The 72,089-nt window shown below is 39.5% G+C and overlaps 1 protein-coding gene across 3 annotated transcripts; it reads right to left on the bottom strand.

Moving 5' to 3' along the window:
- Positions 1–7,203: 7,203 nt before the first annotated feature.
- Positions 7,204–37,226, bottom strand: SNX16 (sorting nexin 16). 3 transcript variants are annotated; one of them, XM_065668515.1, is made up of 8 exons: positions 37,068–37,226; positions 31,846–32,309; positions 27,978–28,064; positions 21,965–22,113; positions 15,794–15,863; positions 11,336–11,472; positions 9,295–9,398; positions 7,204–9,009 (listed from the first exon to the last, which is right to left on the bottom strand). In XM_065668515.1, the coding sequence occupies exons 2-8, from the start codon at positions 32,215–32,217 to the stop codon at positions 8,927–8,929; spliced, it is 1,002 nt and encodes a 333-aa protein (XP_065524587.1). In that variant the 5' UTR covers positions 32,218–32,309; positions 37,068–37,226; the 3' UTR covers positions 7,204–8,926. The 3 variants fall into 3 exon arrangements, with proteins under 3 accessions (XP_065524587.1, XP_065524585.1, XP_065524586.1); XM_065668513.1 differs by having other exon boundaries at positions 9,282–9,398; XM_065668514.1 differs by lacking the exon at positions 37,068–37,226 and adding an exon at positions 36,495–36,720 and having other exon boundaries at positions 9,282–9,398.
- Between the last annotated feature and the right edge of the window lie 34,863 nt (positions 37,227–72,089).

Consider the following 72,089-nt stretch of genomic DNA (forward strand, 5'->3'; position numbering starts at 1 on the left):
TACTAATCCGCCTTCTCAGCTGCTTTTCTGGCCTCTGTTCTCTTACCTTCCCCACAAGCTGCTCTGTAGCCACCTTGGCACACAGCTTGGTTCCCTGCTCTGGACTTGCAAACATGCAGGTCAGTAGGACCTCAGAAGCAAACCTTCATGAAGAAGTTTTTCAGCCCCCTCTTTACACACTCACTCCATGACAAATTGGAGCATTAAATCGGTTAAAGGTACCTATTTTGGAAGGAAAGTTCAGCCCAGCGTGATGAAGGGACTCAACCTCTTTAGTACTGGTTCAGCAAATTGTGCTTTGCAGTGACCCGCTGCAAGCTGGGTGTCATCATGGCAAGCTGAGGACACTGAGCTGCGAAGAGGGATTTCTCAGTCAAACCTCTGTCTCAGCCCTTGCTAGGGTTCAGTGCGTGTCTGTAGTTGTGTGGTAATGCCAGTGCTGCACTGGGTTAAGGGGGGAACACGTGGGACATGTCTATAGGAAGGTATGGCAACTGTTGGTTTTGAGGCTGCTGAGGAGGTTCAGGTGTAGAACAAATCACTACTTTTATTGAGGATTTGGATCTTAAAAGTTAATTTTACCAAGAAGGAGAGGTCTTATTTGTCAAAGGAAACTCAGTCTGAGCTGACACATTCAGCGGATAGGCCCCGTTTCAGGACTGGCTACACAGCAGAGCTGAACTGGGTTTGGGCCCTTTGCCCAGTAAGGAACAAACTTTGCAGCCCAGTTGGTTGTTCTAGTGCTGGGTCTGTGTGTGACTGGGGTTGTTTACTGAGCACTCCCGAACAATCAGTATGACACTGGAACAAGTACTGCTGTGCTCTGGAGCATCTCCTGTAGCCCCTTCAGGTACTATAAGAGCACCTAAAGTAAGGCACTATCAAATGTTCCTCCTGAAGGAAGGAAGGTGATAGGCTGGAAAGGGGAAACCATAACAGAAGGATATCAAGGACAAGGAGCATACATCATATAGATAGCGCTTTGATTTTTTCACTGTGCTTTGCAAATATATTTTTTCCACTGCACAAGCAGCAGCTTGAGAGGAAAAACCCTTCGGATCTGCAGCAAGAGGCTGCTAGAGTGCCTTGGCTGCGCTAGCAATGGTGCAGTGGCAAACACCAATTTGCTTGCAAAAGCAGGTTAAAAGAAAAGCTGCCTTTGGCTCAGGTAATTTCTGCTAAAACAAACCCAAATGCAGTGGAAACTGCATATGGCTGCACAAGTAAAATGGGTTATGTTACCTCTGACCTTCCCATGGCTGTAACGCTGGGATGTGGGTAAAGCTGGATGTGGGTAGCAGAAACCACCTCACAGTTCTCAGGTTAAAACCTTCAGCTCCCAATGCTTTGCAGCTCTCTCAGCAAAATGTGGCTGATCAATTTCGTTTCCTGAGCTAAGAAAAAAATCCTCCTTCAAGGACCAGGAGGTTCTGGAAAAGGCTTGTAATAGCACTAGCTGACACCTGATCTTATCTAGAGGTTGTGTCAGACACTTGTGGTTGGTCAGAAAGGGTTTCATGTCACAAAGAAGACAATAGGAGAAGAAAAATGGTGGGGAGGGGAAGTAATAAGTGGTTGAGATTAATTTATGTAGCCTGAGACTTTGTCTAGAGCTCATATCGCGTCTGAATAAACTGAAATCTGAGCCAACAGCTGCTTCACAAGAGCGGAACAGAGCAACCTCTTTGTTGTGAGAAAAGATCTTGTGCTCTGACCTTTGGAAGATCACGGGTCTTGTGTAACTCACGTCATTTGAGAAGTGAAAGATGTTGGTCTTCCTGTGTCTTTCCAGATTCAGAATCGAAACAACAGTCTCACAGAGGATGCCAGCAGTTGACTACAGCATCCAGACAGCAGGCAGATAAAAGTAATGATTTGCACATGTTCTGTTTCTTAGGTTAACTCACAGGAGGGTTGAGGTTAAATGTTCATTGTTTAATTCTCCTTCATAACGCATTACTTTGCACATTAATTTCACAATATTCTTTACTATTTTTAATTGCCTGTTTAAGGAGTGATGTTTGGTTCAGATCTGATGGGTGTGAGATGACAAAGCAGTGATCTCCACAACAAGCTGCTTTATGCTGTGCTCTTCTGTACACATAAGCAAAAACACCACCTCCACATGCACATCAGCGTCTTACTGAAAGGCTCATTCAATTGTTTTTCGAAAGATTACATAGAATGAGACGGTTTTCTCACCTACCTCTTCCCACACAAGTTATTATCTGTCTGCCCAAGTCGAATCTAAGAAGAACCACAAGACGGTTTTGTTAGGCTAACATTAACCTACAAGCATGTGGTATGAGTTCTAAATTAACAGCACACATCAACACACAAAAAATCAACTTATCAGGGCAAGACTTTCTCTAAATGTACAAAGCAGCTGCCGTAATAGGGCAGATCTCTTGCCTGATGCCTCTTCTTATCCCTGTAACAAGCACATTTATACTACAGAATGGGGGGGAAAGGGAGACTCCCCCCACATCCCAAGCTATCCACCCTGTAACCTGGTTATCAGAAATGCTAGGAAGTTCTAGGGAAGAGACATAGAAATGTGGGAGGAGAGATCTAGTTGGAGGTTTTCCACTCATTGCAGCTGCTTCCTAAACTACATTTGTTCATCTATCTATCTATCTATCTATCTATCTCTCTATCTATCTATCTATCTATCTATCTATCTATCTATCATCTATCTATCTATCATCTATCTATCTATATGTAAAACAGTAATGAGATCTTGAAAGGTCAGTGTGCAATCTTCTCCCAGTAGGCACTTGCCAGATGAGCAATGCTTTACAAACCCGCATTAACAAATGAGCCGCATTTTGTAACCATCCTCAACATTTCCATGCAACAGCTGTGGCAGCTGTGGTTTCTTCTAGATGAAAAGCATTAATCCACAGGGGGTTCAGAGAGCACAGGCTTGTTTCTCCATCCCATCAGTGCAAGTGTCCTAGTGTTTTCAGTTTGAACTAGTAGAAGAAGGGAATATTATGAAATCTAGAAGTTAATAATTTATGAGCAAGGATATTCAGACCTACTTGAAACGTAGGCGAGATATCCCAAGACACGGTTCCTGTAGTACACAGACAGCAGCCTCACTGGATCAGCGAATCATCTAATTTTAACCTGCTGACAAGTCTACAGGGTCAGCAGTAACACTAGGGCTACACCAACTGACTTACTGTGCAATTAGCATGAATCACGTAATTGCTTTCTTCCTCATTTTCCCTATTTGCAAAGCAGAAGGAAATACAACACCTCTCAGGGAAAAGTGGGGACGAACTCATTATCTGGAAAGCACCTTGATGATCCTCAAGTCACAGAAGTGCTGAGTATAGATCAGCAAGCATTTAAGAGCTCAAAAAGGGTAAAAAGGAGAAAGGTCTCTGTGAAGATTGTGTTGAAAGCCATGAAAACAGAGGTTGGAGTACTACTCCTGGATGCTTAACAAAGGGCTGTGCAGAACCTGCTAACTTCCCTCAAGACAGATGAGTCTCAGCCAGCACTGGGAGCTGAGCCCAGAGTCCCATTTGTAAGGGCAGAGCTCTAATCAGACGAGCAACAACACCCACTGGCAGGAGACCCACGCTGGTGGTTTCTGCACTGTAGGGGGTGATCTCTTCTCTGATGATGCATGTTGCTGTCTCCTGAAGCCAAAAGGTTCGGCTCTGGCCAGCAGTGACAGCACTTTTGAGAGCTAAATTATTACTGAAGGTCACCACTCCCACTTCCAAGTCTCCTCTTTCTCCAGAGCCACTGCTTGCACCTTGGGATCTTTACAAGCCATACGAGAACTGCAGCCTGGGCTGGATGCTGTGATACCTTAATGAGATAGAAAAGGCACAAGCCACAGGAACAGGGACAGGAAGAGGGTGAGCATCTGTGTCACACGTGAGACATGCATTGCAGACTACTTTCTGCCTGTTGGTTGGAGGTTAAAGGTGTAAAAAGGGAGCAGCTTCACCAATTGAGCTAGAACATCATAAGCTTTCCTGTATTATAATTTTACCATCAGGTGCTGTTCTGTTGCAGAAAGACTTCATGCTAACATTGTTCGTTACCGGTTAAGTAAGAATGACCTATGCATTGGGCTTTTTGATGTATCCAGCTAAACAAAGGTACATTTGAGGACTTGGCAATTTTGGCCATTTCTGTTTCCTTCAGCCTTCCCCTTACCTCGCCGTAAGTGAGAAAAGCTTGTCTTTCAGAAACACCTTGTCTGTGCACGTCCTATTTTCCTGGCCAAAACATAACCCTGACTGGCCCTTGTTAAACAGGATCCTTCAATTTGAGGGTCACTTTATGATGCTGATAAAAAAAATGCAGTTTCAGGCTTTAAAATGTGCCCACCAGAATAAAAATACGCTCCATATGCGATGTATGCGGTTATGCTTGGACACACCTCGTGACAGCCTTTTCCTGACTCTGGAAGAACCACCTGAGAACCAGTTCTGACTTCATCAACCCAAGGAGAAATGTAAAGAGAAACATTTCCTATTCCAGCATAAAACCCAAGATAACTGCAGAACAATCTATAAGCTAACAGTGGGATATAGATGGCAGTCACTGTTACTCTAAGGCGGGGATGATGTTTGTCATTTAGATCTATTACAAGATAAGAGCACATTTACATCAGAAATAGAAGATAAGTCAAACTTTGAAAGAAGACTGGAAACCTTTAACAACAGCCTTAGCTCAGTTGTTCTCCTTGCAACACACAGCCTGAGAAGGACTGAATACAAAAGGTTGCCCTTTGAAACAAGGCGAGGATAAAGGCTAGCACGAGGAGGGACTGCGCAGGAACATTAGTGCTGTGAAAGATGAAACCTTAGAAAGTGGTTTCTGCATGGGTTGAAATAACACAGAACCTAAACCACTCACAACACAGAAGCCAACATTTAGCGGAGAAGCGATTCTGGTGAGCAAATGATTGAATGAATTTTCACTTTCAAAGGGGAAAAAATCCTCAAGTGTAAAGTACGGACAAGGCAAGTCCCTCTCTCTCATCTGCCTTTCCCACTCTCTCTGTCATCTTCTCCTTCAGCTAGGAGGTTGGGATCCTACGCATTTAAAATGTGATGAAGGTGAGAAATAAAAATGCAGACAAAGGACTCCCCTGGTCAGTACATGGAGACTGCTCATCCTGAACAGACTGCTGAAGAGAGACGTGCTTTGGATACAGCTGCACTATCAGTTCTCCAGGTTCAAAGTTAAAAAAACCCCAATGGATGTGAGGGTGTAGTTCAGTTACCCAGCATCCCTTAAAGCAAGTCCTTTTCCTCGCAGGAGAAGTACATGTGTAGCTTTGAATGTTGGCTCTCTCTGGCAATCTGAATGCACTGATCTCTGGGACAAAGATTTAGCTGAAATGTAGAAAGGAATGGTAACAAGACAGACCCCTAGAGCTGGTATTCTGTAAAGGGAGTGCTTCCTGCAAGACTCTTCCCTTCCTTGGTGATTCCTGACCTTGAACTACTTACCTGTGTTACCTGACATTTCTTAAGAGAAATGAGAAATGATTGCAGCAGCAGCAACTTGAGACTCTTCAGAATTCCTCCTCCAGAACTGTGCATTAGAGCCAGCTGTAGTGTAGAAAAAACCCACCCAAACCAAACAAAACCACCTAAGACTTCCTTCAGAAAGCTGCATTTGTTATCAGCTCTACTAGAAATGAAACTTTCTGGCGGCATAATTGCTATTGCTTCAGAGCTACATTTCATCGAAGGCACAGAAACCACAGAGCGAAAAATCAAACTACTTCATGGTCTACTCAGAGGCACAGAGTGAGACCAATTTAGGTCAGACAGAGCCTAGAGCAGGAGCTTTCCATGTCCCTTTCCCCTGCAACTATGACCCTTGCAACAGTCCCATTGCATCTCTTTGTTGCTTAACACAAGGAGGTGAGGACAACAGCCTACTGGAAAACACAGGGTGTAGGCTGTTCTCTCCTACAGCTGTCAAGGGCAGTTTGGTGAACTAGTGAATTTGCTCCCTTCCTTGAGCCGGTTCAATGGGATTGTTGTACTTGCAGAAACCAGTGGCTGTTGCAGTGGGAAGGTATGAAGTGGGAGTTTTATCGGGGCTCATTCTTGAGTCAATACTAGTCAGCGTTTTAATTGATTTAGAAGTGGTGTGGGCAGACTGCGAGTGGTTTGGAGAAGAAAAAATCCTGCCAGATTATTAAATTTAACATGTATTTAAAAATTTAAACCAGTAAGGTTAAGCTGGATACAGTGTATTAAAATCTAACACTAAGGGAAAAACCAACATTGTAAATCAGTGGCTTAACTATTAAAACAATTACCTTTGGAATGATTTAGCTACAACAGAAAAGAACAAAGTGCAATACTTGTAATCAGTGCACTCTGCTGCAATTCCAGCGTGAATCCTCCTCCGCTCCTTGCGGGGAGCACAGAACTGCACTGTCACATTCTCATGAATGAAATAATTGAAAGTTGGCTGCTTCTGAACTAAAACTGCAGCAGCAAGTGAAATGAGAAGGGAGTGGGTGGAAAATAGGGCCAGAATGGGAGCAAGCGCACCAGAAAAAAATCAGTATGGGATGAATGCCCCTTGATCAGAGTGTTCAAGGGCAATGAGGGTTGTACACCTCAAGTTGTGCATGTCCTTTTTGGGGTGGGAAAACCATGTATTAACCAGTGACGTACGCCAAGCGATACCACATGGCTGCTGAGCAAATGCTCATTTTTCGGCTCAGTTTCATTAAAAATCAAGATCCCCCGAAACATAAATGTCTGTTCATGTTATTAAACATTCTGGATCAGCAAAACATCTTATAAGCCTTAAAGACACAACAAAATTTCCACTCCTTTGTTCTCTGATGATTGAACTGTAAGTTATATTAATGCTTTCTTTAGTGACTAGGTTTACAGATTTACCTGAAGTACTCTAGAAACGCCTATCATGTATGACCCAAGCACCTTTTCAATGTTTTAAAAACATTTATAGACTCATAGAATGGTTTGGGTTGGAAAGTACCTTAAGATCATCCTGTTCCAACCACCTGCCATGGGCAGGGACACCTTCCACTAGAGCAGGTTGCCCAAAGGCCTGTCCAACCTGGCTTTATGTTCTGCAATTTCATCTTCCCTCCTAACACTACTTTAAAATATACAGTTCAGTCTTCTTTTCAAGTATGTAAGTGACGTTTTGACAAAAACATTCATGAATTCTCAATAAGGTGTCAAAACTTTATTGTGTTCACTTGACATCTGTGAGGATTGATGTAGAGTATTAAAAAAGATCAGTTCCTTTTTAATCTTCAAGTACAGCAAGTTTTCTGGTGTCATTACAGCATTCGCTTTCTTTTTCATGCAGACATTTTTGGTATAAACAGAACGTAGACCAAAGAGTAACTGTAGGAAATCACTGAGGTAAAAATGTCTCTAATAGTATTTTTATCCTTTACTAGACAAGGCATTGAACATTTTTTCCTACAATGGAAAAAAGAAGACAGGTGTTTTATCCATAGCTTTATTTCGCCAGGAAGGTTTATACAGTCCTGCATAAAGGTCATTGTATGGACAGCCTGAAGTACAAAGCTCCCTTTGAAAACTCCAGCACAAAGACACTGCATATTGACAACATTAAACAGCAATGTGGGTGGTATAGGGTGAAAAAAAAAAAACCAGATTAAAACAAAACAGCATTCTTCCTATTGAAAAAGCAGAATAAAACAAGGCACTTTCAGTAAATAAGTGAAGAACAGAAACAAGCTGTATCAAAGGTTCCACAGAACTGACCCAGAGCACTGTAACAAAATTCTGCAGTAATGAACAAGTAAAATACAAAAAGGCACTACATAATCCTCTCCCTGCAACTCCCCTTTCTCAACCAATTAGCCAAATGAACTTGGCACAATGGAGTTTTAATTATAAAGTGCATCTCCTGTCTTAATACATTTTGAAAAATAGGCTATAGAACACATGTAGAATTATTCCCATGTGTACAATATATTGAAACAAAAATACATTGCAACTAGATTCAATCTAGTTATGAACTGTGCAGGAAAAAAATATGGCTTCTTTACAAGTCTTTCAATAACCTCCATATAATCTGGAATATTTTTAAACAAACATGAATGCATTAACAAGATGGTAAGAGGTAGTGTTCCAAGTAAAAGGCAAACTCACCGATTTTATTGTTACATGGGTATATAGCAAAGGTATCCCAGATTTTCAAAGCAGCATTACCAAACAAAAGTATTACAGCATGCTCTCTTGGAATGAAAATACACAGTGTTTTGGGGGTCTCGTATTAGTTCCTTCAGCAAAAATGACCAGGCTCCTTAAGATGTCCAACTACAATCCCATTTCGTAAGTACTCTTCTCTTGGTACTGTCAGGGTTCCTATTGCATTGGATTAAAATTTCCAGAGAAATATCCTTCAACTTTAGAATTTAAAACCAACATATTCTACACTCTTATTAAACAAACGATGAGTCTGTTTTTACTTCAACAAACATTAATTTGTGGCTATAAGAACATGAAAACACAAATATCGAACAGATGAACACATCAAGTGTGTCACATCAGTGGCAACAGATGACATGCTAGTTAGATGGTTGGCGACTCAATGTGAAGCTTTTGTCGCCCTGCTAGGGAAGTCAGCCAAATTGTGTATGTACACTATCTAAACTTCAGCTGATTTCAGCCCTTATAAGACTTTAATATATTAAATATATAAAGGCTAGATAAAAACTAATCAAAGCAGCAATGGGTATATTTCTTATGTTAATAATTTGTAAAGATTTATGTAAACATTCAATATGTGCATTCTTGCTCTTTGCTGTAAATTCCTCACAGCTACTCTATACCCTACCCAAAGAGTATGTCCCAAACATGAAGCTTTCCCAGGTACTAGCAGCTGCTACTGATCTATTCTTCATCAGCAGTATATGCTACTTCAGCGACTTCAATTTCTGGTACAGAATTTTCAGGCAGAGAGCCACTCCAGCATGCATCATGGTTCTCTTTATCTGAGCTGCAACAACAGATCAATAATAAGCTTTGTCAAATGGAAACGAACATGATTCTCCATAGTAATTTTATGCTGTCAATCCACATAACATTTATAAAGCTTACTCAACTTATTGCTTATTCCAGATCTAAAATTATCTATCCTGCAGGCCTTTATGCATCAGAGAGGTGCATTAAAATGCTGAATTCCTCAGCTGCGCAGGATTCATGCAAGAGCAAGCATTAAAAAACATACTTTAAGAAAAATAAATAAATAAATAAAGTAATAGTATTTACCAGCTGTCCTCACCCAGGGTACCTTGGTCTGCTTCTACTGCAGAAGACTCCACCTCACCACTGCACTCACTTCCTTCTCCTGACATTTGACGAGTCATTTTTCCTAAAGATAAATCCCTACAACAAATAAGAAGAGAGTACCACCAATCCATACAGCAAACATTCATCACTGAAAAGCTGCTTGATTAATTTTAAACTTTGCAGTTTCTGGGAACATATCAATCTCACTCCTACATGTCTCATTTCTTTTATTACTACAGGGATGCAGGGTTTGCACTGGATAGTTACTTAAACAGTTTATTTGCTCCAGTTGCTTATTCCTAAACTAAATTAAATCCTCTGGTGGGAACACAGTTTAGTATCTTTACAAGATTCAAGTCCCAGAGGAGTGATTATGACTTTAGGTAAGAAATTACAAGCAGATGATCTAAGCCACACATGTTGCCTAAATGGCAGAAGGATTATAGCCAAAACACAAGTCAGAAGGAAGAAAGCCAGTTTGGCAAAAAGATTTCTTCAACAATTTCCCAAGTTTCTCATTGTAACTTTATAGATTCACATACTAAATTTCAGAGCAGTATGTTTTCCCATTAATAATCAATGGGAAGTTGTGGATGCTCCATCCCTGGCAGTGTTCAAGTCCAGGTTGGATGGGGCTTTGAAGAACCTGGTCTAATGGATGATGTTCTTGTCTGTGGCAGGGGGATTGGATCTAGATGAACTATAAGGTCCCCTCCAATCCAAACCATTCTGTGATTCTATGCTCAAGAAAATAAGTTCTTCTTAACAGCAACACATGTTGGCAGCCTGACTTGCCTGGCTACAAACACAAATGCAGGTGTGCAAAACAAAAAAAAAGTAAAAAAAAAAAAAAGTAAAAAAAGAAAAAAAAATTATATATATAAACCAAATTTGTTTCCAAAGTATTGCTCTTTGTGGAAAACGTGTTTATTTAGTGCTGAAAGCTGCCTTCTGAACTGGAAAGAAAAGCTTGTGAACAATTTTGTTTTGAAAGTGATACTACTATATTTCACCCCCTTTTAAAATTAGTCTAACTACTACTGTTTCTATAGTTTCACTTTAATGCATACATTTTAAGTAATACCTCAACAGTATTCTCTAACACGATTACTGGCCTATCTTTGGGCCAAATCCAGCATATGTAAAGGACTACAAGTCTGATGCCTTGTTTGACTGTCCTCTCCTACATCATATACATTTTAGATTGATGGCTTGGCTTTGCGAGTGAAGATCTGGGAAGGGCTTTGATCCCGCTTACTATAAGCGCGATGACCAAGGGAGATGTCAGTCCTGGTCAGACACTCCCTGATTGCCTAAGCGCCCTCTTCCAACCAGATTTGCATATCCCACATGTGTTGACATTTTAGATACCTTTGCTTAAGAACATACAGGCAGAAGATCCTTAATTTGTTTGGGCCATCAGATCAAAATTCCCCTTCAGTGAGGACAAAAAGAGATCTTATTATTTTGTGTGAAATTGCCATCAGACAAACAGAAGTTCTTAAACAAGGATCATGGATTTACTTGTAAATTTTACAACTAAAAAATCAGTTATTTTCCATCAAGACTGCAGACACTAATCGGCTGACTTGCAATAATTTTAAGTGTCTGGGAAGCTTTTGAGGTGTTTGTCTTCAGGGAAAGCACTGAAAAAAAAATCTTCTTTTGCTACTCATGCCTTCTTATTTTAGTCACAGAATTTCCTATTGTGGTGTTTTAGCCAAATGCAAGTTATTTCATTTTTATTGACTATTCCACTATTTAAGTCAGCATTAAGTCATAACTTTGTCATCAAACAGGGAAAGTAATTACTTTTAGAGGGAAAAGATGGGACAACAGCTTCTCAGTCATTTGTACTGAACAACAGCTATTTAGCCAGCATATGAGAAAGAGCCTACTGAAAATAGTGCTTTGTGTGTGGTTATGTAGGGAAAATTGTTTCCAAGAATACAGTTAAAGCTTGCGCTTGTGACTATATAGAGAAAACGTCTTCATGGAAAGAAACTCCTAAAACCCATGACATTTCTACATACCTAATTCTTCTTTCAACAGCATCTATATGAAGTTGCTTTTCATGTAACAATTTCTTCAGCGACTCAACCTCCCTTTGTTTCTCAAGCAGTTCTTTTTGTAGACGGTAATTTGTTTCCTCCAGAGTTTCACAGAAAGCCTAAAAGACAAATTTAAGAACATCTTCCTTTTAACTTCAGTGGACTGTCTTTATTATTTTTCATTTAGAAATATCAACCTTTAACAGAATTGTACCTGCTTTTCTTTGTATTATTATAAAGAGCTATATAAACTTGAAAAAAGTCCTGTCATCAATAAAACAATGCTGCTTTGTTTTGAACAATGTATTTATTATGCTAAACTGCAACACAAATAGTTTACACAAGAGGAACTTTAGAAAGAGGCTTCTTGCCTTTCATATGCCTTCCCTAATTTTGAACGTTTGTAACGTTCCACCTATATGGAACATCAGCTGAACTCCCTACTCCCTTTTCCCCCTCATATAAGCTTTGATTTCACATCACTCAGAAGTCAATTTTAAAGCATTTAATTATTCCCAAGATGCTAGGAGTATTAAGATAAAGTGCATGTTCCTCCCAGGATAAAGACAAAGTTTTCCAGCTCTGTACCTAACACCTGTTACTAATATGAAACCATTAGTCAGAAGACCAATACAAAATCATTTTGACATTAAATGCTAACAACACTAACTACTCAACCATGATAAGTATGTTGTGTTACCCTGCTAGGAATGACACATCTATGTAGTACACCCTGACAAATTTGACCAGTGAGCAATCCCAGAACTTAATGTGAATAGCCAACGTGTAATGCAGCATCCACTGAATGCAGGAAGTGACAGAAGCATTGGCTCAGAGCCTGCTGATCTATTACTGGAAACAGCATATCTACCAATAGGAATGGCAATTCTGATTTAATAATTTACATGTTCTCACTAAGTAAGACCCATGCAGGAGGCTTTCTTGGCTTAACATTACATGCAACTAACCACTAATTCACAGAGTCCTCTGAATACAAACATTTTATATGACCTCAATTAAGAACAATGTTGTTAAGACACCATTTTCCTAAAGTTTTAAAATGCGCTATCAAGAAGATACTATTCTTTGTTTTAACTGAAGCAGACTTACCAATTTCTTGAAAATGTAAAGTTTTCCTGCAATTACAGAATTCAAAAAAAATGCAGTGTTTTTCAATTCAAAAAAATTTTGATTTTTTTTTTTTTGCATTGAGTTCTAATTTATTTTATTGACTCAGACAGCATATTTATCTTTGTTGCCAGGCACTGAAGACCAACCATCAGTTAAACCACAGCTTTATTCACATCTAGTAGAGCCAAGCACGTGGCATGCAATACATTCTTCACCCAGCATTTTTAGTGATTGGTTTAGCAATCAGTCTGGTTAAGCAGTCATCTGGTTTCATCCAAGCCAATTAAGTGACTTCTAGTGTATTTTATAAAACTATTAAGGTTGCTGGTGGCCTAAATGAAAGGTAACCATTATTTCCTTAAAAATACAATTAAATTATATTGCTTCTACTTTTAGATTTTATCCACATGCGAATTTCCCTATTCACAGAATAACAACAACAACAACAAAAAATAAAAATCCACAGGTGTTGGAAACTGTTTCATTTTTCTATACCAGAACTGAACAAAGCCTTTTGTAAAAACTCATCTCTAGCTGCCCAAGGAAAGGAAGTCGCTGTTCAAAACAGAGTAAGAAAACATCAGCATATTCTGAAGGATGCCGTAACGGCAGAAAGGTGAACCAAAGCTGAAGATGAGCTATCAGGAAATTGTCTGTAATCTTGGTCCTTGAAGAGCTCAACACCTGGAGTCTGTACAATTCTAATACCCAGGTGGGACCAATTTTCCCTTAAAGTCCTGAAAGAGTAACAGAACTAGGACAGCTGGAAAAGAGCTTTGTTTCCTTCTTCAGTGGACCATGAAACACAGACGGCTGGCAAAGGACCTGCGGAAACAATTATCAAAGGTAGATGCCAAAAAAACTGGATTAACAGACACAAACTAAAATGAAAATACCCATACTTCGCAATTCTTGCTATGATAACAGTAAGGCGAAACAGAAGCAATTTTTGCGATACCTTTAAAAATGAACCCCAGGAATATGTACATGAACCACAGTGCTTGTCCTGTACTTGCACATTGTTTGGGGAAAGAAAAAGGCAAGGGATAGGTACACATATTTCTGATACATAGTAGTTCAGGATCCTTAACAGGCAGGAGTGGGGCAAAAAGCAGGACAACCATGAATTTCAGGTAAGCAGACTTTAATCTCTTCACAAATCTGCCTGGAAGGAAGAAGCCACGGGAAAACACCTTGGAGAGAACAGCTGTCCAGGAGAGCTAGCTGCTGTTCAAGCATCATCACCTTCAGGCTCAACAAAGGCCTAGATCAACAAGCAGGAAGTCAAGCAAAGGTTGCAGGAGGCCTGTAAGGATGAGCAAGGAACTCCTAACTCAACTCAGAAGCAAAAATCCAGTGTAGTAGCGGTGGAAGCATGCAGAGGTGACCCAGTAGGAGTACAAGGCTGCTGTCTGATCTTACAGGAATAGGGTTAAGAAAGTGAAGGCCAACCTGGAGCTGAACTTGGCAAGGCACGTGAGAAGAAACAAGAAAGGATTCTACAAGTACATAATTAACAAAAGGAAGACCAGTGAAACCATGGACCTGCTCCCAAATAGAGTGAGTGAACTTCTGACAAATCACACCAAAAAGGTTAAGGTACTCGGTGCCATCTTTGCCTGTCTTCATTGTTATGACTAGCCTTCAGGAATCCCAGACCTCTGCAACCAGAGGGAAAGACAAGGAAGGGGAAGACAAACTTACCCTCAGTGCTGGGGGACAAGACAAACTGGACATACTTAAGTCCATGGCCTGACAGGTTGCACTTGTGAGTGTTGAGGTACAGTCAGGAAGGGACCCGACTAAGCTCCAGCTTGTTGTCCACCAGGACCTCAGGTCTCAAGATTCAAATATCATAAACAAAGATAATTAAGGGGCTTAAGCATCTTTCATGTGATAAACAGGAATGAGCTGGAACTCTTCAGTCTGGAGAAGAGAAGGTTCAGGGTGATCTTATCAATGGGAGGGAATGAAGAAGAGAGACCCAGACTTCTCTGTTGGTGCTCACTGACAGGACAGGAGACAGTGGGCACAAATTAAAACCCAGGAAATTCAATCTGAACACAGAAACCACTTTTTTACTGTGGCAGTGATCAAACACTGGAGCTAGCTGCACAGAGAGGTTGTGAATTCTCTGCAGAATATTCAAACCTGACTGGACATGGTCCTGGGAAAGCTGCAGCAGCTGACCTTGCTCAAGCAGAAGGGCTGGATGAGATGATCTCAAGAGGTCTCTTCCAAACTCAACTACTCTGTAATAAAGTGGGCTAGCCCTTGGAGACCAGAATTTTATGACAGCTGTCTCTAGCAGCTTTACAGAAATGATTAACAGCCAAAACTACACCAGTGCAGCTATTTTAATAGTTTATCTAAATTCCCACGGTGGAAGAATAACCCTGAGATTTCACCACTGCACACATAATCAAAATATCAATGAAAGCATTACTTAAATTTCTCACTTATCTGAACAAATAATTCCTGTAATTTTTATTAATTTTCATCAATTTAAATAGCTATAATGAAAAGTGTTTGTACAGAAATCAAATATGAGCTTCTAACACAAAACAAATCCCAACAAATCCTTCAATTATACACAGTAATGTAATAAGAGCCAAGACACTCCCACTTGCATGCAAAACAAACTGGTAAATATAAATTTAGTTGGAGGAGTACCACTTAACATTCATGATTTCTATAGAATTGCACATACCTTGTTAGTACTAAAACATTCATAGTCTATAAAGCAAGAAAACTAAGACCATTTGTTGTAGACACTTGACACAGCTTTGCACGCCAGTGAAACTTCTCATAAAACAGGATGCAGCCTACAGTATTATTTGTTCAATGTGCTCATATGCATGTTGAAAGGCTGCTGCTTTACTACACTACTTGACACTACTAAATAGAACACTTTTTTTGTAGTCAGAATTAATCCTTTCATTACATTTCATAGCAAGAAACATTTTACTGCAAGACCTGAAGTCTAAGGTGTAGGCATTGAGACAACGTGTTGAACATAAACCTACAAAACCTATCTTTATATTCAGTAGTTGCCTTAAAACCAAGTTTCACTCACTGGTCATAAAAGGCAACAAGGAAGAGATCACACCTTGGGCGGAGATGAAGTACAGCAGTCAAAGATTACAGCGTGCACCAATAATTGGTCAGTTTTACAAATACATCTATGTGCAAATTTTTGTGATAGAATAGAAATTAAAGCTTCCACTCCCTAGGGCTCAGCAGATTGTACAATATTCTGTCAACAACTGCCTTTTGCATTCTGCTTTTATCATACTACATAACACTTACCCTGCTCTCTTCTAGACTGTCAAAAGGACCTGGAGGATCATCCAGACAAAGAAATTCTCTCACTGCAAGGCTTCAGCAAACAAAAGAGAGTGAATTACTTGAAATATAAAAAAAAGCAACACTTAAATATGATCATACAAGGGCAGTATTTCTTTACAAGAAACAAGCACCTCTCCTCAGACTCCTAAGTATTCAAAATAATGTTAACAAACTATTAAATCTCTTAAGACTGTGACTTAAGTTACACAGGTACAGTTTCGGGTTCGTCTAAATTTGTCAATTTAGAACACAATTTTTCAAATCTTCACAAAATTTGTTGCTACATGACAACTGAAAAGCAAGTTTATCAATTTGGTACTAAAGACATTTGAAAAATAAATGTTAGCAGATGGATGAAAAAAGTGTGCTGCTAAAATCCACACACATATCTAAAGGAAATATCAGTGGAACTAAGCATTGGCACTAAAACACATTTATGTGTCTCCATTTTGCCAAGATCATAATCCATTGACTTATACACAATATATAATTTTTATATATATACAGTATATTTTAATATATGCATATATAAAAGAATAAGTTAGAAGTGACAAGGTTAATATGCCATGGATATACTATATAGCCATTTGCTCTTGTGAGACCTCACTTGCAGTACTGTGTACAGTTCTGGTGTCCTCAACATAAAAATAACATGGAACTGTTGGAACAAGTCCAGAGGAGGGCCACGAGGATGATCAGGGGACTGGAGCACCTCCTGTATGAAGATAGGCTGAGAAAATTGGGGCTGTTCAGCCTGGAGAAGAGAAGGCTGCGTGGAGACCTCATAGCAGCCTTCCAGTACCTGAAGGGGGCCTATAGGGATGCTGGGGAGGGACTCTTCATTAGGGGCTGTAGTGATAGGACAAGGGGTAATGGGTTAAAACTTAAAGAGGGGAAGTTTAGATTGGATATAAAGAGGAAGTTCTTTACTGTGAGGGTGGTGAGGCACTGGAATGGGTTGCCCAGGGAAGCTGTGAATGCTCCATCCCTGTCAGTGTTCAAGGCCAGGCTGGACAGAGCATTGGGTGAGACGGTTTAGTGTGAGGTGTCCCTGCCCATGGCAGGGGTGTTGGAACTAGATGATCTTAAGGTCCTTTCCAACCCTAAGTATTCTATGATTCTATGATCTCTAAACATAGTTACCAAATTAATGCATTCAACTTAAAATTGTGTAAAATTGCGTAACAGATATCATTCGCCTCTGTGCAGTTTTACAAAGGCCAGAAGGAGGTATGTGTAATCCTGTGGTTTACTACAAAGTATACTGAGCATCTTGCCAATTCTATCTTCCAGGCTTAGACTACTTTTCAGATAACTCTTCAGCACCTTAAAACATGTCTCTTCATCCACCTTTCTAAGACTTTCCTACTCTGTTGTATTCATTCTTCTATAAATAACCTTCAATCAGAACACTGTGTTCACAATTAACAGGAAGAAATTTACCCACAATTCTGTGCTTGCACTCACTACTATAAATATTTAAATAATTTCCTAATGGAATGAATATACAAAAATGGAAGACATGAATCCAAACTAATTCCCTGTCTCTTCCTTCCACCCATGTCCTGTGGGAAGGTGAGGACAACAGGAAGTAATTTCCTGCCTTCCTCTCATTCTCTACATTTGAGGCAGACACAAAGTACAAGCACAACAAGGTAGTAAACTTTAACCCTGCTACCGTTCTAATCAATCAGTTTCATGTTTGGCAAGCAAAATGAGGACAACTCTCTTCAGAAAACACTAATCATTGATGATACTATCACTTTTATGTTTAGAAAGGCTATAAAGAATATTTATCTAAAATAACTGAACCTTTACTTTGTTGTTGGATTTTCATGAGCCTGCTTTCACGTGCTTATTGCATGAGAAGATAGAGGTGAGGTTTTTGGCCAATGGCTAGTGAGAATTCTTGTTTTAATATCCATTTTTACCTCGTCAGCCTTTACCCCATCCTGGAAAAAATTATTCTATAATCATGATGATTCCTGTCTCCACTTAATCTATATGACAAATGTGAAAAAACCTTCCTTTTTCAAGCCCCCTCTACTGTTTTATATTAATCAAATTCATGATCTGTGCAAGCCATAGCCTAAACCTTTACTAAAAAAAAACAGCTTCTCCCATGTATTCAAACAAGTAATAAAAAAAATCTGCTACTTAAACCAAGATTATCACTCGAATTAGTGTAAAAAATAATATATGGTAACAGGTCATTGGTTAAATGATTAGAACGTAACCTCAAGCCAAATGAAAAGTTATTCAGGCATTCAGTATATTTTCAAAGAGAAGAGCACATTGGTTTTTTCCTCTCCAAACAGTTTAATGTGAAGTGACCCTTTTCCAACATGATACTTAAGTCCACTTTTTAATGGTCAAATTGTTCTTTTCATAAAGATGCTGAAGGAACTCACTTAAGCCTAACGCAGAAGAATGCATTATGCAGAAACACTTCCACTTACCATTCTTCAGTAACTTCATACTTATTTGCCTAGCTCAGTTGAAAAACTCTAAAAGAATTTCATGTCAATATTTTGCTAGAAAATTTGTTGTGTTAATGGGTAACATTAAAATGACATAACATGCAGTAATGCTTGTGAGAGAAAACCAGAATAACCAGAAAAATAAGCGTGCAGAAATCTCCAATCTACATATATCAACTATTTACATCACCTCAATCCCCCCACTTTTGTTTTCCCTGCAGTTGCTGGCAGAAAACTGTCTCTCTAGTTTTCAAAACTTCTTAGAATTGAAAGTTGTAGATTCATTATTTTACAAAAAGAGGCCAAGAAACTTAAAGCTACAGGTCACTGAAAACATTGTTTTGTTACCTAAAATATTCACCCGATTGTTTGAACATCCATTTGCAGACTACCTTTACTCAGTCTGCTCTGACCCTGTGCTCCCTTCCATATACTACATCTCTTCATTTCATTTAACAAACAGGAGAGAGTTCTGCCTCAAAAATATAATAGAAAACTTCCACATCATGTAGCAGAGATGGCTGTACATGGTTTCTTTCTTTGCTTCATCCCATGCAAGCTGACATACTTCTTAAGAGAAACACCAGCATTAAGAAAGGCAGCAAGGGGCAGTACAGCACACAGACAAGATTCAACAGCTGATGAGTTCTTCCCTTTCAAGATGGTTCTTACAGAGGGTGGAGGCAGAGGAGAGCTGTGTCATCTATATAAAGCCAGATGACAATTCTATTTAGCAGGTTAAACTCTTTTCCCACTTTGTGGGTTATATGCAATTTTCTCAAATGCATTAAACTCTGGGAGGATTTTAATTTGATCTTTCACTGAATCTTCAATACAAGGCAAAATATGAGAACAAATCCATAAAAATACAAACCTGCAATTTAGTGACCTGCCTACCATCCTGTATTTTATCTTTACTTTATGAAGCTAGGTTTATTAAAAAATAGGTATACCAAATGAGGTCTCCTATCCCTGAAAGGTAAATTTCCCACTGCCAATATGTCTCAGTGATAATACAGTATGTAAAGAAAATCAGAGAGACTTCGGTGCAACCCAAGCAGTTTGATTTATTTGGAAACCTGCAGAAGTAAATGGTGAGCTTTTAAGGAGGAAGCAGGGTCATATGCTCACCACTACTCATATAAGCCGCAAATACTAATTTCCATTAATAGTAACTTTTACTCTTTGAGAATTGCTTAAAAAAATACCAGATGGCTCAAATCTCCCTAGTCTTAATCACTTCCCAAGGAATTCAAACCGTCCAGAGATCCAAGCAATTGAATAAAAGCTGTACCAACAGGTCACAGAGTTTTTTTGATAAACTTCATCTTCATGCTGAGCCTTACACAGCCAAAATCAGAATTTTCCTCAAAAACATGCTCCAATTAACTACCTGTTCATTAACCAAAATACAACCTGATTCCACAAACACTTTAATTCCCTTTTGTATCCAACAAGCAATGCAGACCAAAAGTTTTGTAGAGGCTTTTTACCTGAAACGAAAAACTATTTTGTCCAATACTGACCAGTATTGAGATACCAACAAGCTAGCTGTAATACCAAACTAGCTGCAACATGAAGCATAAAGGTTTCAGATCTATTCAAGCTGACTAGAAGTCCACCCTGCTCACTAGTTTGCCTCCAGCAACATAACACAAGAGACATTTAATTCCTTTCTTCTTGGCACACCTATTATTGTGTAATTTAATAACCAGGAAGCTCTTAAAGTTCTCAGCCCCATATTTCATCTGTACAATCATATTTAATAGCCACTGACAGAGAAATTCACAGGTTGATCCTAATTTCTTTTTGGAAACCATTTAAGATTTCTGTCTCTGACATCTCACAACAAAGCTTCATAATTCAGTGTGACATACCTAGAGATGACTACGAATCATCCATAATATTAACATTCTTTACTCACCTTCGCTATCCCCTTGATGATTTCGTATGCCCTGTTTAGCCAGCCCTTTCCCAAGACAAAAGACTATAGAAAACAGAACTCTTGTTGCAGGGAAGCATGTCTGTGGCTTCACCTGTTCCTGCTTGCTTTCTCTGTACTTCTAGCAGACACTCTTTTGAAACAGAATCCTGTGTTTTATCACTGGACTATATGGAAGTGCAATTCAGATTCCCACAGCAGTAACATTTTTTTTTCCCCTCCTTTCAAGTTCATCTTTGACAATTTTTACGCAATTTTTTGATTACTGCTGAACACTGACCTGATTCAGAAAACTGTAAAACCACCAATAATCTTCCAGGTTGTAAGAGACAATCGAGTTTATGATTCTTTATGTACGTACTTACTGCCATTTTGTACTTCATGACATGAAAACTAACATTAGTCACTCAGTGGCTCAGGATGCTTCAATACTTCTTAATCTCATTGCTCATTCGTTTGTCCAGATAACTTACATATATTGTGAACATCAGTGTCCGTAGCTGTAATGCAGCATTCCATATGCAATATGGAAATTTCCATAATCCTGCTCCCTTGCGTTTCAACCATTTTATACAAGCTCACTCATAACTACTTGTTAAATTTCCCTCTGCAAAAGACATTGCTTTTCCCAGTATTATTTTTATTTACCTGCTTACCACTTTGGGTTTATTACAAGCAGTACCAAACATCAGACTTACTTACTAATCTCTAGTTTCCAGACTCAACAGTCAAGCCCTTCATAAAAAGGTGCAAAATGCCATAATAAACATTCTACTAAAAAGTAAAGTAGATGCAAGCATTACATGGTCTCACTCCACAGCTCAATAATTTTACATTTTAGTTCCTTTAAAATTCTTAAGGGAATGCTGTTTGCGCTAATTAATTTCTTACTCTTTGTTTGTAATGAAGCTTCAGATGAAGACAGCTAATCAGACTCATTCCTCAAAGAATCTCTGATACAGCAACCTCAATTTTTTTATTTCTCATGCTGGAAAAGGTTTTTAGAATCAACTGCTTTGCTTCTAGCAACCTGCTTACTAAAATTCTCTTTTGGTCTGTATTAAAATTATTTTACATTTAATTTGCCAGAATTCCAGCTTTGGAAGAAAAAACAATATTGTCCAAAGAGACTTCTGTACTTTGTTGCTTAAACATATTATGTTTCTTAGTCTCTACAGGCTTTTTTGATTTGTGGATTACATTTACTTATGTAAAGCAATCTGTAAAGGTGTATCTATTATTTATATTTACATGATGTCATGTAAATTAAAAACCTTTAGTTTAATATGCATTTTAAGAACTAATTACATAATAGTGTAGGTACTTTCCATTATGAAAGCCTAACATTTTATCTTAATATAAATTAACAATATGTCAATTCTACATTTAGTACAGAGAACTTCCATGCTCTAGAAGTAAACATGTTTTAGAAGTAAACATAAAATTAGTCTAATAGTTTAAATATTACAGCTTTTAGCTAGTCATTAACAATGTGCAATTTCTGGGTTTTTTTTTTCTGCTTAGGTTAAGATGGGATTAATTTAATAGAACACTAAATAATTCACATAATGACCAAACACACAACATGAATGTTAATGAAATTCCCCACTATGTTGCTCAAAGATACACTGCTAGAGTCTAGGAGCTTACATTCAGAGTTTGGACACAAAAAAATCCCAACAAATCCACAAGCAAAGTTGAATCACATACCAGTTAGCAATATCTTTGTGAGCTACTAGGTTCTGAAGGAATGCTTGTAGTCCCAACTGTCGATCTTCCAAGAAGTCAGGATTATAATTATCCTTGAACCAGCGCTTTGGTGGAAGGGCCAACCGAAAGCCCGGAAACATATCTTTTAGCTGAAATAGAAATCATATCCAAAGAAAACCAAGAAAGAAAGTCTTGATGAAATACTGAGTTTGACACAGCAGTGACTTTACTCACACAGGAGTTTTCTGTCTTCTGTTAAGCTCAAGCACAAGGTAAGTCTCAACCATAAACACAATCCAAATTATATCATAAATTATGGACACAGTTCTGCTACTTCCTATATTGCCTTGCACACCTCTCAAATTCACCACATAAAAATAGGAATGAAAAACTTTGCTTTGTTACTTAACATCTCTTGAGTCTGCTATCTAATGCCTCTGAGTCAGTAAATATAAGAAAACTGCATGTAAGTAAAAAGTCTCAGATGAGTAAGCATTTGAGTGGGGTTTCTGCTAAAGTATTCAGGGACAGTAGGTACTAAATAAATAAAAGCCCATTACAGACCTACAACTCATCTTTTTTGGGAAGCTGGCAGAATAAATTACAACATGAGGTAGTTCTGGTAAAGAATAGCTCCTTGAGCACCCAGAATATTAAAATTTTAACGTGCACTGAGTGGCTCGAACACTGGTACTAACAAGCAAAATAGTATTTTTGAGTTAGTTAAATAGTAACGGGGTATACACAATGTCAGAAATACCAAGAATTCTTCTCAATGCAGAAACTGAATATACAAATGAATGCAGACCTTGGGACCACTGTAGGAGAGGATCTAGTTCGAGACCATCTTAAAAACCTGAATTGCACAAGTCCATGGGACCTGATGGAATCCATCCATGGGTCCTGAAGGAGCTGGCGAATGAAGTTGCTAAGCCACTGGCCATCATATTTGAAAAATCATGGCAGTCAGGTGAAGTTCCCAACGACTGGAAAAGGGAAATATAACCCCCATTTTCAAGAAGGGGAAAATGGAAGACCAGGGGAATTGCAGACCAGTCAGTCTCACCTCTGAGTCTGGTAAAATCTTGGAGCACATTCTCCTGGAAGGCATGCTAAGGCACATGAAAAACAAGGTGCTTGGTGACAGCCAGCATGGCTTCACTAAGGGCAAATCCTGCCTGACCAATTTGGTGGCCTTCTATGATGGGGCTACAGAACTGATGGACAAGGGTAAAGCAGTTGATGTTATCTACCTGGACTTGTGCAAAGCATTCAACACTGTCCCACACAACATCCTTGTCTCTAAATTGGAGAGACATCAATTTGATAAGTGGACCACTCAGTGGATAAAGAACTGGCTGGATGGCCACACACAAAGAGTTGTGGTCAATGGCTCGATGTCCGGCTGGAGACCGGTAACAAGTGGTGTCCCTCAGGGATCGGTGTTGGGACCGGTCTTGTTTAAAATCTTTGTTGGTGCATGGACAGTGGGATTGAGTGCGCCCTCAGTAAGTTTGCTGATGACACCAAGCTGTGTGGTTTGGTTGATACGCTGGAGGGAAGCGATGCCATCCAGAGGGACCTCGACACGCTCGTGAGGTGAGCTGGTGCGAACCTTATGAAGTTCAACCATGCCAAGTGCAAGGCCCTACACCTGGGTCGGAGCAATCCCAGCTACAGCTACAGCCTTGGCAAAGGAAAGATTCAGAGCAGCCCTGCAGAGAAGGACTTGGGGGTGTTGGTCGATGACCAGTTTAGATTGGATATAAGGAAGAAATTCTTTACTGTTAGGGTGGTGAGGCACTGGAATGGGTTGCCCAGGGAGGTTGTGAGTGCTCCATCCCTGTCAGTGTTCAAGGTCAGGCTGGACAGAGCATTGGGTGAGATGGTTTAGTGTGAGATGTCCCTGCCCATGGCAGGGGGGTTGGAACTAGATGATCTTAAGGTCCTTTCCAACCCTAAGTATTCTATGATTCTATAAAATTATGATGGACCTGTCCAAGGATTCCAATTAATTACTTTTCTGATATACATGAAGAAGCAAAAAAAATATTAATGCTTTAATAAAAAACTATTTTAGATTCTTTTTCTTAGAAGGTATGCTTGACAGTAAAACCACAGAGGATTTACAAACAGGAAAAAGCAAACAAGTTTTACAAAAGCTAATGCTCCTCCAATTGTCACAGGAATTGTTTAAGCTTTTTCTTAAGACAGGATCAAGCCAACGTCTGCCAGGGATGTCCTGCACACATCTAATATACTTGTATGAATGTTCCAGTGACAGGGATTCCAGAATCTGCTTTGAAAACAGTTTATATAGCCTCAAGCTAATTCTTCAGTGGGTGGTTAGTTCTTGGTATGGCAAAATTTTAGCCTTCTGACAATAAGTTTTATTTAACTACTCTTCATGGACGCTTGGAAAATGCGAATTAGCAGCTCTTTCAGCAGATCTAGTTTTAAAAAACTAGCATCTCCCTACAGAGTTTACAGGAAGAGATACGATAGGGGATCACCCTTGCTCCTATGTACTGTTTCACATTATAAGAAGGGTGTTTTTTTTTTTTTAAACATCACAAGTATTGTGTATTATCCCACTAGTATTGTATATAGCCCATGACAACTACTAGTTTCTAATTTATAGAATGGTTTGCCAAAATGCTGCTCTTTATTTCTGCATTTAATTATTTATGTTTCCCTCTCACATATTCATCCTGATAGTAGACTCTTCTTGATATTTTTAAGTTTAGCTTTAGCCATCCACAGTTCCATCATCTCTTACTAAGTTAGCATTGGTACCCTGCATATGTAAGCATTCTTTATGCTCCACACACCCTCTTAAGTTAATGAAATACTGAACAGAACTGAAACCAGAAAAGAAAACAAAATGAATTCCTGTGTTAGTTGAAGAGAGGACCACAGCTAACCATTGCTGGGAAAGGTTTTCAACCACAGGTTTCTGCTTAATGGTAATTTCACTTGTCTGGTTATGTAGATCATGTAATTTAGTTCTCAGGAAAGAGCATGCCTACCCACAGATTACTCCTTTTGTGGATGAAGAGAGTATGAGAAAGCTAGCTGGTGTGAGCAGACTAATTTTCAACAGCACAGTCCTGAGGCATTCTTTCTTCAACGTTCCTCAGACATAGCAGGAAAAACTGTGCGTCAGACAAGTTAAGCTGGCTCTGATTGCTCACTTGGATCCATCCTCTCCATATGTCCTTCCCCTACATCACCATGTGACAGATTACGCATGTCACATGAGGCTCAGCCTCAGCTAGAAATGGTTAACTTCTGGGTTAAGACTGACCATTTCATTATTTGTTAAAATGCCTCTACCAGTATAGCAATAAACTTTACAAAGTTCCTTTTCCACCATTTTTGGGGCCCAAAGAGTATTCTTCATATACTTCTCCAAACAACTAGATGTTTTTAAACAAAATCTATGCATCTAGACAAACGACTGTATTTTAGCTTTTGTCCCACCTCCTTAAATCCTGTCATGTTCTAACATTCACTAAGATTTTTTGTTACTATTACAGCAAAAGACAGTGTTTCAGTTTTTACTGAAACATTTGCTACTTGCTTCCCATAATTTGCTCTCAAGTAATGATTTGTTATTTTACTGCCTCTTTCCCTTACTCTGCTCCTCGTGATTTACAGAACTTTACCTATTGCTCTTAGCATCCTGTGACAGTCCACCTTGCATCTCAGCACTTCTGCCTTAGTCTTTAGAAGTCTGTAGTACTCCCCTTGTGCTGATCTCTATTTTGTATTTTTTTTAATTACTTTTGACTCGAGATTACTAAGTAGCTTCTTGTGCACCCATACTAACAATATCTCATCTTTCCTTTACATTGGACTACTTTGCCACCATCTTCTATTAGTCTTCTTTCAGCAGGTATGGAGTCTTCATAACCTTTTAATTGCCTGAAAAGTAGATAGCTTTGACATCCAAATAACTTGTTGCTTATACTTGAAATTTGTTCAAGTCTTAATGTGCTGCTGCACCAATTTAATTCGTACAAGGAGAGTTGAGCTCTTTTACTCCCATTCATTTCTATTTCGTTAGTGTCCCTTACTAAAAATATTTCAGAAACTAGTGGAAGTACAACATTTTCTAGGATCCTATTTTGCCTTATTTATTTTCTTTGAAACTTCATGGAAACTAAAGAATGCTACTACTAAGTACTCTAGTTGCTTCTGTTAGCTGAGCTGCATTCATTCATCTAGTCTTGATTTTATCCTCATGTATTCCTATTGTGACACTGTTCCTATTCTCAGATCTCCATTTTTAGCCACTGTCAAAGTCCAACTCTCACTGCAGTTAGGATTGGTAAGTATATGCCTAACACTAACAAAACATACTGCTCTTTTGTCTTTACCTTGTCTTCCTGAAAAAGCCATTCCCTCTCTGGTAATACTTGAAACCAATTCACATAGAGATCACAGTGATTGATTATTCAATTCAGTCGCTAAGTTTCTATTACCATTTCAGGGAATGAATAATTTGCCACTAACCTCAAGAAGGATGGTAAGGAAAAGGTTTTATAAGATTGTGTATTTCTCCTGTTTATATTGGATTTCTAAGTGATAGGGTAGAGAAAAAGCTGAAAGTATACACATATGCAACTTCATGTCTATATTTGTCATTAGAGAAAAAGGATTTGCAAGTGTTGCACCACGTCTTTTGAACCACTAAGGTGCGCACATAATCATTTACTCCCCAGTTCTTAAGACATTATGCGTCTTATAATATAGAAATGCCAGCTCCAGGAACTGAAACATAAACATAATTCTGAAGCTTCTAGAGAATTACTGAATAGGAACATAATAAAAATTTATATTTTCATCTGAAAGATGAAAAAGCTTGTCAGTGACATATGGGAAAAATAAAGTTCTTCCTTTCAAACAGAAATCCTAATACCTACAAATCATGCCAGAAGACAAACATTTTTTGTCAAAGATTTGACTAAGACTAAGGACTTCACTTGTAAAACCTAAATACCTATTGTAAAATGATAACCTGTGACATTTTAGGTTTTTTAACTACTGATAACCACATTGTAAGTCAGTGCATATAAGCCAGTTCTTGATCTGTACCTGACATAGTTCACCAAAATACAAATTGTTGTATGGCTTGACTTCTGAAATCTGAGTTGAAATCCCCAGAACATCATCAACTCAAAAGAAGTTAGGCTTTTGCCAATACCAAGGCATTCCTAACCTAAAAGATATCCAAACAGGTCAAACCAAGAACCCAGAGAAATGTGTAAGCTGAAGTCCATATTAAAAATTTCAGCAGAGTTAAGTTCTTTGCTGGTTAGGCACACAGATCCAAGGAGAAAAGGTATAAAAAAACCCCAACCCTTACTGTGTTTTGTACGTTTATGCTTCTATATGAATAATGCTAAATGGGATAGCCAAATGCCATTTACCAATTAATAAAACTTATGCTTTTTAGGCCAAAGATTTTTTTGCTTTCAAGTGTCCTAAAAATATTAAGTTGCTGACACGGAACTCCTGTTTACCTGGGGTCTCTGTCCTCAGCTTTAAAACTCTGATATAATATTTCACAATTAACTTCAAGAGACACTGAAAACAACTGAAGATTGACCAACACACAAGGAACTTATGCTCATGAAACTTAAGTTCTATCATGAAAAAAGCCACTTGTTGCACTGAAAATGACTGAATAATTACTCTATCAGAATACAAGCCCATAATTGTTTTTCTATGCAGGGGATACAGCTATTAAAGAGTTAACTTCCTTTACCACATGCTACTGTACGATGCAAGCTAACAGCGTGAGAACTACCTTCTTTAACGCTAGCTGTATTCGTCTTTGAAAATATGAGGAATCATGTTTTCCATTCATTAATATAGTATGTGTTGTACAGGTAGTGAAAAAAGAAAGCAAGAAAAGAAGTGACAAAAATGTCAGACACAAAGAAAATGAAACATGAATGAAGAGTGAGGTAAGTTAACTGAAAATTTATCAGTGTAAAATTCTCACCTTGTCATTAAGCCTGGAGAAGTCAGTGTACCGTCTGAAAACCACCCAACTTTCATCTGGACTTCTTTTTACCAGTATTTTGTACACCTACATGGAAAAACAGGAATTCCAGAAAAATGTGCAGGATTTCACACTACATTAGCTGGAAGGCTGAAATTATTCTTTTTCTTAATGAAACAAAACCTAAGGTTTTTGTTTTTTTTAAAATCCAGAACTGGATTAAAAACATCACCCCAAAACAAACAAGCAACTTAATTATGAAACAGTATAAATTCATTTCAGAATTTAAGGAAGGAATTTCTATAATCCATAAATACATTTAGCTATTTTCTGTCTGTAAAAAGGGCTTGTTAAATTTCATCCAGATTTCTTCCCCAGGAAAAAAAAAACCCCAAACAATCAAACCCAAGTCTCAGCTATGAAAGTGGCGAGGTATGTTTTAATGATCTATTTTAATATTCGCCAAATTATAGTTCTTTCATTAAACCCTGAGGCCAATATGCTTTTCCAATGACTCTAACAATCAGGTACTGCGTGTTGTATTGTTTTACAATGTCTTATCTGACCTGCTTCACAAGGAAAAGCGATGCAGGATAAAAATAACATCCTCCTTTTGTTCCGTCTATCTTGAACATGAGGTTTTGTCTTTCCATGCAAAATATGACCATTTCCCTAGATAACTGCATCAGAATGATTATGTTAACATTGTAGAACTGAAGTAATATAATTTGAATCAGATTTAGCCAGACAACAGCACAGCAGTAACATTCTCCTATTTAAAAGCAAATGGATAAATAAATAAAACAACAATGATAAAAACAGTTATAGAATTACCTTTTAGGAGGACAAATACTCAAATGCCTGAACACAATGAATCTAACAACACACAACTTCAACTACAAAATATTAAACAGTGTCTAGAAAAGCGGGGTTCTCATGTCACAACCTTACTTTCTCCGACGTAAGGAAAAAGAGGCTCTGCACTGGTACTGGGTTAGCCCCCCAAGTCTAGGTGTTCTCTAGCTAAATTTCCTGCCCCCCTCCAAACACAAGTAAAAATGTCTTCAAAATAAGAGGAAGAAAAAGATATTTTTGAAATCATCATAATAAACAATCCCTTATGGGCATTTAACCAAATTCTATTGAAAACATTTCCTGATCTGTTACATAGTAAAATCTTTCCCAGTATTTCATGTTTTCAAAGCAGGTTGTCTTAGCTGACAGATGTATTTTCTTGTTGGAATCCTAGCATGTGATAATCCCCGTGCTAGCCAACTTCTGCACATGTGTGAAACTGTTTTTAGCATTTTTGCATTCCATAATATATTAAGTGGCAAACAGTTACACAAGCTACAGATAACTACCGTGCAAATTAAAAGCAGTTTTTCAACGAGTTCTTCTCTTATCTACTTTTAAAACACAGTATTCCACTTTTAAGCAACATCATCTGTGGAAGTCATAGACTGTGACAGAGGCAATATTTTAGACAATAACTAAAAACTATTAGCTTTTAAAATTCAGGCTGCAAGACATGCCTGTGAAGCCAGTGTTACAATACAATTCTTCTGTCTTCTATTTTGTGTATAAATATTTGTCCAAGTGTTTTAGCTTTCCTGTCATACTGGAAGCATAAACAGTTTCATTTTCCAACAACTTCATAAAGCAGAACTGCTATATAAAACTGTGAAAGCTTTGCTAGTACATAGTAAAACACAAACCAAGAAGCTGTGGAAAATGCTTGAGGATTTACATGCTAACCTGTTTTCTATTCTACTGTTTTATTCTACTAAAGCCATTGCTTAAAAATGCACACAAAACCCAATAATATCCATTTAGTCTGACCCTCACTCTGAATGGTGTCCAAGCAAATATTAGATAAAGTCTTCACAAATTATGGCCAACTTAAAGAGCACAATCCACTTGTGATTACTGCCCCAACCTGAACACGGTTTTCTTGCCAAAACTGAATAAAGTTGTGCAGTTTTTTTGTTTGGGATTTTTTTCATGGTGGTTTTTTTTTGTATTTTCTATTAATAAACAAAAAAACCAAGATTGTTACAAAAAAAAACCTATCAGCTCCTTCACACAAGATCTTGCAAAAAAACCCAAACCAAATTAAAACTAATTCACACAATTCCAGTCAACCCTGAATTGCCTTATTCTGCAAATATAAAACATTCAATGAAGATATGCTAATATCTCGTAACAATGTCTGGCTGATTTGGCATGTCATTATAATTTCTAGTTGGCTAAAAATACTCCAGACCAAAAGGTCTAATTGAACATTTCCGCACTGTTCACTCAGAGACCAATTGCTTACAGAGACTTTTTTCAAACCTGGGTTTTCTCTCTCCTAAGCTTCAGCAGCCATGTTCTCCAGCATCACTACCATTTAACTCCTGAAGTTAATGTATGAACCAGCTTAACTCGTTCAGATTCATATTTTCAGAACTATGAGATGTTAAACTAAAAAAAAAAAAAAAAAGCAACCAACAAACAAACCCAAAAAACTTTAGCAGTTGAGTCTCCTCTCTTTTACAGGTGATGTCAAGGTAATTTCCATTGTCTTATCTCATTGATTTTCCACTACAGAAGCAACCAAAATTTCCAGCAATTAAAACTGATGATTTTAATGCACGATAGCAAGCTTATTTTCAACATGCAGCTGAAACCAGCTAATTATGTGCTTTCAGGAACAAGCACAGAAGTGATTTCAGGAAGAAAAAAAAATGCATGTAAACATTTTAACAATGAAGAATGTTTCATTTGTACTGCAACCTGGCCTTCTAAAAAATGAGGAGTCCAAATTGTCATTTAAACTACAGCTGAAGAACATCTTACATGTACACTGAAATCTTCCTGCTCATATTTTCGGACTAGCCCTTGTCAATATAACAATACTAATCATGCTACCATGAATGAAGATGCTAGAAACTGAAAAACTTAAAAGACAAACCATTATTCTCAAATAATTAAAAAGTAGCATTAATTCTTTGCAAAAAAAAAATTATTTTATTAGTATTTCAACTGTTATGAGGGCATTAGATTCCATGCTTTTCTAATCTAAGAGAAAATAGGAGAAAAAAGTTTGTCTGCTATTTCCTCCTCCTCACCTGTCATTAATATTGCTCTCCTGAAGTAACATAATTGATAAATAAGTAACAACTTCCACCAGTCCCACAAGCCTTGCTGAATTAGTTCAAAATGTTCCAACCACATCCACAAAAAAAATGCGTTAATATATTTATGGCATGTAAAACATATTGAATTGCCAACTATAACACACTTAGCTAAAAAATAAAAAAAAATAAAAAAAAATCAATACAAATCAGTTAAGCTGGTGTTCTGTCATGAGATACTGCATATGTGACATCCCCCTGATGTTTCCAGCACAGATTTCCCCTTATCAGAAACTAAGCCTAGCAATGCAAGCTGGAACCTATGTGTTTACACTTTAATGCAAAATATTCTGTTACTAATAACTGTAAAAGGCAAGTATCAGGGTGCCTTATTGTCCATCTCAAATAAAAGACTACATTTTAAGATGTTTGACTATTCAGAATTTCTACAAGTTCAGTCTCACAAGGAATTGTAAACTTTGCAAAGAATTCCTGACTATTCCAGCAGAAATTTGAAGTAGAATAAATTCCTCCTATTCCACATACGCAATTACAGGAAAGACTGCTTACAAGTCCCTGTTTTCCCACCTGTATAACAGGAATTACATTTTCCTATTAGACAGCAATACTTAGAAACTAAATTGCTATTTGTAAAGTACCTGAACTGTGGGATTAATTACTGAAAGAGAACGCAAAGTACATTCAATTGTTATCTTGTCATTACATGATGAACTATCCCCCAAACTTACAGTGAATTTTGCCCTTTCTTCCATCACCTCATAACCCAGTATAGTAGGCGTGGATGGTCGATCTTCCCAGCTCCTGGAATCTGTATTCTGCTCTATTTCTTCTGAAGGCTGCGTAGAGTATTCTATAGATGTGTCCATACCTGTAAATTTAGTCCTAACAAGTGGACTACTACACGCAGACGATGTAGAGCCAATCTGGTCAGGCACACTCATCTTTTTAAAACTACCAATTGTAGAGTCCTCCAACTGTCCTTTTGAGGAGCTGGAACTTGTCGAGATGCTCCCAAAAGAAGAACTTCTTTGGTTTCTGTTTGTAAAGCTGGATGAGGAGCTTCCAATAGGAATGGGAACAGGAACATATGGTGTTGCCATCCTTCATGAAAAAAAGATTCAGTTTTTGGCCTGGGAGTTTAAGGTTCATTCACTGTATAAGTCATGTTTTCTCTTCTTTTCAAGAGCAGTATCTGGAGTGAAGGACAGAAAATATTCCTGTAAGTTTTAAATGAAAGCAACACTAAGATACTGCTTTGGAAGATTCTGTAGGAGTACCGATGCTTAAACATTTTCATAACGAATTTGGCTTCATATAAAAATGCTGCTTTTAACTGTACTTCTGCAGCTTGGCAGACAGCTTTACAGTTGACTTTCACAGCTACTAGAATGAAAATGACAGAATATTTAAGTAAGATTACAAATGAGAAAAATGGCTTTGTCCTTCATAATGCACATGCTATTTTTTGTTGTATTGAAAAAGTCAGCAATTTTGAGGCACTTAAGAAGCTGGTGTAGTTTTAGTGACTGTTTAGTACAAACAGCACAAAAGCTTCTCTCAGAATTGCTTCTGTAAAATATTGGGAGCAAACTACACAAGCCAAACATGCATGAGACAACACACAGGACATGAATCAAAAGAAAACACAGTAAACAATTTAGATGAAGAACATATCTGAATATATTCTATATTCACTGAAGTATAATGGACCTGTTTCCAAAGCCAAATACTTTTTCAAAACAACCCTGTTGCATATGCTACAGACATTTGTAACAATGTTAACTGGACACATTTTCTGTAGCTTGAATTGGAGCAACTAAGTTTTACAAGCACGCACATCAAATGCAGTGTTGTAATAGCAGCTAGTTTCCCATTCTGTCAAATTAAAATATTAAAAAAAAAAGAAAAAAACACCAAACCATAAAAACCCCAAACAAGTTCAGAGGAAAAAAAAAAAAAAAAATTTTTGTTCTTCAAAGAAACAATTACAAGCCAAATTAATCTTTTGCATGCACGTGTGTACATTTCTAAAAAAAAAAAAAAAAAAGGCAAAATAAAATAAAGACAACCATATGAAACTGCCAAAAAAGCACCATCTCCTCATTTTAACAAAGTACCCAAAGAAGAGGTCTTACAAGATACAAATTAGATGCCACCTCTTTGGATTAATAGTATTTGAGTCATCACCCATTTCACCTAAGAGTACCCTGATCAACCACGAGGCTGCAGGAGGCTCTGAAATGGGAAACCATTAACCTGATTCACATCATATACAGAATCAATCATCTACTGAAGCAAAACCAAATGAGCTTCCTAATTGCCAAGGTGAAGTGATTTCTTTCATTCTCTTGCTCTAAATAAATCTTACAGAACATAAATAAGGAAGTAAATGTGAAATGGACCAGCATCAACAAGAAAGACTGAAAAATGCTCATGAAAGAATTCTGTGAATGAAGGAAAGAACAAACTTTCTGTTCTTTCAGCTACACAGGGAAATCTTCACACACTGCCAACATCAGAAATCTCAAGGAAGTTAACCAACAAAAACAATTTTAAACTGGTAGCAAGTCCTTGAGAGCAATTCTTCACTGTGGGATGAGGCTGGACACTCAGCAGCACCAGAATAGAAATGTCAGTATCATAAACCTCTGCTGACTTTGCTGGTGTGGTACAGGATTTGGACTATCCAGCACCTTCTGTTGCAGAACAGTCCTGTGTTTGGTTGTGTGACTTAACCCCAGGTGTCAGTCACATGATCTGCTTTAGCCTCACGGTTTGAAAGAAGCAAGTCACTGCTGTGACTGGGACAAGACATCCTCTTGGAGCTACACCAAGATCTAAATCCCTTTTTCCACCTGTATCTCAGTAAGTAAATCTGTTTTCTGGCTCAAACAATAAACTTTTCAATGGATTTTTTTTAATAGAGATATAAGTATAAAGGCATGAAGTATTCTCTGGTAGATTTTTCTCTAACAATACTCTCATCTGTGTAGAACACTGAACAAGTTAACTCCTTTTTTCACTTGCCAGTTCAATGACTCTTTCATGTTACCAGCATAAGGAATGCCCCACCCAATCATGGTCCTGGGAGGTGTAGGATTAAATCCCTATCAATGGAAGAATCCAAATGAGTCCAGATTTGCAACAAATCAAAGGATCTGAAATGAAAAAAAGTGTTTATGAGCTTCTGCTTTATGACTTTATGAATCTGAACCAGGAAGGGAAAATAAGGCCACATCTCAGAGCATCTGATGCTGTTCATCCAGGAGTTCATGGAATTTTGAAAAGAAAAAAAAAAGCCTGTGCCTTTCAGCACTTTTTGGGAAAACAAACCAACCTAAAAACCAGTCACAAGCCACGATGACGTTTTCAGCAGTTACAATACTTGTGAACTACAAGGATGCTGAGATGCTGGAACAGGCTGCCCAGAGAAGTTTTGGCTGTCCCATCCCTGGAAGTGATCAAGGCCAGGATGGATGGGGCTATGAGCAACCTGGTCTAGTGGAAGGTGTCCCTGCCCATGGCAAGGGGTTAGGAACTAGATTATCTTTAAGGTTCCTTCCAATCGAAACCATTCTGTCATTCTATTAACAGTGTAGTTTCTAGAACGACTTCTTTCTTCAAAGTGAAATGCCAGTCAGTAACTTACTATCTTGAACTTACTACTGCTCTTAAATGCACACACATTACTGAAAGGCTGTATCTATACTGGCAAGCAAGACAGCTCAACTTTGCAGAATAAGGCACTTGGTGTTAAGAATCCAACATCTACACTGTACATGCTTCAGCAGCTTTTATAACAAACTAGCTGCAATTTGGTACCACTGAATGAAAGCTTATTAACAGCTGCATTAGGTCTGCTCCCAGGGTACATTTTCTGATTTAGTTTCTCCTGTGCTTTGCAAGACCATCCCAAATTGTGAGCCAAAGTGCATTAAATGGTGATAGTCACAATAATTGCTTCTAAATTACAATCTTGACTCAATCTGACACAGTAACATATAAATAAATAGAAGGGGCTGATACCACCAGTGTCACACTCGGATTCCTGTAACTCGGAAGAGTATTCTTTGAGTAACAGAAACGTCAGGTCAAGTGAGCAAAGGGCACACCGTGTCACTTGACTTTTTTGGTTTTTGAGGGATCAAGGAAATAGAAATAGAAACATTACAAAGATTTACATTAGAGCTTACCAGACTCATAAATACATATATATGCATATGTGTGCAAACCCCTCTTAAACTGAGGAAGCATCCCAATTTTGAAGTATCTAAAATATTTACATGCTATGAATCACAACAGGGTATAAAAATCACATTAATTTGCACTTTATGAAGGCAGTGCACTTTATGAGGAGTGCAGATGTAGGTGCACAGCCTGCTGCTGCCCAAGCTTCACCATGGACTGACCTCACGTATCACTGCACTGAAGCAGTGGAATCATTGCATCACACCAACTTTCAGACCAAACAGATCACTTGTAACACCCAAGAGAATTCAGCAACTGCACTCTGTTTCTTATCTAGATATTTAGTTACTCCACTTTTTGTAAGAATATTGTTTCCTGCTCAGGACCTGTATTGGGTTTAGCCTGATTCCCAACTGAAAGTTAAGAACGAAGTTAAAGAACAGCTGCTGGAAGTATTGAACTGCTAGAGCTGCAACAGGACAGGATGGAGTCCCAGGTACCAGCCTGACACCAACTCACCCTACCAGGTGTTTACAACAGCCACCTCCCTTCTTGTGGGTGAAGCAAAGAGGCTGTAATAAAACCACTTAAATAGGGTTTGCCTCCAGCTTGCAGCTCTTGCAATTCCAAACCCTTTTAAGCTAATGGTTTGTATGTTCAGTGAGAAACACATAAGTCATGCGATTCAAGGATAGCAGATTAGAAACAAAACAATCCTTACTTAACAGGTCTAATTGGATTTAGAAGACTTTTAACTATGCAATACTATTTGTGATCTGGTTACATATATTAAGGCAAAGCAGTCAGGTTGGCCTCTGCTGCTTAGGATTTAAGCGTTACCATGGAATGTCAGCTGAAGAACTAGCGGCATATTTAAAAAGGCAACTTGCCGAGTTAGGTTTTCAATGTATCTAGTTTAAAAACAATCATTTTGTGCCGAATTCAAACAAGTTACTTCACAAGGTATTTCACCTGTTCATGACCTCGAGTTTGGGGCCTACTGACCTCACCTCGCACACAAAGGGGGCAGTTCCTGCCCTGAAGAGCCTGCTACCAAATTAGAACCAACGGAAGGTGAACTGCGCCGTCCGCTCCGCCAGCTCCAGGGCAGGACGCGCTCACGGTGCCTGCCTCTGCCTGTGATTTACTGCTATTTGACAGAAGAAAACCCCACAGCCCCGGCAGTTACCTCCCGGCCCGCCGCAGGCGCGGGCACGGCCCGAGGCGGGCGCAGCGCGGCGGTTACGCCGCTGTCCGCTGCCGCCCGACACCGCGGCTCTGTCACGCTCGCCGGGCGCCGCTCGCGCCGCTTTACGTAACTTCGGGAGCGGCCACCGGGCCCGCCGTGCCGTGCCGTGCCGCAGCTGCACGGTACGCCCTGCACGGCCGCAAGGCTCCCGGAACCGGCGGGCTCCACCACGGCGCCGCCTGACGATTCGGCGCCGAGCTGAGGCTCCCCCGCCCCGCCCCGGTAAGAGAGCGGCGTCCCCGCCGTCCCGCCCCGCAGCCCGCGCGGCGCCCCCCAGCGGCAGGGGCCGGCACAGCCGCCTCCACACAGGCGCGGGAGCTGCGCCGCCGGCCGGCGCGGCAGCGGCGAGACTGGCCGTGCGCGCGAGGGGCGGGCGGCGGAGGGACTCCGCTCCCAACCCGAGCTCCTCTCGGCCCGCACCGCCCGCCTGCCTGCCTCCCTGCCTGCCTGCCTCCCTGCCTGCCTGCCCGCCTGCCTCCAGCGGCAGTGCTGGCGCCTCCCGCCCCCGCTCACCTGCCGGCCGCCACGCTCGTCTCCTTCTGCCGCGTAACGCGGCGGCACCACCCCCCGCTCGGCCGGCCTGGCCCGGTCCCGCCCCTCCGCGCGCCGAAAGGGAGGTGCGCGGCGCCGGAGGGGGACAGGAAGGCGGCGAACCAGGCTAATACCTGCGGCGCGTGGCGGCAGGGGGCGGGGTCAGGAGCAGGGGGCGGGGTCAGGAGCAGGGGGCGGGGTCAGGAGCAGGGGGCGGGCGGGGCACACCGGTAAAGCCCCGGCAGGCAGCGCGGTGCTGCTCGTGGCGGGGGTTGGTCGCGGTGCATTTTGGGTGATGTAGTTTCTTGGCGTCGCGGTGCCTTTCGGGACTTGTAGTCCCGGGGCGCGGCTGAGCGGAGTGGGGAGCCGGCCGTCACCGCACAGGGAGAGGGGGGAGTGGTTCCGGGGCCCCCGGCAGGGTCAGCCGCCGCTCGCCCGGGCGGTCCCCCTCCGTGGAAGGCAGGGCGGAACTGGAGGGGATGGGGCCTGCGGGCTCCCGGGCGCGGAAACTCAGGGTGCTAACGTGGCATCATATGGCAGTGTAACAGGTGCGGTAGTGGAGCTCCGTGTGAAATGTCAGGATAAAAGTGATTAGTGGGGGGGGGGGTGGGGCAGGAGATCACTGTTCTCAAATGGTGGGTGGGAACTGAAGAGGGTCTTGCTATCTCATAGTGACCTAGGTATGTGAACAGAAATATGATATTCTGGAGAAACACAACACAATTTGTCTTAAAAAGTACTTTTATTTTATATTCTGTACATCACATAAAAGCATAATACCTACCATTTCTTATAAAGTTCTTCTGCTGAGTTTTCATCCAGAGGTTACCACACATCTGCTTCTCTGGGATTGTGTCCCTTTCCCCCCTTCCCCCCATTTTTGATCTTTTATCTGGAAAGTAGTTTGGAATTTTAGGGAATAGCAGCTGTGTCCACTGCCCAATATCTGTCTCCTGTTTATGGGTCTGGATACCATTAGATGCTTCCAGGAAAATACTGCACCTCTTGTTCAAATGCTGTGCAACTGATCGGCCTGTTTATGATAAACTTGATACTTTCTGCAGGGCACGGGCACAGAGGTAGCATAGCGAAACTGTGCTGGTAAGGTGATCTGATCTGTGATTGCAAACAGTAGTTCAGGCCTGTCGCGTTAGCCATGTTAATATGTTCTGCTCTGAGGGCTACTGTTACCCTCGGAGCATAATTCTTCTGTATTGGTAATTATATTCCTAGAGTCTTAGAAAATTCCTTTTTTTTGTTCTATAGTTGACCATGGCTAAGCAGTAGTATATTCTATGGGTGTTTTTACTGTAAATTCTTATTTTAAAGTTTGCTACCTTCATCAAACTACTTTTTAAAAACAAATGAGATATTTTTCACCTCTAGAAATATTTGATATTTATAAATGTATGTTTTTAAGTTTGCTAGTCAGCTATGCTAACAGCTTATGACAGAGGTTAAAATGTTTGACGCACCATGCCCCAGCAATAGTGAGGTCAGTTCTCACTGTGACACTGTTAAGCAAGCAAGAGTCCTATCCCAAACACTTTGAAGAGAACAGGATGTTTTTCGGCACAGTGAGCAGGTATAGGAACACGGCATGAGGCTGCATTACTTTGGTCATTTGGAAATTCCAAGGAAGTTAGTGGGACTTTTGGCTGCTGAGGAATGTGGGCTCTGTGCCTTCACATCACAAGGCACTATCCACCCACAGTGTCGTCAGGAACGACTGTTGCTTTACTGGTGTGAGAGAAACTCTGCAGGATTAAGGTGGATTAAAATTCGGTCTGTGCCCGTGCTTGTTTTCTCTTTACAGTAGTTCTTCCCTGTGTACTCTGGCTGTAGCAATCCATAAAGTTGAGACTGCCTTTCTTCAGCTGCTTGTGTAGAAAATCTGTGTCTGCCACTGCAGGCTAGATGAGCCACCCTGTGGCAATACTGTGCATTTCACTTTGAGTCGAAAGGACGACAAAACTAGTTACTGAATGTGTTTAGGGAGTGGAAACTATTAGCTGCTTTTTTTCTGCACATGCTCTTACCAGGTGCCATCCATGTCCTGCCTCCATCCACTAGTTATTTGGCCCTCCAGAGGACTGGCATGTGTATTCTAGGCCTGATTAAAATCTGTCAGGCCATCATAATTCTTCATGCCAAAGACATGATTTTTGCTAGTGCTAACTGGTTAGCTTGCTTAATTTAACGTTGTTTACGGAATAGGACTTGCAGAATCAGAAAAGCCAATTAACGTCAAAGAACTTTGTGCAGCCTCTGTGAAATTCCTATCACTTCCTCTGCTGGGAAGATGAGTACAGAAACTGCTAATCACGTAACTAGTGGTTCAGCAATTCAGCCTTCTGTTGTAAAATATATATAAATAATCCTGTAGGTGAGAACTCTGCAATAATCTGTTATTGAATTAAATGCAGTTTCTTCTGTGCTAGCTGAGGCATAACGCTGTATGTTTTTGAAGTCATACCTGCCTTCATGATCATGTGAAACAGCAAGGGTAGATTTTTTTCAATCACATTAAGTGGTTTAGGTACTCAAATCTCATTACTTTTCAATTGGATGTGGGCACTCAAATTCCATTATATTTTTTAAGAATTTACGTATTCAATCCCATTATATTTCAATGGGATTTGGGCCTTTCTTTCTCAGGGTACAGGGAAATCTGACTTAGAGGATATTTGTTTTATGACAGAACCGCAAATTTTCTTTCTCAGCTGCACAGCATTCAGCATTAGAAATGATGGAGTTTCTCCTAAAGGCAATTCTTTCTGTAATTCCTCTCAGGTACAAAACCTACACAACTTTAAAGAAGTACAGCTGAATATTTTGAAAGTAGACATAAACATTTGAACTTGGAATTTCATAAATCAGGGCATCTAGATTCTGAGCTGTAATCCTGTAATACTTTAAGCAGTTGCCATGTCATTCTGATGTGTCTCCATTTCATAGATATGGTATTAGCATGTGAACATGTCATGTTTAAATACTTCCAATGTCTGTGCAGTGCTACTTCAGCACATGTTCAGAAGGATCTTGGCTTTTAAAGGGTTGAAAAAATTGACCTTTTATGCATACCTTTTGGGAGCTCCTGTCCTTGAGAGGTAATACTGCAGTGTCAGATACCCAGTAGTAAAAAAGGACTGAGGAAAAGGTAAGAGGTGGGTTTTAAACTCCATCGCTGTCTGGCTTTTTGCAGGTTTGGTCTGATTTTCACTGATTTGCTGCTCTGTCACTGGCAGTGTTCAAGTTTACTTTGAAACCATCATGAGGCATCTCGCTTATGCAGTGTGGGCTTCTGGAAGCCTGCACTTCTTGTTCGAAGTATCATGCTGAGGACTAGACTCTCTCAAAGTCCAGTTCTTTGTTAGGTCGAGATCTCTATGGCTCCTAGGACTTTGTTCCAGCTCAGGTTTTGGATTTCAGACTTGGCCTTTGTCCAAAACACTCAGGTGTGAAAGACTGATTTTCCCTTTGTCTCCTGACTAATTACTCTTCAGCCTGGTATATTATCTTCTGATACAGAGTACACTGTCATCAGGTCTGTGGACAATTAAAAGCTGTGAGGACTGGCTGATATACCAGGTAATTGTGCTGCCATTCAGAGAGGCCTCAATAGGCTAGAGAAATAGACTGTTAGGAGTCTCATGAAGTTCAACAAAGGGAAATGCAAAATCCTGCCCCCATGGGATAACCAGGAGAGGCTGGGAACTGGCCAGCTGCAGAGCAACTTTGCAGAAGAGGTGCAGGGGGTCCTGCTGGACACCAACCTGAACATGAATCAGCATCGTTCCCTTGCATCAAAGAAGGCTAACAGTGTCCTGGGCTGCATTGCAACTAATACTGCCAGCAGGCTGAGGGAAGTGATCCTTGCCCTCTGCTTAGCACTGGTAAATGACATCTGGAGCACTGTGTCCAGTTCTGGGCGCTCCAGTCCAAAAGAGATACATACGGACATACTGGAGCACGTACAGCAAAGGACTATAATGATGACTGTGGGCTTGAAGCATCTGACAATGAGGAGAAGCTGGGAAAGCTGGGATTGTTCAGCCTGGAGAAGAGAAGGTTCAGGGGTGTCTCATCCTTGTGCAGAAATACAAGATGGGAAGTTACGTAGAAAGCCTGGAAGGAGCCAGGCTTTTCTCAGTGGTTCCCAATCACAGGGCAAGGGGCACAAATGGAAATACAGAAAATTCCATCCAAATATAAGAAAGTACATTTTACTGTGAGAGTGATCAAATACTGGAAGAGGCTGCCTAGAAAGGTAGTTGCTTAATGATATTTAAAACCTGACTGGACTCCGCCAGCTCCCTCAGCACCCGTGGGTGCATTCCATCCGGACCCATCGATTTACAGATGTCCAGTTTGCATAGCTGATCCCTAACCCAATCCTCATCTACCAAAGCAAACTCCTCCTTTGTCCTGACTCCTTCTGGGGCTATAGAAATCCGGGGCCCTCGGGGAGAGTCTGCAGGAGTAAAGACAGAGGCAAAGAAGGCATTCAGCACCTCTGCCTTCTTTATATCCTCTGTCTCCAGGGTACCCACTTCGTTCAGCAGTGGGCCTATATTGCCTCTTGTTTTAGTTTTATTTGCTATGTATTTGAAGAAGCCCTTTCTATTGTCTTTAACCCGACTAGCAAGATTGAGTTCCAAGGAGGCCTTAGCTGTCCTAATTGCCTCCCTACATCCTCTAACAACTGTCCTATATTCCTCCCAAGCGGCCAGCCCCTCCTTCCATAATCCATAGATTCTCCTTTTCCACTTGAGTTTGCCCAGCAGCTCCTTGTTTAACCACGCCGGTCTCCTAGATCCCTTACTTGACTTCCTACTCATTGGGATGCTCCGATCCTGAGCTTGGAAGAAGCGGTCCTTGAATGCTAACCAACTATCTTGAGCCCCTTTACCGCCTAGTACACTTTCCCATGAGACTTCCCTTAGCAGTTGACTGAAGAGGCCAAAGTTGGCCCTTCGGAAATCCAGAACTGTGGCTTTGCTAGGTATTCTATTCCTCCCACACAGGATCCTAAACTCCACCATCTCATGGTCACTGCAGCCAAGGCTGCCATTGACCGTCACCACTTCGACCAAACCCTCCTTGTTGGCGAGTACTAAATCTAGCAGCGCCTCATCAATGTTTACAAATATGTGAAGGGTAGGTGTCAGGATGATGGAGCTAGGCTTTTTTCAGTGATATCCAGTGATAGGACAAGGGGCAATGGGTGTAAACTGAAACATAGGAAGTTCCACGTTAACCCTGTATAAGCTGCTGTAGCTGACCCTGGTTTAAGCAGGCGGATGGCTAGGTGATCTTGAGAGGTCCCTTGCAACCTCAACCCTTCTGTTATTCTGTGAGATTAGAGGCCTGCTGTCCTGCTTTGCTGAAGAACCAAAACATACCAGACTCTCTGTTTTCTTAAAATCATCTAAAAGCATCTACTCTTGAAAGAGTATGGGAGAAAAAATTGTTCTCATTTGCTGTTGTGTGATGAAATAAAATTGAACTTGTGGCAAGTTGACAGGTAATCTTTGAATGTACTTTTTGATACTTCTTTCCCGAATAAGTGTGGGGTTTTTTTCTCCTCCTTTTCTTCCCTGTAATCAATGTGAAAAGAATAGAATATTGTAAGAAAAACCCAGAGAGCAGAGAATAGAAAATTATTGTTAATTGAATAGTACACTACATGGTTTCTTTTCAATCTAAATACAGTTATTATGGAAGAGATTTCAGGCATTTTGATTGAGGAGTCGTATTCTTGTGCAATAATGACTTCATTACATGCATTTAAAGCTTCAAGTTTAAAAATGGTTAGTTTGCTCTGAATTAGAAATGGTTTTAAATGTTATTTGGTTTACAGCATTGAAACATTCACTCACTTTCCTGGTGGGGAAGAGGTGGTTCTTTCCTGGTAATAACTGTTTCGCCATGATGGTACCCTGGGTTGTAATTGCACATGGCAAAGCTTCTGGTCTTTTGATACAGCCTTTCTAGGAGGTTTTGGTTTTCCCTCCTAATGCTCTACAGCTTACTGTTTTGTATAGCATAAAGTGTTTTAGTATTGATTTGTGAGAGGTCTCAAAAGTGTTTCTTTCTCTGTGGGGTAAAGATGAAACTTGGTCTTGTTAAAACATGCAGACACACAAGAGGGACTAATTCTCTTGACTGTTTCAGAAGATTATGTGGGACCTTGGACAAGTCACTTCAATTTCACTTCATTGTTGATTCCCAGGTTTTACCTCATTACCAGCTCATTAATCAAGCTGACAAAGTTGCAGTGAATATAGTTGATCTGGTAAGCATCACTATTACTGTGATGCACAGCCCTGCGTTCTGAATTTAAAGTGATGCTTGTCTTTCCTGCACAACACAGCTCTGTTACAATAAGCTCCTTCTGCACCCAGTGGCTAATACAGCCCTATGAAGAAGGGCAATATTCTCAACTGTATCCTGTGCACAAAGGATGTGAGTTTCTTTGTTTTTTAACAATACAGAAACCTTTCAATTTATTTCCAAAGTTCAAATAGCAGCAGTGGTGTGAAACAGCTTTGTCTCAGAGAAACATGTGTTGCATTGATATGGAAATGAGCACACCCTGTGCTTTAGTAAGTGCCAGGGTGGCAGTGTTCAGTACTGCCACACTTAAGTGAGCTTCTGCATTGTGCTCAGCTTGTGTTCAACTAGCTGAAATTCTAGCACTGTTTCCTTCTCTGTTAGAAGCAGACTTTGAAATACTGCTATAGTTGACATCTTTGCACGTAATGTTGGATAGGATCATACCCTTACCCTTTTCTTGCGAAGTAGCAACATGTAGTTAGTTTTTTTTAGGTGAATAATACACAATAATGTATTTTGTTTAAGGTTGAAGCCAGCAGATAATGTGGAGTTTTGGCTTTGAAGAAGAAAAATATCTCTGTCTTTCAGAAGGACTCCATGTTTTGCCTTCTGTTTATTTAGCCCTTAGTCTTTCTATTTCAACTCTACCTTGTGAATTGCAATTCAAGAGTTGCACACTGACATGTTAATTTAGCATAAATATTTGCAGGCTATTCTAAGGCTGGAGGCTACTGTTTAGTTATTATTATTATTGCTATCTTGCAGAGCCCAGAAGTGTGCTAAACATTTGCAGATGCTTAGGGAAAACATCATTTTCTGTATGGATTTGTAGCTTTATATTGAGCAGGATGAAACAAGCAATGATAACAAATATTTTGGGCAGAAGTTGAACAGGGTTTATCACATGAAGATCAATCATTTGAGGTCTTGACATAGAGATTTTTATTATTATTCTTAATTATTATTATTATTATCATCATCATCAAACTGTATTTATCATGATGGATGATTACATAGACCAGAGACTCCTTTAGGGGAGATGAGCTCTAGTGGAATGTCTCAGACAATTTCAGCAGCAGCAAGTTTCAGAGTGAGCATGGTAAGAAGTCCCCAGATCGCAAGAACTGAGAGGCAAGTTGACTGCATGGTGTACTCTGCGCTACTTGTCTCGCTGTCATCTGGTCCCAGTAGCTGGAATGCCCATCCCTGCCTTCTGAACTGCCTGCATTTCTTACTTCCCAGTGAATGTAAGAGTACGGGAAGGAGACAGAGGGTGGGATGGTGCCAGCATGCCAGCAGGACACAGCCATGTCTCACACCCTCACCCAAGATGGGGAAAGAGCTCTCAGTACCACAGCTTAGAGGTATTAACAGGTAGCCAAAATGTCTTTTCACCTAGAAACTTGGACACAACTAATCACCAGCATATTGCAGCATTCACCAAAGTAAATAATTTTAAATGAAGGGGAAAATTAGACAGTTGTACGAGTGAATAATGTCATTCATGTGCTGAGGCGAAGGCAATGTTTAGGATGCCTTTTGAATGAAAACATTGCTGTGGCTGGATGTAATGGAAATGGTAGGCATTGCAAGGGTAGGGTGAGATGACAAAAAGCATAAGGGTGGTTATAAGAAAGGTTAGCAATGTTAAATGGAGATTTGCTATCAGAACTGTCACAGACATTTCTAAGGAGATATATAGTATGCGATGGAACAAAGTCAATATTAAAATAGTCAGGTTTTAATAAGAAATCGATACTGCTTTCATCACTGCAGGCATGAATGCTCACATCCCCACAAATGCATACTACCTGCATAATTTAAAAACAAACTTGATTTTGATTGCATTGTTTTCAATGGAATAAGTGTTCCTGAATGGTCTCATGTGTTAGTCTGACACTCTCACTGTGTGATACTAACGATGTGAAGTTTCAGCATAAAGACTTTGGCTTACTGAATTCTCAATTGCCACTGAAAATTGTTCTAAATTGTTCTTGATAAAGATATAGGAAAAAAAGAAGAAAAGTAGTTAGAGAATTTTAAGTGTAATTTATTAAGTGAGGTTTTTAAATATACATTTTAAAATAAAACCTATAACTATAAAAATATGTAATACAATAAGAGGTAAGAAGTTTTCATTTCCACAGCATCCCTTGTTTTCATTTGTATATAAAAAGATTTTGGAAGGAAGCTTTTCCTTCTGTTAAGCTATACTATAGCTAGTATTAAAGACTTTATAAAATATGTTTTTTTTCTGAAAAAGAAAAATGTATTTGAGGTGGATTCAAGCTATTGCTTTTCCTAAGTTTATGTGGCTTTGCTGGGAATAAAATAAGGTAAACAGACACAAAAGGGGCGACAACAACAAATTATGACATTGTACTTTTTATTGTTGATGCTGATTTTTAGCTTGGAGCTTCACAAGTTGGAATGACAGGCACAGTATGCCAACTTGCCATCCAGCCCAAGATTCAGGAAACCTCTGACAGCCATCTTTCAGGTTGTGGGTTGACAATGAAATGAAAAGAGGTTCTGTCTTGGTTGGCCATATCAGATGTGAAAGAATTACACCAAAGGCTAAAAGAGACTTAGGAAAGAGCAAATATAAACCAGAGCAAGAAAAAGAGAAACAGGAGAAATGTTACATGTAGTACCCAAAATTTATGTTCTGGATGATGTTACAGATTAAAGAGCAGTGAACAATCATAGGGGGGTTGGAACTGTATGATTTTAAGGTCCTTTTCAACCCTAACTATTCTATGATTCTATATTGCAAAGGGAGCTGGACTTCTTTTGCCCTGTACAATGTAGAATACAGGATTTTACATGATAAAGCTCAGTGTATACGTTCTCCTTGCCTGGTATTAAATGGAGTTTCTTTGGTGTGAAATGAATTGTGTGTTAATTTGAACGGCAGCAATCTGACTTTTGTACGAGAGAAATGGTTGAGAGGAAGCATAAATAATAAACTTGCCATTCCTCTCTGACATATAGATCATGCTGCATATTAGATGATGAAGATATTCCTGTTCTTTGATATCCTGTGTTCTCACAACAAATTATTATACATCAACGAAATGAGCTCTGAGTTAAAATGATAGTAGAAGTGATGAGCTAGAAAATAATGTAAAGAGCTGGTACCTATGAAATTACTGCAAATGTCTGAAGAAATGGGGTAAAAGAAATTGCTCACAAAGTTGTTCAAATGACTTAAGTTGCTGTCTGAAAAATAAATAATTCAGAATATGACTATTAAAAATGAAATGTGGTTAAAAGCTGAAGTTTTTGAAGCACTGTATCTGATAGTGTATTACAAGCCATCTTTCCTTAACCTCCTTCACTGTTTAAAGTTTTAGAAAGATTGTAGTGGTGGCAAGTAGAGGGCAAAAGGATTTCCAATGTTATAATCTTCCTTGCCTAAGTCATTAGTCCTTTTCCAGCCAATAGTGGGCTGAAGTCATTATTGCTGGAAGTTTATTCAGTGGTCTGTGTGAAATGAATTGATTATTTCATTCTCATTCCTTTTAGATATCTACATCACAAAGATTCCAAGGTTGATAACACCTAGCTGATACTAGAGACCAAGCAGTGAGGATTCATTGCCGAGAGAAAAACTGTAGTTAATGTGATAGATGATCCTTTTAAGAAAGGGTTAAGTGAGTGATGTAGAGTGGCAGGGAAACTTACCCTTTTTTTCTGACTAGACTCTTGTGTGCCCTAGTCTAGTCTCATTTCAGTGGAGTCTCTTTCCATACCCACTTGGAGACAAGGCTTTTTGATGTTTAGCCATCTAAAGTTATGTTTGAGGTGGTTGTCTAGGATCCCTCATAGCCTGTACGAAGACAAAAGCATTTTCAGAGGACTTCATTTTCTCTGGGATAACCTTTTCAGAGGTTTTTTTGGATCACTTTGACAGATTATCCATGTACAGAAATACTGAGCTCCAGCTGATGCCCTTCTGCAGAAATGGCTGGGTCTGGGTTTTATTCATATGGCCAGAGAGGAAATTAGTGTAAAAACACTAAGTAAGATTAAGAGCAGAGGTAAACATAAGACAAAGTGTTATGTATTCTGGCTTACTTGTGCTGTGAAAAAAACAAAGGAGGAGAATATAACATTTTAGTTGGTGTTAAATATTCATGCCTAAAAGGTTAGTGATGGAGCTTAACTCTGAAGTCAAAAGGCAGTGTTACCTGTTACTCAGAGCACAGACTTTCCACAAATTCGTGCAGTATAAACTTGCAGGTAACTTCTTTTCTGGGGCCTCAAATTAGTTACTTAGCTCTCTATTTCAGTTTCTAAATCAACAAATTAGGAATACCAGTACTTTTTCCCCTAAAAAAAAAAGTCACTTAAGAATTCAGTGTTGAATTAGAGGTGAACAGTGGTAGGTATGTTCTGCATGCGCGCAGACTACCACCAAGATCTCTTGAAGTTGAGTACAGACTCAACTGTCTCTTTTCTGTCAGCAAACAGTTGTAAGCTATACATAAATTTTTCAGCTGTATCTTTCAAGTCCTCCCTTGTGCTTTATTTCTGGTTGTGGCTCTAATTTTATTTTTTTTTTTTCCCTGAAGGAAAATACAGACCCGAATGGTTACTCTGAGCTGTGCTCTGTGTTTGGATGTTATTGGATGTATTTGGATGTTATGTAAAACTGGAAAACAAATTATTGCCATGTCTTATTAAAGACATGTGCCTGGACCAGATGTTTGCTCTACAGCCAGTTCTGCTGATGAAAAAAGGGGTAGCTAACCATAACATGATTGATTTCTGGGTGAAGGCCCATCTTTGCCTCTAACCCCAGCGGCTGTGTGTATTTTTTGTATTGCAGAGAATATTATGTAGCCTGTCCACTGCCAGGATTTGTGAAAGAAAATATGTTGGTGAAAAACAACATATAAACACTCTTGCTTTAGGACATCTCTCCCACCCCCTGTTATTTATTAAATGTATCTAAACAAGCAGCAAGTGACTTTCTTCAATTATACTTTTTTTACTGGTTGTGTTGACTGGAATTGTGAATTGCGATTGCTTAGATAAATGCACTGAAAGACTGTCTGTTCTCACTTTGGCTTCCAGAAATACCTCTTTACGTTTTTCAATTAGATACTGTTTTGTAATTTACGACATCAGTCTCATTGTATGAATCTCTGCAGATATCTCAGCAACCTCTTAAGGAAAAGCACAGTGTGGCTACCGTTTCCCTCTGCTTTTCAGCAGTGAAAGAATAATGCTCTCACAAAGCTGTGCTACATTAGAAGACTAGCTTTTTCTGTGCTAACTTCCTATTGTTATGTACAATTTTAGTTGGTATCATTAAAGAAAAGGATGAAGCATCCTATATTTCTGGGTGGTCTAAAAAAATCTGTCATCTCCCTTCAGGTTTTCCACAAATGCACTTGAGCTTTCCTTTAAGTCTCATTCCTGAATTCGAAAATCCCCATAAAGGACAGAAAGATTCAAGCAATCTCAAATGTAACTATAAAAGGTTGGAAATAGGACTAATGAAATCTCAGTGTGGGTCCCTAAAAGATAATTTAGTGGTAGGTACTTAATAAAGCATGCTAGGTGATTTGCTGATGAATCCAGTGAGATTTACTTAGATGCAGGGTCAGCCACACTGAGAGCAGCGCAATAATTCAAGCACTTCTCCTGGTGACAAAATTGCCGTCTTCCTGTAGCTGAGTTAGTGCTGAAAGGTGCAACAAGCTAGCTCTTATATTTTCAATAGGATTTTTTTAATAAAAGGCAATAAATTTAAAGCACCCAGCTGTTCTATAATGGCACCATAATAAAGGGACAGTGTGTAATAAATTACCTATCATTTTTTTTAAAAAAGGGTTTCTAATGAAAGCTTAGCACTAATTGGATCTAATCACGCTGGGAAAATTTGGCTGTTTTTCAAGACATTTAGATCCTGTTCATAGCTATTCTGCCTTAACACTTTAGATTTCTATCTCATCTGCAGTATGTCCACTCTTCTTCAAAATTACTTTTTCCCTAAAGACCAGCAACTACACCTTCCATTATGAACTCTTAAGTTTATGTAGGCAAGAATTTGAATCTTGAATAACTAGTCCCACTTTCAGAGCAAGCTTCTTTTTGCAACGGAAAGCGTGTGGCCATGTTAGCTGTTATCAACGTACGTTGCTCTCTTTCATCTCTTTCTCCATATTCTGTTAGCTTAGTGTTAGTTTTTCTGTTCAAAAAGAAAGTTTTGAGGCTTTGCAGGTTGGTTTTTTTTTGGTTTTTTTTGCTGTTAGTCTCATTCTAACTTTATCCTTATCCAGCTGCATGTGCTGTCTGCTTGCTGGGGCATCTAGTTTAAAGCTCTTCTGTACTTGACTGCATTCTCTATCATCATTGGCTATCCTTCCAATTAAGTATCATCTGAAAAATTATCCATTTCTCTTTTTGCCTACTTTATTTTCTGTTTCTTTTCAAACCCTTAAAAACTAAAGCAAACTAAAATGAAACTGATCTTCAGATACGTTAATATCCAAAAAGGAAAGAGACATAATAAATGGCTACGTATTATTTCTGACAAAACTCTCTTCAATAGTAATAATTGCATAGTAGTTCAAAAACTATTCTACGATTCTGTGATATGTTTCAGCCCATTAACTAATTTCCATTGGAGTATATAAAAAAACCATGGTTTAATGCAGAGTAAAGGCACTGATATATATAAATTTGCATTTAATACAACTAAATACCCTCTACTTTTTTCCTCCATGCAAACAGAGGGTGCTTTCAAGGACAGCGACTGTAGAAATTTAGCTCCGGTCAAATGCATGGAAATATCTATCCTCCTTTTTAATAATCCATAAAGATTTCTTTAGATACTTTTGTTCATGTTGTCTGCAGTCTGAAAAGATTTCTGTCTTGGAACCTCTCTGTAATGAATTGAGACATCAGCTTCTTAGCATTGGTAAAATAACACCCTGTCAAATATTTGCTAGTGGAGGGATGGTGAGTTGATCATTCAGATGACTGGCCAAGCCACAGTCTCAAGATTTCAGGGTACAGGCTAAAATACTGCTTTTGTTTTTCTTTCACCTAAAGGTGCTGAACAGTCAGGTGATGTGAAATCAGTCTTTTTAGGAGAGAAGCTTGCCAAAAGGGCACTTTCACATTTCTACCTTATACCTGGTTCATATTTAACTCTTTTTGCCTTGATCTAAATAAGCATTATGTATCATTGATAGAAAATGAATTAATTTCCTTCAGAGCTACCTTCTCAGGTGATGCTTCTTTTTTTTAGTGATGCTTTTCTCTTGCTAAATTTTGAGCCATGGTTCTTTGGTCAGTCATGTCTCAACATTTGCGATAGACCAATATGACTTTTAATAAAGTTTGTAATCAAAAGCATTTGGAAAGCTCATATGAGCTTGGAGACTCCCACTGGTGGTCTGAGGGTTGCATTTGCTGCTGTTATAGGGCATTTTACTTTCTGCCCTATTCTATGCAAGGATCTGTGGCTGCCCATTTGAACCTCTGATAAAAGAGTGGAGCACTGACTGTTGTATTGTTTTTACTCCTGATGACATCAGGTAATGTATACCCATTTGGTCACTCATTGTCTATCTTCTGTGCACAGGAACACGACCCGTGTCTCCATACTCACATTGTGCTAAGGGCTTCGCAGTATGGGTACACAGAAATATGTGTTGGATGGGCTGTGTTTTGATCTGACAGTCATATTTGCACCCATTTCAAGGTCCCTTTATGCTGCTGGAACAGTGTAAACAGGAAGTAGTTGTGCGTACCTGAGAATTAAGCCCTATTTGAACAGAAAGGGCTCAGTTCTCTCACCTTGGCTCAATTTCACATAATACCTTACTGTACAACTATTACCAAGTTCAGTGGATCTGTTTATGTGAAAAAGTGTTATTTATGTGAAAAAGTGTTATTTATGTGAGGAAGGGCATCAAAATCAGGCTGCTTGCATTTAAGCCCAATGGGAAATAGGGCTTAACTAATTCTGTTGTAGAAGAAAAGCTGTCTTAAAAGAAATATTTGAGCTGGAAAGGAAAAAACAGGTTGGCAGGATAACACACCTTGAAGAACACAAATGGTGATTACATGTAATTATTTGTCAGTATTTCTTATCTGTAATCTAGAGCAGTGTTGGCAAAGTTAGCTAAAGAGCTGGGGAGTAACTCTAATGGGATGTTGGCATACCTGAATGGCTTAAGTAATGGGGACTGAGTATGATCTGCTTTTACCGGTAGCAGGCGAACAGAAGGCAATTAGGTCAAAATTTCTTCTATTATATTTTCAAGGACGTTCTCTGTAAAAGAAGACGTTGCTTTGAAATGTATTTGTTTTGAGGCATTTACATTCACAGAGCTCATATTACCTCTGAGAAATCAAGAATAAAGTTTTAAGAGGAACCCCTGTGCCTAACAGACTATACTTTTGAGCTACATTTTCCCAGCATGCATAATTCTAAATATTGAATGATGGCAATTACTAAGGGCATTTGAAGAGTGAGACATTGAGCAGTGTTGTCATGTTATATTTGTTATTGGTAATAGCTGATGACTTTGGAACAGTGATGTGAAAATCAGACCACTTAGAAGCTGAATTTGGAAGCTGAGAGAGTCATCCAAGGTGACAGATCAGTGCCAATGTAGGAAATGTCTTGGAGGCAGATAACTGCTGTTTCATGCATAAGTAGTCAGGGTCCCAGTATTTTTCCTATGCAAATCAATGTCAAAATTCAGGTTAACCTGATTAGGATCTTCCCCTTGCACCTTGCAGAGAAGGATCGTCTATTACTATATCACAGAGAAGAGTTACAATTACATTTTAGATGGAGAAAAGTTATGAATTCTGTCATTTGCATAATATGTTGAAGCTAGCAGCCCTAGGAAAGCTCTTAATATCCATTATTGTCTGTATAGAACAATTCTTTTTTCAGAGAAACAAATGAGGAAATTGCTTTTCCATGAATTTAGGAAGGCATTTTAAATTGGTATGCTGGGTATGCATTTGTGCTGATCCTGCAATGTGCATTTCTCAAAGGCATATTCCTGATTCGCTCTTACATTTGGTGAGAGTACATTGAACATTCCATCAGGCTGCTCGCTCGTCTTTGGTAGTTTGCCCAAAACGGTGTGATCTCCATAGCTAATGATGCTTAAGGTTTTTTGTTGCATCTCATCCCTCATCTACATGGGGTCACCTTTGCCATTTTCTAAGAAAGACTCCTGCAAAAGAAGGGTGTTCAGGAGACATTGGCAGAGGCATGCAATATGTCTCAGGGAGGAAGGAAGATTCCCTCTAATCTTTCCTATAAGTAATAAAATGTGGCCAGGCAAATAATTCTTCTCTGGAAAAGTTCAAATAAACCATAAGGGAGATATTATGAACTCATCCAGCATGTAAAAAACCTCATGTTCTCATTCATTCATGAGGCAACAATAAAGAATTTATATTGTGTCTTGCATATTTATCATTTTTGGATGTCAGAAGTATTGCTTTCTGTCATCACCCAAAAAGATTTTCGAGTGGACCCCTCACATCTTCCTTGGAAGATGTGCATTATACTGCAAAACGGGTTCTTTTACTGTCATAATAGAAGCAGTATTTTATAATGGAATTAGCTGTATTCACAAAGGACTGTTTTTAATACCTGGGTATCTAGATTAGGAGTGTTGCCATTGTAAACAGAATTTCCATATGGGAAAATTTTTATAAATATGGAATTCCTCTGGACAATGTAGTGGCTTACTCAGTGTAATTAAGCATATCTGTCTTAAGATTTTCATAAGCTCTGCCTAGTTTGGACAAAGTATGTGTTGCAGTGAGATTGGTTTAGTAGGATGTTTTGCTCAAATACTGGAACACTCGATGCTCTCAGCAAATGCATAATTTCAGATTTAGTGCCCCTGATTGTCTGTCACCTCATTTACCCGCTCCAAACAGTGAGGCTGCTATTCCTAGATTATATCTAGTGTCATCACAAACATTAGCCCTTAGCTGATAAATCCAAATATTGATGAAAGTTCTTGGACAATGAAAATTATAGAAGTGCTTTTCTATATGTGCTCTTTCAAAGTAATTTCTTTGCTCTTTTGTTTCAGTGCTACTTTTTGCCTTTGTACAACCTGATTTTCTTTAAGTTGTTTGACAGAAAAATACGTGTGCTGCTGTTTAGATTATTGCTCACATTATTTTAGGATTAAAAATTGGGTTGTTGTCCTGCAGTGTGTTACTGAGGATTTACAGTGATATACATCCTTAATTATTAGGGTGAAAAGTAAGTTTGGGTTTTTTCTTTCTTTTTTTTTTTTTTTTTTTTTAAAGCATAAAAGGAAGGAGAAGCAGAAAAATGCACGAACTTTGATTACATGAATGCCTATTGTTATATCTTGGCTACAGCCTTATTCTTTAAGTAGTAAGGCTCATGCTGATTCCAAGTACAGAAGAGCTGTGTAATTTTTAGTGCTTAAAATAAGATTTGGGTTTGTGTCTTTTGACCGTTCTGGCCCCTATTTTTTCTTATATATTGCTTTATATTTCAAGCAAAGCATAAATGTACCTAAAATTCAGAAATAAAAATAGAGCATAATATGCTGTAAGTCTGAATCCATTATGTGATTGTAGGTGTTGCTTGTGACAAGAGTGGTTGTATTATTACCTGACCTGGACTTCTTTTTGTATAATTTCTGTATTCATTTTCATAAGCTTTCCATATGTGAGTATTCTGCTGAAAGGGAGTTTAGAGATGAAATAGCGGGGGGAATGTTTTCATAGCAAACATTCAGTCTTCACTCCTAGGAAGTGCTACTGGTCTCTTTGTCTTCCTTTCTTGATAACTCTGGGGAAGGGAGGTTAAACTGCAGTAGATTTCAGTGCATGCTACAACTTCTATATTTAATTATGCCTGTTCCTGATAGATAGGTAAGAACTTTAATATTCTAAGATCAGCAATCTAAAGTTATTATTTGTTGCAGATTTTTTTTCTCTAAGTACATGCAGTGAAAGTACAATGAAACTTCCTTTCTAGAAGCAGGATAATGTGGGTTGTTTCTGCCATTCACGAAACTTCAAAACAATAGGAAAATCTTGAATTTGGTGCATTTGCATGTACTTGGAATAAGTCTACTTTTAAATAGGACAGCACTGTATCATTTTAAAGCACTGAAGAGTAAGTAATATAAAATCAACCAAGAGGATAATCTCTGACATTTGCAAACATTTATAATGGCATTAGTTCCAAGTAAGTTAGCTGAGGCAATTTGAACCTGTAGACCTGAACAAATAAATAAGCATGGCTCACCATCAGCTGTTTCAGAAACATACCAGTATTGCTGTGGAGCTTTGTGAATCCAAATATGCAGGGTGATCTACTATATTTCTCTGAGGCTTCCTTCAGTCAAGACATTGTCTGCTTCACTAGGAGGTATTTCACAAACAGGTTTTTTTTCTTCTATGTTGTAGAGAATTCTGGGCTTTCTGGAATTTCTGCCTCAGTGTTTTAGAGCTGGTCTGCAAACAATGGCCTTACAAAAGATTCAGTGACAAGACTTAAAGGTGAAATTAGTTTTGATGAAATGTCTCTGACTGGCAGGTCTGGCAATACTTTCTTTTGCTTACCTATTAAATGAATCCATTTTTTACAAAGCTGTATGCAGTGGTTAGATTGGGTTGCCACTTGAGGGTCTGAGCTTGCACTTGTTCCCAGACTTGTCCAAAGTCTCTGAACCAAAGCCAAGGCAGAAGCAGCCTTCTGCAAGCACTGAGGAGTGCAGGAGAATAATAACTGAGCCTCTGCAAATTTTTAGCATGAGCAAAGCGTGTGCTTAGTATCAGGAAGGAGAGCTAAGTATAGGCATGCCTGCTCTTGCTTAACTTTTGTCCCCTGCCATAAGTGCCACCATGACTTGCAGTCATGTAATATGGCTATATGTGGATCAGAAGGACTGGTGTTATTGTCAGCATGCACTTAGGGAAATAGATTACTGTGGCACAAGTGACCTAGGTATAAGCATGTGGAGCACGGCTTGGGGAATGTACTGTGATTTACAGAATCACAGAATCACAGAATCCCAAGGGTTGGAAGGGACCTAAAAAGATCATCTAGTCCAACCCCCCTGCAAGAGCAGGGTAACCTACAGTACATCACACAGGAACTTGTCCAGGCGGGCCTTGAATATCTCCAGTGTAGGAGACTCCTCACTCTTTGGTTCAGTGGACACTTAGCAGGGCAGGCATGGCTGGAGGGATTTGCGATGCTGTCTTGCCATGAGTGTGCATTGGTACATGAGGGACAGAAGCACTGATACTCATCTCTGGGCTGGAAAGGTAATTCAGTTCCCCACTTACTCAATTGCAACCTGTCTTCAGGGGAAATCTTATTTATTAAAGATATAATCCATGTTATTCTGCAGGAGAAAATGTGAAGAAGAGGAGGAAGAGATGTCTGAGTCAGCAGTATGAGGGCCAAAGGAGTTTGGAGGCTATTAAGCAGACATGGCGGCAGTTCCTGCTCAAGACTCAAGCAAGAGTGTGCAGAATAGAGCTGACCGGTAACAGAGACCCTGGGTAGGACAATACTCATCAGGGCCCAAAGTCCCTGCATCAGCAGTGCTCAGTTAAACCTTTTAGCCCTCCAGTCTGAGCTCCAACAACTTTAAATATTGGCTCTGAGAACTGTTTAAGACAATTAACCTGATGTGATGTTCAAAACTAAAAGCTTGATTTAAAAGTAGGGAATTTGCAGAAGCACAAGTGAGAGATTTGTCTTGTGAAGTGTTTATTTCTGGTACTAATGTTTAAGATGCAAACAGCCCAGCTTGACTTCCAGTTCCCCAGGGTGAATTTGTAGGCCTGATATTTAGAAGAAAAAACCCTTTTACAGGTATATTGAGATATTTAATCTGAAAATCCATAAGAGAATACAAAAATGCAATTCTTACAATGCTTTGATTCTATTTTTTTTTTTTTAGAGGAAAAACGTTTAAAAACTGGAAACAGTGCTAAATGCCAATTGTAAGATGCATGCTTTAATGTTGATTTCCTGCTACCATCTGTTGTGTAACATAAAGGCAGCCTCAGTTTCTGGGTCAGAAACAAGGCTCTAATAGTAACTTTGTACTTCTTGGAGGATGTCATGTGCTTTAAACTAATTCACTCCTGTGGTGCTGTGCAGTGAGGGGTTGTCTGAAAAGTTGAAGATAACCCAGGACAATTTAAAGTACACAGTTTTAGCAAGAGTCTGTTCATTTTAAGCACTAGCACAGTTTGGCCAAGAACTATGTGTAGATTGATTCTTCAAAGTTGAGTGCACATCTAAGTAAGACCTGGAGGCTTGCTGCAAATGGTTTTATGTTTTTTCTTTTTCAAGACTTCCTTTATAAAAGTTTCTAATTGGGTGACACTTTCTAGTTTATAGCAAACTTTTGTAATGGTGAAATTTGGAGTGCAGGATGATTGTCCTGTCCGTAACTGCAGCTACAGCCTCATTGAATAGAAATCTGTTACCACCTTCTCTATATTTTTGTTTTAATGAATGACTGTTTTGTTCGGGTTTTTTTGTTTGTTTTTTGTTTTTCCTATAGTTGCCACACAAGTCATCTTCTGAGTTAGCAACATACTGTATTTTCAAAATTGTAAAAAAAAAAAAAAAAAAAAAAAAGTTTTTAGAAGTACCTGAAATAGTTATTGACCACTGGTAAAAATGAAAAGGGTAAATTAGTGCATTGCCATAGTGCGTGATTTAATGCTTTTGTATATATGGGGTTTTGTGGGAGATAAAAAATTGCTTTTTGTTACCAATTTTCTGAAATTACTCTTCTGCCCTACTTTTTTTCTACTTTTCATTCCTTTTCCGAATGACGTTCATACACTGTTCATGAAAATGAAACGCGATCAGCGGTTAAACATTTTCATCTGCTAGAATACCATTTTATCAGGTTTAGTTAGGGTTGTTTAGAAGAAACCCAGGAGGCCAATATTTGCAAGTATCACCATCTTGGAAATGAACATTAAATATTTCAAATATATCTGGAAATGTCTTGAAACTGGTAAAAGAAAATCCATCAGCATTCAGTGAGGATCTAGTCTTCCTAATGTGTATGTCTTTCTCTCTCCACTGGCAGTTTAGGGAATATAACACCTCCAGCCCAGTAGTGTGCTGGAATTCAGTTACACTGGGACCCTACAGCTGGGCATATAGGAAACCTGTAGGACACACAGGGTAGTCTTAATCACCAGTCTGGTGTTGGCATTGCCACCCACCTTCTACACAAGAGTCTAGGAACACCCTGGGGAATACTGACATTATGGCCCCTCCTGCCAGGGAGTGGCATGTGGGTTGCATGGGACAGATAAACATAGACGTGATTCCCAGTGAATGGGCATCACTGACCCCTCTTCCTTTCTTCTGTGGAGTGAGTGGGCACCTAGGAAATCCTGCTGCCTGGTGCCAGGGCTCACCCTTCCTGGGACAGACCCTACAGGCTGGCTCACCTCCCTGATGCAGAGCAGCAGGCCTGTCTTCCCTCCCAAGCCAGTGGCAGTAAATCACTTGTAACTTTTTTGGTAACTGAAGCAGAGTCCTCAGGCTTGTCTGCTTTGTCTTGTCTTGCCCTGTATCTTCACTTTCAGGTTCTGTGGTGGGTTCCCAGTGTATTTAGCAGCTTACAATGTGGATAGATGTACTTAACCACTTAATCATAGATTCTGCTAGAAAGTAACTGCTTAGATTGTTGTCTTGAACATTCCGTGGGTTTTCTAGAGCTTTCTGAATATTTTCCTGTCCTCTTTCTTCTCCTGTTAACCCTGTAATGCTAATAATTGAAATCCCCTCTCTGTTCAGAGAAACGTGAGCAGTGGCCCAGCAAGGCTACACATACCACAAGCACTTTAATTTTACCTTGCCTATAACAGAAGCTGAGGACAGAATCCAAATGGAGAGATTAGAGTTTATCCTTGGAAGTAAAATGAAGTTCACAAATTGTTTATTTGACAGTTTAGTTTATTTGCCTAGCTGCTGCTGTCTATATACTACAACTATCTCTTCTTGATAAAGAGATCATTTACATTACTCAATTTTTTCCTGTGCTGGTGCGCACGACTAGTGCATGTCATTAATGCAATACAGAGGGAACAGTTCAGAGAATGAAAGGATAATTTAGTCACCATATGCATTCAATCCTTGGTCCCCTTGCTGAGATTTCCCTGCTGTTTTGGATTCTGTTTTCTGATATAAACCTGCCCTACCTGTAATAACCAGAAACATAGTGAGCCTACTAGTTTAATTCAAGGATAGGATGGTACAAATTCTGTTTGCAGTCTTCAGAATTCAGAAAGTTCAATTCTGTTTTATTCTGCAGACCCGTGCCTAGTTCTCATGTTGCTACCTCTGTATGAGTTGAAAGTTATGTTAGGAAAGACAATGAGATAGTTATAATCACCAAAATATTAATAGATTCGTATTGATTACACTGAAAATAGGTCTGGTTTGACTCCACATAAGAAAGAAAATCTGGGAGATGTGTGGGGATTTCAAAGATGTGCTGTACTGCGGGGGTGTTGCACAGTGCTGTAGGTACCGATGTGCCTTAGCCTTAGCAAGAGCCTGCTCCTTGCAGCTCTGTAAGCTCCCTTGAAGCCATTGAGCTGTTAGCTTGAGCCTCTGTGCCAGCATTTTTCCATTATTGTTTTCATGCTGTTATTCTTGTGTTATTCTTGTGGACTTGTACCTTCAGATCCTGATAGTGTTGTTACAGCAGGCTTTGTGGAAGTAGCTACCACTGGCTGGAGAATCACCCTCTTTCCTCTTTTTCTTTCCCTCTTGTTTTGTAGATTTTAGTTTATGTTAGAGAAACCAAGCACTCTGCACAACAAAGTAGGTAATAGTCATCCAAATGCTGAATAAACATTATCTAATAATACATGTGAACAAAAGCCTAACAATCAGTCAATGTACAGCATTTGTATCTGAATAGCATACTCTGGCCAGTGCAAACAGCATCATAAGCAGGAGCAATACATAGGGAATTTGATCTCAGTGAAACATTTCGGATGAGGAGAAAAGCCCCCTTCTCCTCTTCATCAGTGTCACCGCTAGTGATACTGTCCAGAGGATGACACTCACCTGGGACCCCATGGCTGCCCTTAGTGCTGACCTCTGGGCAGTTTTTCCTTCTCCTCTCTGCATTTTCCCCTCTTCTGTCCTCTTTTATCTGTCCTTCTCCTCTGGTTCTATTTTTGCTTTTCCATGCAAATTACTTTCTTAGAGTCCATGTGTGTCATCATCAGTGGATCCTGGAACATGCACAACAAATCTTTGTGCATGTTACTGTGCTTGTGCAGCAGGGGAATTGATGACCAGGGTTGAAGCAGGAAGCTATAAGAGCAAGTGAAAGGTTGTGATCCAGACAAATAAAAGCTGAAGAGGAAAGAGGGGTTGAGCAGAAGGACCTTAGACCTGGTATAGCATTGGTATAGATATGCTGTATGGTTCTGCTGGTCTCTGCTATCAAGGCTACAATTTATAACAGGAAAATTATGGGATGCCATGAGCTCTCTGCAAAAGTGCAATTTTTCTGTGATAAATGCATCAGTGGAAGTTCCTCACTGGCACTGATTTGTCAGTCACAAGGACTCCTAGTGCCAAAAATGTCAGTAGGACACTAGAGTGTGTGCATGCTGAAGGAAGTGGGTGCATGCAGAGGCACAGGATTGCACCCACAGCTGAGCCTAGCACATTTCCTTTGACAAAATGGGGTACAGAATGTGTCAGACTTCTTCTGCAGCCCATGAATGACTCTGGCCTTCCTGCAGTGTGCTTATTAAATGTCTGTTGGTTTTCCTCCTTCCTGGTAGAGGATGCTGGGCACTGTGTAATCCCTTACGCAGGGAGGCGAGCATCCCATGCAGTGAACAGTCCTGGGGATGTATTAGCTCAAAGCTTGTGCAGGTGCCGCAGGGCTGAGTTCCTCAGTACGGGGAGCATCACACCAGCGGTCCCTGCCTCTGCCTGTTGCCCCCCAGCAGAGCTTCCAGCACCTCTCAGAAGCCTGTCTGCATATCTCTAGGGCCAGGAGACTGTAGAGTGACCTAGTTTTATATTTGCTACTCCTTTTGCTTACAAAAGCAGATTTAGCTAGGTCCTTATTTTGTTTCGATTCTATTGTGAACATACTAATTTTATATTCCATGGAAAAATATAACTAGCTGACTTATGCAGAGAGATACAAAATAAAAGATAGTGTTACTTTTTTCTATTCATAAGTAATTGATAGAAAACAGCAGGTGTTATACTTTGTCTTGGAGCAGATAACATTCAAGGAAGAAGAAAAGGAAACCTCTCCTTTTCCCACAGGCAGGGGACTGATAAAGTATTCTGTGGCAGATAAGGCTAGAACTCACACAGGTAACAAAGTGTTGGAAAAAAAGCTGTAATAGTAACAGTGGTGGTAATAATAAAAGATGAATGTATGCTTGCACTGCTAAAAACTTGTTTGGATGCAGAGCTCCAAAGCTTTCCATATATTTGATACTAGAAGAAAAGCTTTCTATTACTCTTAAATTCAAAACAAACAAATAAACAAAACCAAACCCAAATCAAGCCACTTGTAGAAATACAGTGGATTTGAGGCTTTGACTGACAATAGATAACCCAGAAGTTGTTTATTCTTACTTTCTTTTCTACATTTGTGTGTGTGGCACAGAATTGAAATTCGAGTATAAGAAGGATTTGCAACTCCAGTTGTCTTTGCATCTATCAAATAGGGAGAATAAATATACTGAACACTTCTAAAACCCAAGAAAATTCTGGAAGGAAGCTGAAATAAGGGGAAAGGGATATAATGGTACCTATACCCATTCTACCCATTCCTGCCCTTGGTTTTTCTGTTAATCTCCTTTTCGTTTCCGTTGGCTTGTTCTTCACCATAAGGAGTCTTCCTTCAGCATGTTTCTTCCATAGCTCTTGAGCTGCTCTTAGTATCTGATATACCCAGTGAGTTGCCAAGATCCAGTCAAGATTCCTGGTGTGTTACACAACATCTCTAAGTGTGATCTCAGAGTGCTTGGCTTGAGAAAAAAAAAATCGGAGTTTCAGCCCCATTTGTTTGCTCACACAAAAATCTCCTTATTCTGATGCTTCTCGATTCATTCTTGGTGACCTGCCGGGTGGTTTGACCAATGTCTGGTCTGTGGGAGGCTGTATGCCAGATCTGGGTCTGCCGTGCCAGCCACACAATCTGCTGACCTGTGCCTGAGACCTGCAGTGCTGCTGTGGGTGCTCTGATGGGCCAGGGAAGGGGGAAGAGAAATCCACGCGGAGAAGTTCACCCTGAAATCCACACCTAGGTGCTGGCCAAGACAAAATTTACCAGTGGTCTGATTGTTGGCTAGAGTCTCTAATTACAACAATTTGGCCAAGAATAAGGCTAAAACACTCACTGATTATTATGGGCTAGATAGTGGGCTCTGTGCACAGACCTATACTACTTAAAAAATGTTATCTTGTCGACTCCATGCAATTCATCAATAAAAAAAGGTGAAGAGAAGATTAAAAGTTGGTTTTAATGAAATACAACAGAATTAACTCACGTAATGTGTTCACATTCTTACATTTCATGCAGTGAACCCAGGACACCTTGCTGATTTCATCTTTTATTGATATCCATCTGAGTTGGTGATGAATCTTTTCTGTGTATTCTTCATTCCTCCAGTGTAACTGAACCTTGCCTATCTGAGGTATATTTAGATAACTGGCTGACTGGTGCCGTGCAATTGATTTTAAATTGATGCTGAATAGTGGAATAGTTGCTTGTGCTACAAAATAATAAATGGAAGCAGCTCTGAGGTCTATCCAACAGTAGTTTAGAGGTCAAGGTTAAATCAGACATTGTGAAACTCCGCACAAATCTGCGCAAGTCGATAGAATCACTTATGCCAGGTCTAAGTGTAGCATAATGAGCTACGAGCTAGTTTGGAAAGGTTTCTGGGTGCACAAAATAGCATTTGATCTGAGCTTATCTTGGTCTTGATCTAACATAGGGAAAACTTCAGATGTTTTGAAATTTCCTAAAAATAATGAGAGCAAAAATGGAAACATGCTATCTTAGAACAGAAACTATTCAGGTATTTAGGACACTAAAAGTACATCATGGTAAATAAAGGTCTGAATCTCTGCCTTCTCTGGCTTGGAACAAGGACTTAGTCATCCCTCTATTCAAAGGCCAAAACAACGTAATTTGCCATTTGGCTCTCCTGTTAGATCATTCTTCACCTGTCCTCTGAAATGGCAAACAGATCTGAGACATGTTTCCAGAACAGAAGTTAAAAATGCCTCATTCTGGAAGTGTTTGCATGAAATGAACTTTTGTCAGAAATTATGTTAAGCTTAACAATTTTTCACTTAGCTCATTAGTACGTCTCTTTACATGAGAATATGGCCTGGCCTGATCTTCAGCCAGCTCTCTGATCTGTGTCTTCAAATCGACTGAATTTTGTGCTAGACATCTAATAATTCTTTGGAGGTGAAAAAGAGGTATAACTTGTGATTTTAAAAGTTGGAAGTTTTAGTATGGATGTTAACTTGCTGCTGTGGTAGGTAGGAGCTCATTGCAGCTTCACCAGTTATGTAAAAAAACTTCCATTGTATTTACCCTGGGAAAATGGTGCCTCTCTGCTAACATCTGTGTGTCAAAGACAACGATGGGCTTATTTTGCCTATTAGCAAAAACCTCAGGATCTAATGTGTTTCTTGGACTGATGGTTGTAAATAGGCTCAGAGCTGAATCAGAGATTTTGTATCACGTTGCCATTCATTAATTAGACAAGTAAAAGAAAGGGCTGAAGGTCTGACTTGCTTGGCAGGCAGCAAGGAAGAAATCCTGAGCTAGCATCTCTGCCATTCAGTTTAAAAATGTTGAATGCATCTGATGAAATGGAACATTATTCCTGCCCATTTTAATTCTCTCTGAAACTTTGTCAGACTGACTTTCCACAGCAAAACGTGAAGGTTTCTCTGATTCTCTGGACATATTCTAGAAGATGCCTATTGTTCCCAGCTGCCTTGAACTAGTTGATATGCAGCTCAGATAACAGGACTCTCAGTTTTGTCAGTTGTATAATTTGAACTTGTTGAGTAGGTAAGAAGAAAAATGAAAATAACTGAGCCAGAGTTACATTTTTGTGGCAAAATCTGGCAAAAGGAAATGTCTTTTTACAGGTTGCAGCTGAAGGGAAACGTGTATTTTACAGATGCAAAGAATTTTTCACTGAAACCATTCTTGTCTATTCTTCTTGAAGAGAAAGGATGGAGTCAAGTTCTGAAGCAATTAATTTTAAAGTAAAAAACTTACTAACAAGTTGCAAGGAATAAAAAAAATAGTAAAAGCACATCTGTAGACTAAGTTTTATACTTGGAAGGTTTTGTCAGTTACTTCCTTTGATGTGGTTCTCTGTTTACTTGAGATACTATACAGATAAGAATGTTTCAGATTCTTGACACAACGGTAGTACAGATGTTTACTATCATACTTCAGAAAATTTTAAATAGCAATATTTTTAGTAATATTTTGCAGATTGTAGTGATGATTTTGAATTCTTAGTCTTGCTGTAATTTGGATGATTTTGTAGTAGTTTTTTCCATGTGATCAGTGGGCCAAACATTATAAAATGGGAATGCCATAGGAAACATAGTAAAACATTTAGATTTAGTTATGTACCAAATAATCTGTGTAATTTTTGATTACTCTTCTAATAAAAAAAATATTTTGGAATTAAAGTACTAAACTGATTAACAGCAAATCTAGTGTTAGTGCCCAGCTCTGCCAGAGACTTCTTGACTGGTCTTTGGCAAATTGCTTGATCTCTCTGAGCCTCCTTCCCTGTCTGTTAAAGGATGGATGGAGGAGGGTTGATGATTTGTCCTTTCTCTTTTTTTTCTTCTGGAAGAAACTTATTCTGGAGAGTGTTTAAACATAACTTAGATGCCACTGTACCAGTAGTTCAAGAACATGTTTCCAGCTTTGCTTAAAAAAGCATAGATATGTGCCATTAAATCCTTTCCTGAATTGGAATCATGGACTGAAGCTTGTTCAAGGTAAGAAGCACCTTTTAGAGTGTGCCCATGTTTTTACATTATGTAGAGGCACCTGTCAGGGAGGACAGCTCAGCAGGCTTGAGTGGTACAAATGATTGTAAAGGGTGTTTTGCATAAGGCCACTTGGATAATCACCATACAGTGAGAACATTTTGTTTTGGCTTGGGCCGTCTTCAGAGAAAGGACTTGATGCCTACACAAATCCTTTCACACATTGGTGTCACTCTTTGGACTGTTCCTTTGCACACTGGACTTGCATTAGTTCTGCTAGCACATTGTGTCTGGAGGATGGGCTGAGGCTTCTATTTCACACTAAAGGATTCACTTATGGTCTATTTCTTTGATTTCAGCACAGTTGTACTAGGGCTGCCTGTGAAACTGCTCTGTAGTCCTATTAAAATGGGAATGACTTTGTCTCACTGTCCTGCAGAGGAGTCAGCAGCTACTGTCAGGCTGTGTGAGAAACTGGAACAGTAAGTTCTTGGCTATTTCCATCTTGATAAGCTAATGGTAAGCTGAACAGTCCAGTTAAGAGTCAGGTCTGGTCTCCTTGGCTGTCAGTACCGACCATGAATGCTGTGAGAAGAGCTATTATTTAGCTAAAATTCTCACAATGGTTGAAAAAGTTGTGCTGAAAAGACAGTTTTATTGTGTTTAGCCTGAAATACAAAATAAATATATTTTGATTCTATGTTTGGTTATGAGTATGATTACTTCCTTATTGCAAAACATGGTATAAATAACAACTCTAGATGCACTCCTGGCAAGCATTATTGGCATTATTGGTAATCATTGTGAAAGGAGGATAGTTGGTCTTCTGCAGAATTGGGCAGTTTATGATTGAAGTTGGTGGAACGGAGGCTAGGCTATAATTTTACTGAATTAATCCCATGCTTGGAGATTAATTTAAAACTTTATTCTTTTTGTTTGTTTGCTTGGTTTTGTTTTGTTTTGTTTGTTTCCTGGGGGAGATTATCTGTTTGGCTTAACATTCAGTGGCATTTACACTAGGTCTCAACAGTTCACATAATTTCATTTGTAAGTCTGAAACTCATTTTGCATTTTGAATCCTCATTCGCCTCTCAGTTCTCATAAGGGAGGTGGAGATTGTTTTAGCTATTGGATCACCAATGAGCAGTTGCATTACTTTTAGTTTTAATCACGTGAATAAACAAAGTGCTTGCTCTTAGGCATTTCTCCTGGATCTTGAGGAGCTAGCATTCATATAATTTTATAAGAAATACATTGATAAATTGAATTAATCGATAAGGATATATTTTCCCTTAAAACATGATTGGTAGGAGCTCTATGAGGCTAGTGAGGATTAGAATCAGTAGCAAGTAGCAAAAGAATTAAAAAGAAAAATCTGCTAATGCATTAGTTATACAACGAAGATTCTATCAAACTATCTCTTCAGAAAAAAAAAATCTTATTATTTGTCTTTTAAAAAATTTGAGTTGTAGCTGATGTAGCTGAGTGTTTGCTTCAGGGACTGTGTGTGACGAATTTGATTCGAATCAACACAATGTGCAGCTAGTCATCCTTCTGGAAGACAATGCAAAAGCCTACTTTATATATCTGATTGAGAATCATCCCCCCAACCCTAACTGGTTAGAAAGATGATACTGAGGCTTCATTTTATTTCTTCTTGCATCATTTTTCACCTGTATTCAGTGGTGTTTCTTTTTCAGTGTAAATTGTGTGTGATTCATCCTCCCATATTACTGAAAATTAAAGTATAATAAAACTAACTTTAATTGCACTTTCATTTGTACATCAAGCTGTTCTCTCCTTATGTCATATGAGACCAAGATGTGGCACCAACTGTGAAGCCTGTTTCCATTAGATGTTTAAAACAAGGCAGCAAGATTAATGTGTGCATATTCATAAATTAATGGAATTAATTCCTTCATGCTTTTTTTCCCAGTCTCATGTACCCTATAGAAAATGTTTTATTCTAGGTGAATGTGTATGTGAAAGGGTATGTTGTCCCTTCAGATGAATTGGTTCAGATTTGAGTACAGATGAAAGCATGCCTGACATTTATTTCCAACACTGTTATGACACAGGGCAATTCTATTCAGCAGCTGACTTTTCTATTCATTCTGACAGGCAGCAACATACTAATGCACCACAGAATCCTTTCTTACAGATCCTGAATAAAATGCACTGGGATTTCATTGATGTAGTGTATCGGGATTCAGCAAGGTAAATTTTGTTAAGGTCTTATGCATATTCAGTAATGGATGACAGTGACTGGACTAACATATTTATTGTGACAGAGAAAATGGAACATTTTAGCACATGTAATGGAGTTACTGTGCTCAGAGCACATAAAACAATACTGGCTCTTCTTTATATCATACCAAATCATCTTTGGAATACAAAATTCAAAGTTAGTTAGTTTTATTGCACAGTTGTAACTTCAGTGAACCATCAGAAGCCCACATCTACTTCTAGCAAATTTTGTTATTGTTCCTGGTGGATGAAGGATCAAATCTTTCTGGTATGGAGAAGGAAATAAAGAGGATTGCTCATCTGCCATTATTTGTGGTGGTGCAATATGAAGGCTAAAACTAAGATGAGAATTTTACCCATTTGCAATAGCTTCCATGCCAGCTGGAGACTGCCAGAAAGCATTGTGCCCCTGTCCATTCCCATCACTGTTTCCAGAGCTTTTTTGGAAAGGTGATGCTGAGGGTCTGTTTCTCTTGAGAGCTCCCTGTGCCTGTGGAATTACCAGAGGGGGGATATAGAACTCATTAATGGTCTTACTGCACACCCTGAACAGCACTAAGGAAGTAGAGCACTTTGCCTTCTATGCTGTAGTTGTATTAAGCCTCTCCTTGCACTCAGATGCTTCCAAAATGTAATAATCAAAGTTAAGCTCCATGGCGTTCTGATGTCTGCTTGTAAATACCCTGAAAAAGTGTTGTGGTTTAACCCCAGCTGGCAACTAAGCACCACCCAGCCACTTGCTCACTTTCCCCTGGTGGGACTGGGGAGGGAATCAGAAGGGTAGAAGTGAGAAAACTCATGGGTTAAGATAAAGTCAGTTTAACAGGTAAAGCAAAAGCTGTGCATGCAAGAAATGCAAAATAAAACAAAGAATTCATTCACCACTCCCCATCACAGGCAGGGGATCAGTACCTCCAGTACCGCAGGGATCCATCACACATAATGGTTTCTTGGGAAAACAAACACCATCACTCCGAACACTCCCCCGGCCCTTCTTCTCTCTTTGTGTGCTCAGCATGGTGTCATATGTATGGAATATCCTGGGTCAGCTGTCCTGGCTGTGCCACTTCCCAACCCCTTGTGCACCCCTAGCCTGCTCACTGGTGGGGTGGTGTGAGGAGCAGGAAAGGCCTTGGATCTGTGTAGGTACTGTTTAGCAATCCCTGAATTACCAACACCGCTTTCAGCACAAACCCAAAACATAGCCCCATACTAGGTACTATGAAGAAAATTAACTCCATCCCAGCCAAAACCAGCACAAAAAGTCATTACACGGTTGGCTTTAAGTGTAAAGTGTGAGTCAGAAGTCTCCTGGCTGACTCTCCCTGCCTTTACTGCTAATGATTTTATGGTAATAACCTCACATGGAGATGTGCAGATGTACAGAAAGACAGTCTTTTTCCTGAACAACATATAGGCTAAATCAGACAGAAGAAAGAGATGAAGATATGTGGGAAAGGCAGACAGGTTGGTGGTAGACATGTGCTGGTTAGTTTCCACTCTTCATTGGTACTGCTCGAATAAGTATAGTTGCTTAACACTTCCCAGTCTTCAGACCTCAAGAAAACAAATGGCAGCTAATTTTAAGTGTTTTTCCAGTAGGTGCATGCAATATGGAAACACATCCCTCCATTAGTTCTCTGTACTTGGAAACTCTTCTTTGCTTGCTGTCCCACTGAGGCTTTCAGCTACTTGCGGCTTGTTCCACTTGCAGCTGCTGTTAATCCAAACTGTTGCTGTGGCAGAGATGTGAGCTCAGTGTTTTGTGGCAAGACTGAAGGCTGTGGTGTAGGTATGTGGCTCGAAGGAAAGCACTTTGCAGTGGCAGTTCCTCACTCTGGCCGTGACCCTGCAGGGAGGCCAAGGCCATCGCTCTCCAGTACATGTATGAGCAGGCTGTGGACCCAAGAAAAGTAGCTAAAATGCAGCAAAGAAGATGAAGATACATTATTTTTAGCTCCTTGCTTGCCTGCTGCTTTAATCTCAGGTATAAATAAAGATGTTGAGGTAGTCAAAGACTAATGGTATTTTTACAAAAGTAAAATAATCTTCCAGGTAGGAGCAAGCAGGCTGTCACTGATGGTGGATCAGGTGTTGCTGCAGGCTTCAGCCTGCTCACCTCTGAGCACTGTATTCACTGACCCTCGGATGAGGTCATAGTTAATTTTACCATTTATACCATTTTTTGGAAGAAATCAAGCAGTGTGGAATGGGACATTCACAGTCTGGAGAAGCTGTGCCTATGCCTCAACTATCCCAGACCCAAGTGTTGGGCTGTCCCCAGGGGCAGCTCTGTCTTGCTGGAGGTCACAAAAGCACTGCCCTGTCAAAAACCCTTCATTGAAACATAGATCAAAAAGTGCAAGTGTTTGCATAATACCAGGTTATAAATTTTATAACCTGGTATAAATTTTAGCATTCCAAATTTCTGAAGGACTAGAAAGGGACACTTGTTTTCCTCTTGGTCAGCTTTCCTGAGCATATAGGCACTGGGAAGAGGTTGACCTTGGAGTCACATATGTTTCTTAATATGGAAATATCTTTTGTTTGTTGTGGCTTGGTAGGCTGTCTCCTGCAGTTCAGGGCTTGTCCTTGCACAGCTCTCTTCCCCTGTCTCACCTGAGCCTGAACTTTACTCCAGAAAATAAGTTTTCCTGTGAGGAAAATATATTGCTAATCATTTAGTTGCAAAGGCAACTTCTAAAGTACAAGCTAGTAAAGTTTGTGTGAGTTTCCAGGCATGCTGGCTGTATCTAAAATGAAGATATAACCAAGCTGGCTTTGAACCATGCAGCTTGCATGTAACAAGGATAAGTGTACTAGAGTAGCTAATCAGCTGTGATGAAAAGCTGATATGTAGGGCTGGGTCAAGGCTTGTGGACTAACTTGTTCCAAGCAGCCTCTGGGATCTCTCTGCAGTGCTGCACCATGTTGAGCAGGCACATCTCCAGCAATGGAAGGCTGCACAGCTGTAAGCTGCCATTACTAATCTTACTGAGGTGCTGTCTGAGACTGTATCCTGGCTCCTTTTCAGGCTATGAGCCTGGAGCGCACAAGGCTGCTTCCTCATTGCATCCCATTGCTCTGATTTCAACAGAAAGGAAAGCCAAGCTAACTCCAGAAGGATCCCAGCTGGGCAATCAATATCCTGGAGCATGCTCTGTTTTTTTCTTGGTAATTAGGTACAGCCTTAGTCAGTAAGGGTGGGATTCATCCCATTTAACTGAAAATGTCAGTAAAATTAGCTATCAGTTCTAGACTGGTTTTGTAGGTTGCCTCAAAAGGAGAGGCACGTTTTATGGCTAGTGTTCTAGGGAGTATGCTGCTTTATTTTCCTTGGTCTGGCTCCTAATCAAGCCATAGATATAATGAATAGCTTTCTATTAAATTTCCAGTAGATAGCAGCAGTTCACACAGTATTTTTTTCTTTTTTCTTTCTTTTTTTTTTCAGAGATCGTAGATGTGAATCAAAGAGGACCTTAAAATGTCTTCTTTTCACTCAGAAAGTTCAGTATAATTCCAATGCATGCAATAGTGCTGATTTTGTCATCATAGCTAATTTGTGAGGAGTATTGTTGAAGGGTTGATTTTATCTTGAGACCAAGCTGATTAGAAATGCTTATTCACAACACCAAGGAATAAAAGGAAAAGAAGAAGAGAACAGGGTTTTTCTTTGTCATTTTCTTTAGATTAAAGTTATGTCCATCAGTTCAAAGAGAGCACTATAAAGTGCATTTTCCTCAGAAGTTAGATTAAAGTGAAATAAAAACTTGTTTTAGGAGCTAGAAGCATCAGTGACTTGAAATGCCTCCACAGACCATGTCTGGGCTGTTGAACTGAATTCTTCAGAATTCCCAGGTTTGGTGCACACTTTGGCCATGACAAAGTGATAGTTTTGTGCTGCTGAACTCAAGTGGATATATAGTCCTGCAACTGTCAGGTATCTCCTCAAGTGATTGTACGAACAGGGAGGAGCCATGGCGTGCTCTTACAGGAGTAGGTTCTGTTTGTCTTCAGCTGCCAAACAGACCCTTTTTGTACATTTTTTGTGTAGATTAAGAGCTGATTTTTGGGAAAAAAATGACAGTGTTATGCAGATCTCTAGAGGGCAGGAAAAACAATTATGAAACAGGAAATCTAGTATTATAATTCTTATGATGACTTAAAATGGTCAAAAACGTGAAGGGCAATTGCAAATCTTTGACTTGGTTGTTGTCTTTCTTGTCTATGTTTATCAAACCTTAAACACACATGATTAATAAATTTTTTTTGTTCAAAAATAGATGGGAAGATAGTCAATTGCACATCCAATAACTGAAAATCCTGAATGGGTTAAATTTGGTGACAAACTGGTTCTTACTCCATTATTTTTAATACCATGACTAAACCTGCTTCATTGTCCCTGTTTCTGCAAACACTTAAGCAGTTAACTCCACATATAAGCAGCAAATAAAATAAACAAAAAACCTTTTATATAGTAGCTTGGAGGATTCTTCTGTACAGTGCTATAACACCCATGAAATGTAAATTGGTTTATTCGCAAGCACCACAGGTATAGTAATAAAGAGATCTCTGTGGAGTATACAGTTCAGTGATAGCAGCACCACGTTTTAATGAAGTTATTATTTATTCTGAGTAGATTTCGTAACAGGAACACAATAATACATAGGAAGCATCAAGCTAGCTACATCCAAGGACATAGACTGGTGAAAACTGAGCCTATCAATCAGTTGTATTCTACTACTGTTGAGTAAATTAATTAAAAGAAAAAAGTTGATAAGAATAAGGTGAAATTACAGAAAAATTGAAACTGAATTTTGCAGAAAACCAGTAAATTTGATGTTTAGAACAGCATCTTGCTATAAATTGAAAATCCAATCCATATGGAAAGTGGGGCCTTGAATATTTCATAGAATCAGAATCAGAATAGTTAGGGTTGGAAAGGACCTCAAGATCATCTAGTTCCAACCCCCCTGCCATGGGCAGGGACACCTCACACTAAACCATCCCACACAAGGCTTCATCCAACCTGGCCTTGAACACCGCCAGTGATGGAGCACTCACAACCTCCCTGGGCAACCGATTCCAGTGCCTCACCACCCTAACAGGAAAGAATTTCCTCCTTATATCCAATCTAAACTTCCCCTGTTTAAGTTTTAACCCGTTACCCCTTGTCCTGTCACTACAGTCCCTGACGAAGAGTCCCTCCCCAGCATCCCTATAGGCCCCCTTCAGATACTGGAAGGCTGCTATTAGGTCCCCACGCAGCCTTCTCTTCTCCAGGCTGAACAGCCCCAACTTCCTCAGCCTGTCTTCATACGGGAGGTGCTCCAGTCCCCTGATCA

The sequence above is a fragment of the Lathamus discolor genome, chromosome 2 (genome assembly GCF_037157495.1).
Source record: "Lathamus discolor isolate bLatDis1 chromosome 2, bLatDis1.hap1, whole genome shotgun sequence".
Classification (NCBI taxonomy): Eukaryota; Metazoa; Chordata; class Aves; order Psittaciformes; family Psittacidae; genus Lathamus; species Lathamus discolor.

Bases quoted from the DNA above. Each gene is read 5' to 3' on its own strand.
- SNX16 (XM_065668513.1), bottom strand. From the start codon at position 32,217: ATGGCAACACCATATGTTCCTGTTCCCATTCCTATTGGAAGCTCCTCA. The intron at 15,864-21,964 runs GTATGTGATTCA...TGTTTGCTGAAG, and splicing joins CACAAAGATATTGCTAACTG to CCTTGCAGTGAGAGAATTTC. The intron at 9,010-9,281 runs GTAAATACTATT...CTGTTGTTGCAG, and splicing joins ACCCTGGGTGAGGACAGCTG to CTCAGATAAAGAGAACCATG.